General features: G+C 35.8%; 3 protein-coding genes and 1 non-coding gene across 4 annotated transcripts; 2 read left to right on the forward strand and 2 right to left on the reverse strand.

The window, feature by feature from the left end:
- The first annotated feature begins 20,587 nt into the window (after nucleotides 1-20,587).
- LOC127117185 (small nucleolar RNA R71) lies at nucleotides 20,588-20,694 on the forward strand. Its single transcript, XR_007801943.1, has one exon. It is a non-coding gene; the product is annotated as a small nucleolar RNA R71 (small nucleolar RNA).
- Nucleotides 20,695-32,496: 11,802 nt separating this feature from the next.
- Nucleotides 32,497-34,831, forward strand: LOC127076210 (glucan endo-1,3-beta-glucosidase 5). The gene is made up of 2 exons (XM_051017798.1): nucleotides 32,497-33,079; nucleotides 33,507-34,831. Exons 1-2 carry the CDS (start codon nucleotides 32,730-32,732, stop codon nucleotides 34,621-34,623), a joined length of 1,467 nt encoding a protein of 488 aa, XP_050873755.1. The 5' UTR covers nucleotides 32,497-32,729; the 3' UTR covers nucleotides 34,624-34,831.
- An 856-nt stretch (nucleotides 34,832-35,687) lies between these two features.
- Nucleotides 35,688-37,515, reverse strand: LOC127076220 (uncharacterized protein At4g26485). Its single transcript, XM_051017811.1, has 3 exons — nucleotides 37,071-37,515; nucleotides 36,791-36,989; nucleotides 35,688-36,193 (listed from the first exon to the last, which is right to left on the reverse strand). Exons 1-3 carry the CDS (start codon nucleotides 37,297-37,299, stop codon nucleotides 35,890-35,892), a joined length of 732 nt encoding a protein of 243 aa, XP_050873768.1. The 5' UTR covers nucleotides 37,300-37,515; the 3' UTR covers nucleotides 35,688-35,889.
- A 6,087-nt stretch (nucleotides 37,516-43,602) lies between these two features.
- On the reverse strand, nucleotides 43,603-47,348 carry LOC127076227 (DNA-directed RNA polymerases IV and V subunit 4). Its single transcript, XM_051017824.1, has 11 exons — nucleotides 47,225-47,348; nucleotides 46,955-47,016; nucleotides 46,402-46,473; nucleotides 46,217-46,261; nucleotides 45,955-46,050; nucleotides 45,244-45,355; nucleotides 45,049-45,126; nucleotides 44,855-44,888; nucleotides 44,713-44,781; nucleotides 43,985-44,089; nucleotides 43,603-43,894 (listed from the first exon to the last, which is right to left on the reverse strand). Exons 2-10 carry the CDS (start codon nucleotides 46,995-46,997, stop codon nucleotides 44,015-44,017), a joined length of 624 nt encoding a protein of 207 aa, XP_050873781.1. The 5' UTR covers nucleotides 46,998-47,016; nucleotides 47,225-47,348; the 3' UTR covers nucleotides 43,603-43,894; nucleotides 43,985-44,014.
- Nucleotides 47,349-72,089: the final 24,741 nt, after the last annotated feature.

Here is a 72,089-nt window from a genome sequence, read left to right on the forward strand (position 1 = left end):
AGACTTAAATCTGGTAGAAACTTGAAATAAATCTGTCTTGAAAGTAAAATGACGACAAGATTAACTTCTACTCTATGATGCTCCAAACCTGATTACAACAATGGTGCAATAATCCTCCGATGTGACGAATTATTATTTTAACGGTGTGATTCTATGGAATATGCTTCAACTAGACTTTAATGCCTACAACTAAAGACCTAAGTCCTATTTATAGTGTAATAATGCCTTGGAAGTTACATTACACTTTCAAAATTCGTGTGGAGAAAAAATCTCTAGTCATGGCCACTTCCTAGCAACCGCCCTTGACTAGGTGCGAAATAGGAAGATGACGCCCGCCATCTAGGCATGATGTACACCATGTGTACAAAGTGTGGAAGACGTGGTGTTGTGACTGTTGAAATATGGGTAAGATCGTACACATCATGGCTAGCCACATTGTTAACGCCATGTGGAACGCCATGTGTGTATTTTCCACTGAAAATCTCTGATTTTTGCTCTTTTCGCTTCCTTTTTCTGTGAAAGGCTATATTTAGGCAATGTACCTAAAAATAAGACAAAAGACAAGCGTAACGCAATAAAATAACAATAAAACTATAATAATCATGTGCAATCCGAGCCAAATACGCAGTGTGTTTCAGTGTTATCAAAATGCTCAGCAAAATGATTTTAGTGGGAAGAACAATATAACTAATGTGGTTAACATATTTTGGCCCAAAACAGCCTCAATGTCGGCCTACATAGGCCAAAATTTGTCTCTGCATGATTCGATTATGTATTACAGGTTGAATTACCAAGGGGTTAGAAGATTCTGAAGTTCACTAAGTTTTTCGGGGACACCAATGAGTCTACTATTGAACATGTTGCAAGGTATCAGTCGAAGGTAGGAGACATAGCCAATAACGAGTATTTGAAGATAAAATTCTTCCCAAATTCCTTGACTAAAAATTCTTTCACATGGTTTACTACCTTACCCCCATGGTCCATATGTAATTGGAGCCAATTGGAGAGAGTATTCTATGAACAATTTTCCATGGGCCAGTCCAATATTAGCCTAAAAGAGTTAGCTAGTGTGAGGTGAAAGTTGGTTGAGTCAATAGATGATTACCTCAACAGGTTTAGGATAATGAAGGAAAGGTGTTTTACTCAAATTCCTGAATATGAATTAGTCAAATTAGCTGCAGGGGGTCTGGACTATTCCATTAAGAAGAAGTTAAACACATAGTATTTAGGGGACATGGCACAACTAGCAGACAAAGTTCAACAAGTCGAACGCCTGAACGCTGAAAAGGCTAGGTCAAATAAATACCATAAAAAGGAAAAAGTATCCTACGTCTAAATAGACGAAATTGACCAAATACTCGATGTTGATTATGTCGAAGAGAGTGAGGTTAATCTGGTAGAATTAAAGCCAGGGCCACCTTACACCCATAAGTTGTTAAGACCTTCGAATGGGAAGTATCTCGTCGAACCTAGCAAAGATGAGAAATGTGTTACAAAGACATATACCTTTGATGTGACAAACTGTGATGAAAACTTAGACTTGATGGTTGTCGATTTCAGATCATAGTCCCAAAGGGGCTAAAAGTACCACCATTAGAGCAAAGAAAAAAAAAGGATTTTGCAAATTCCATAACTTCCTAGGTCATAAAACCTCACAATGTGTTCTTTTCAGGGATCAGATCCAGAATGATCTTAAGGAAGAACAATTGAAATTTGCTGATAAGCCAAATCCTAAGGAAAAAGGAAATTTAAACGCCAAGGTTGAAGAGACTCTCTATGTTGAGACTGTTGACGAAATGATGGTTGATATTATGGATAATAGCAACACAGAGGTGGCTGAAGTCAGTCTGCTCAAATACATAGAGCATGGGAAAATGGTGTATCCAAAAGTAGAGGAAGAGTTGATTGATTTCCTTCGTAGGTACAAGTTAAAGGATTCTGGAGTAATGATGTGCCCGCGTTGTAGTGTGGTCTTTGATAAGGAGGCTGCCAAAGATTTGGAGAACTGCAAGCCACGAAAGCCTAGAAGGGATGACAAGAAAGAAAACTTCATTTTCGACAAAAGAGGTATTCCCCATATAGAAACTCATGGTAGAACTAATGTACTATCTATAAACTTCTCAGTCAAAGAATGGGTTGGACCTATAGAGAAAACTGGTGTTGGTCAATGCAATTGGAAAATAATCGACATTGGTGTAAGATCTTCATACCATGATAATTATCAAACATCAAATAAGTATTTATATACCTCAAAGAACTACTTGGGAAAAAATCCAATGATCAGGAGTCAGTGGTGGAGGCACTAGAGAAAGAAAAAGGTTGTCTTTGAAGTAGAGAGTTTGAACAGAAATAACAATATCGAAGTTATGAAGCAAGGCCAGGCGAAGAAAAGGCTTGTCAAACAAAGATTGTTCCCCCTTGTCTCCCTTGGAAAAGTCAAAAGAAGGGAAATTTGTGCCAAACGAGGATGAAGATTTGGCAACTGGATGTTTCTATCCTAGTTCTGGAGAAGAGCTAGACATCATTTGTAACATGATATCAATATTTACAGTGGAATATTGTCAAGTCACTAAGGAGACCGAAGATGAAAGGAAGTTAGTCGAAGAATTGAAAAACCACAAACCCCTGTGCTTCTATGTCTTCAATAATGTCATCAGGCCTCTGGATTAAGACTCTCTGGTCCATTATCGAAGGAACGTATCTTACGTTATTGATCCGTTCCCAACCTAACAACATGTTATAATTTTCTTTGGTTGGGATAACCACAAATAATATTGGCAAATTTGTAGTTCCTACCATGACGTCCACCTGAATAATACCCAGGGCAGCGTGTGTCTTTCCTTCAATGCTCGAAAGAACAATGTTGTGAGGTTTGAGGTCGGTATCAAGTTTTCCAATCTTTCTCAATATTGAGGTGTCTTTCCTTAAATGTCGTTCCTCTGTCGATCAACACTTTGTTGATCCCCATATTTTCCACCTTTGCCCAAATGAACAAAGGCTTAAGATGTTGTTGAATCCCATAGTTAGGCCTTTTAAAGATGGCATTATCTTCACATATGGAGCCATTTTTCAACACATAGTAGCGCAAGTTTATATAGATGGCATAATCATCGAATCCTCGTCAGAAAACAGTTATTTAAACGACCTTCGACAATTCTTTGAAAGGATGAGGAAATATGAGTTAAAGCTGAATCCATTAAAGTGTGTCTTTGATGTCCATGTAGGTGACTTTCTAGGCTTCGTGATACACAAAAAAGGCATCAAAATAAACCAGAATAAGACAAAGGTGATATTCAATACAGAGTCTTCATCAAACAAGAAGCAACTTCAGTCCTTACTTGGAATAAATTTCTTCAGAAGGTTCATTTCGAACCTAAGTGGAAAGACAAAAGTGTTTTCACCTTTGTTACATTTGAAGAAAAAATAGAGTTTCAGATGTGAACCAAAACATCAAAAGGATTTTGATGAGATTAAGATGTACCTGTCGAAGTCTCCCATTTTACTACCTCCCATAAGAGATAAAGTCATGAAGTTATACATGACAATAGGCAATGTGTTAGCGTGAGAGGATAATAATGACGACGAAAGAGTCACTTATTACCTTAGTATGGTGTTAAATGACTCAAAAACTAGGTATAGCTCAGTAGAGAAATTGTGCTTCTATTTGTATTTCTCTTGTACAAATTTGATGTATTATATAAATCCTACATATGTGCTAGTTTATCTCACTTTATTATTATTAAACATATGTTGTCGAAGCCTGACTTACATAGTAGAATAGGAAAATGGGCTTTAGCTTTAACAGAGTAATCTTTAACACATGCGCATTTAAAGGCCATGAAATGGAAGATGTTGTTGATTTTATTGTATATCATGCAATAGTCGAAGCACCACAAAATTATGTGTAACTTAAGCCTTGAAGGTTATACTTTGACGGTTCCAGAAATAAACATGAGACTGGTCTTGGAATTCTAGTTATTTTCCCCAAAGAAATTCCAACAAAATTTAAATTTGAAATTCAAGGAAGTTGCTTAAACAATGAGGTTGAATATGAAGCTTTAACAAATGGCCTTAAGATCCTGTTAGACTTGGTGGAAAAAGCAGTCGAAATTAAAGGTGAATCAGAATTGGTTGCGAAACACTTAAATAAAGAATATAAGTGTATCAAAGAGAATTTATTTATGTACTTTGTCACAACCAACTCACTCTTAAAGAGATTTGATTCAATCGACATCAAACATGCGCCTTAACTAGAGAATCAAGAAGCTAATGACTTAGCTTAAATTGCTCCGGGATATAAAATATCCAAAAATAAATTAGAAGAATTGATCAAAGTCAAAAAAAAATGTTGACTTCACCCAGTTATCTCCCCATAGATTCGTCAAAGTTAAAACTGATGGCGATAGTAGAAGGGTCGGAAGACTTGCAAATTCCTAAATTTTTTGAAATTTTTGCCATTGACAATTTGTCGAGCAATGATTGGAACAGAACAATTTTAGAATTCTTGGAAAACCCAACAGGGACAATAGATCGAAAGATCAAATATAAGGTATTAAACTATGCTATTATTGGCAATGAGTTGTTTAAAAGGACTATAAAAAGAGTTCTTATGAAATGTCTTAGCGAAAGTGAAGCCTATTTGGCAATTTTTAATATCCATAATGGATCCTGTGACCCTCATCAAGTTGGTCATAAAATAAAGTGGCTTTTGTTTCGACATGGTGTATATTGGTCAACTATGTTGAAAGATTGTATATAATTTAGACAAGGGTGGCAAGAATTCCAAAAGCATGCAGGGATCCAACATGTCCTTGCTAGTGAGATACACTCAATTATTAAGACTTGGCCATTTAGAGGTTGGACATTATATTTAATTGGTGAAATTCGACCTACATCATCTAGTAGTCATAAGTACATTTTTAGTGGGCATCAATTATTTTACCAAATGGGTCGAAGTAGTGCCTTTGACGAATTTCAATCAGGATGTTGTAATCAATTTGATTCAAAGTCACATTATTTACAGGTTTGTAATTCTTGAGACCATAACCACAGACCAAGGTTCAATTTACACTAGTCGAAAGATGGTTGAGTTTGCTTAAGAATCATGAATCGAACTGCTAACTTCCACCCCCTATTACGTTCAAGTAAATGGTCAAGCAAAAACTGTTAATAAGATCATAATTGGCCTAATTAAGAAACATGTGGGTTAAAAGCCAAGAAATTGACACAAGACTCTGAACCAAGCACTTTGGGCTTGTCGAACATCTCGTAAGGAAGCAACTAACACTATGCCTTTTCGATTAACATTTGGCTATGATGCAGTCTTGCTTGTTGAGATACACTTGCAATCAATAAGGATTCAAAGTTAAGTTGAGATATCGTTCAATTATTATTGGAACACGGTGATGGATGATTTGGTCGACTTAGATGAAGAAAATTTAGCCACCCTAGACGTTCTTATAAGACAAAAGGAATGAATAGCTAAAGCCTACAACAAAAAGGTTAAGTCGTAGTCCTTTGTGGTTGCAGATTATGTTTGGAAAGTTATTCTGCCAATGGATCAAAACGATATAATCTTAGGAAAATTCTCACCAAACTAGGAAAGGCCATTTCGAATCATCCAGACATTTTCGAACAACACTTACGAAATTTAGGGGTTAGGCCCCACATAGTCTAATTATAAGGTAAATAGAAAATACTTGAAGAAGTACAAGCCTATGCTGCAAGAAGTTAAGATATCAGAGAAATGATAATATATGAGGATATAATGTTATAATGGTGTTCATTCAAAAATTCCAAAATGGAAGTCATTGATACAATCAATTGAAGTACATAGAGAACAAGAATTTTAAGATTTCAACTATTTTTTCATTTGTTTAAAACGTAATATTGAACGCCGAATCCTCCTATCATTTGTAACATCATCAATGTTTAGTTTTCACATTTCCACGGGAAATATTCGTGTGCTTGATTCCAACATTGGCTTCCTCAACTAATTTTTCTTTGATAGAGGCCAAGCCAAAAACATTAATCTCACCTTTCTCTTTCTTCGCCGCTTCAATCTTTAGTTGCATCCATATCATCTGCTGAGTCCAAGACAAAATGTCTGTCTCAAGAATTGTCAGCCTATCTGATCCGCTGTCGCACACGGGTAAAAAATGAGTAATAAAATATAGTAAACGAGAAGCGACACCTCGAGTATCGTATCACAAGGACTCTTGAATGTTATAACCAAACGAATGGAAAAAAGGGGTTTTAAAGGTTCAAAACTTAAATCGAAGATAATTAAAGGTAAAACCAAAATTGATAACTAAGCTAATCTATTGTATCGATTTCCGACTTATCATCGATTCTTATAATTTCAATTCCCTAGCGGATTCAATCCCATTCGATTACAATACCCACTGACAAGCGCAAATTGGTATTATATGATGTATGTTCCTAATTTCCGAATTAAGCAAACGGATTTAAGCAGACGCGACTTAAGCAAACGCGACTTAATCAAACACGATAACGAAAAAGCTACGCTAACGTGATTATAGTTAAGGATCATACAAACAATCAAATTTAATCAACTCTATCCTATAAGAAACAATCGAATTAAGCAAACGAAAGTAATCGAATTAAACAAATGAGTTTATAGGAAGAATTGAAAAGAAATTGGAATTAAATTGAAATTAATAAAAACCTCAAAGTGGAATTCGAATACAACAGATCAACTCTTTGGGAATTAGCTCTCCATGAAATCTTCTAAGCAATATTGTCTCATCAAAATTCAGAATTCCCATTACTATAGTAGTGAAAGACCTAATATAATAAAAGGCAAATTCGGGCCCTTATAGGATTCGGCCCGAAAATTACAAAAACTGACCCAAACTAACTATTTTAATTAAGTCTGGAACTTCAACGAATTATTTGACCCTTCTTAATTCTGAATCTGCTTTTGACTTCTTCATGAAAGTCGTAGCTCTTTATCTTAGCTTTCCAACGACTGGCAGCACTCCTCAATCCGATACTTCTAGCTCCAGTTATGAATTTATTCATGCAGACTGCTAATGATGAAAATAAACTGCGAAAAACAAATAAGTGTAAAAATAAGATAAATTATAAAAACACATTAAAAGGGAAAAATAACCAAACTAAAACATGAAAATGCATAACTATAAATATAAAAGAATATGCATCAAAATGCACTGATCACTATCTTTGTCGTTAACTTTTGTCTCCCACTCAACAATTCGACTTTGAGAATGAGAAACTAAATTCTGTTGTTGGAGCATAAGTTTAGTCCTTTGGTCAATGCGACTAATAATTTTCTGTTTAAGATTGACAACTTCAATAGTCTGTCCAAGGAAAGGCTCAAAATCCATGAGAAAATCGACAATGGAGTCAGGTGATTACGGTTTGTTCAATTTCAATAGCAAACCATGGATCTCAAAAGGGAAATATGTTTGTCTTTGATGGTCTAGATGAGGTCCATGTCGATAAGTTTTGACTTTAATTACTTGAATAATTCAGCAAAATCATCACCAGAAGTGTCTGAGCAAGTATCAGGCGAAGTAGGGGATTCCCACTAAAGGGGCAGACTAAATTTGGTGAAAATCACATCTTAGGTTTCATGCGATTTGAAATATATATGATGGGTAGTTGGTTGGATGGCTTTAAAATGACAATTGAACTCTTCTTTTATTGGGTCTTGTTAGGGCCAACAATGAACTGAACCAACTCGAAAATAGTTTGGAATCCAGTTCGATAATTAAATCGTTAAACTAGGTTAATGAACTAAATGAGTTGAATATGAACGAAAAACTAGGTTCGTTAACTAAATAAGATGAACTTGAACTATACATAGTTCAACTCGATAGGTTCACGAGTCAACTCGATTATATATGAAAAGAATTATATTGTCTTTAAGATTAGGTTTAAAGATTTACTCTAAATCTTAATCATATATTGTCCCTTCCGTAGTAGTTATGGCAGTAAAGCTGACAATTGCATTTAGAGTCACCATTATTGGAGGCATAATAGCATTTGCTAAAAATAACCTGTGTAATAAATGTTGCAAATGGTGGAATCATTATGTAATTGTAAGGTATCAATTTCTAGTAATTTTTGGTATACTATTTCATTAAATTTGTAAGATTCATAAATATTTAGATGAAGTTGTTTTTGAGACAAATTTAAACTCTAATTGAGTAGTTTTTTAATTAGACTTTCAAATGTATCTCTTGAAAGTTGTATAACTCTTGAATTAGTAAATTTTTGAGACAAATTTAAATTCCAATATGATAACTTTTATTTTATTTTTATATTTTTTAAAAAAAATATTAATTTAAAATATCAAATATATACAAAAAAAAGACTTAAAAAATTATTTTTAAGACCGTGAAGAAAGTGAGATGAACCTAACAAGTTGAACCAAATTGTTCGTGAATATATAACGAGTCAAGTCTGAGCTTAAAATAAATTCATGTCAAACTTGAACCAAGATTTGATTTGACCAATTCTTAACGAATCAAACTGAACTGAGACGAATTCGATTCGACTCAAATCATTTCCAACACTAAATCTTGCGAACGAAGTAGAAGAATAATAAATGATACTAGCATGTTAAATGATTCATAAACAAATACAAAAAAGTAATATAATATAATTAATGAATAAATATATAATAAACAAAGACTTAATTAGTGACGAAATCCTATAATTTAATTTTAAATTTTATTTTAATCTCTTATCTAATAAACGTTATATAATAATTTCTTAAAAAAATCGTTAGTTAAATTGGTCTTTTTCGTTAAATTTTGTGGAAAAAAAACATTAATTTCTATATATGTGACACGATAACAAGATAATTATTGAATATTTAGTCAACATATTTATTAAAAAACTAATATCCTGTTTAAACTTGAGAGATTTTATTTTAGGAGATTATAATCCCTAAAAAATTTTTTTTTTAAAAAATAATAATGTGTAAAAGAATATAATAATTCTTCTTCTTAAGTACATATCATTACAACTTCTACAAGAGCGACATAAGTACAAGAGTAGGACAAGGGATTCCGTAAAACCATCTGAAGAAGACATGAAATGCTGGCCACATAGGTAGTAACTTGAATGCCATAAAACCACTGCTCAAAGTAGATATTGTTGATCCATTCCCAACCTAACAACATGTTATAATTTGCTTTGGTTTGGATAACCACAAACAATGTTGGCAAAGTTGTAGTTCCTACCATGAGGTCCACCTGAATAATATCCATGGCAGCGTCTGTCTTTCCTTCAATGTTCGAAAGAACAATGTTGTGAGGTCTGAGGTCGGTATCAAGTTTTCCAATCTTTCTCAATATTGAGGTGTCTTTCCTTGAATGTCGTTCCTTTGTCGATCAACACTTTGTTGATCCCCATATTTTCCACCTTCGCCCAATGATCGTGACTTTATGAGTCGAATTTGGGATACAAACTGCAAGTGCACAGTTCTATCGCGTAGTTTTAAAAGATATCGATCCCACAGGGACTTATGAATCGATATACCGTTTTCTAAGGTTACTTCGTAAAGCTAAGGCGGATAATACTTCGATTGTTTGGGGGAAAAGTTAAAACTAAAATAAGATCTAAATTAAATATTAATCAAGCGGATATCGGTATGTAGTTCGTCGTAATTAGGGAATCAATTCTTCGTTGGTTTCTTGGTTTTAAAATAAGTCTCTTCGGTAGACACTATTGATTAAAAGCCTTTTCTCAAACTCTCGCTCTGTTGAATAGACCATGATTTTATATTAACGTAGCTGTCACTTATTAGTTAAGTCCAAAATCACTTTTTGAAAACAATAGAATCCGTAGAAACTCTTTTTAAGAAAATACTAATCGTTTAAACATCCTCGTCTCAAACTCTCGCTCTGTTGACTCAGATTATATAATTAAATTCAAATGCTTAACTCTCGTCCTCACATTCAACCTTTAAAAATACTTTTTGAAAAAGATTAGAATTTAATTAACTCTAAAAATTGCTTTCGCCCTGATCTAGAATTAATGTCCAATTTACACTGTCCAGTTAAAAACTCAAACTCTCGTTCTATTGATTTTAACTTCTTTATGTCTTTTACTTTCGTATAAAACCTTGTTATTAAACCTGCAAATTGAGACCGTAAAAAGAGTGATTTTATTTTTAAATGTAATTAAACCAACTTAGTTTTGATTCCTTCATTCCGCTTACTCTACATACCGATACCTAAATAAATTAGCCAGACATACTAAACAGATCTAAATAATCAGCATGCATAAATAATTCCATCTCAGGCAGATAACATAAATAAACAGTAAAATAAAGCATATATAAATTAAAGAACCTGACTAATTTATAGCAATCTTGAACACTCCACCACAGACCGGTTGGATTTGTTCTTGAATTCTTCAATCGGACAGGAAAATAAAAGTGAAGGAATAAAAATCTAGGGTCTAACGTAAGGTTAGATCTAGTAAAAGGTACACAATAGTTTCCGGTGTAGAAACTATTGTGCGAAAAATTAATTAAGTGCTGAAAGATTAACTGGAAAAGAAAGTAAAAATAAGAATTGCAATTAAATAAAGCAAAAACAGTAAAGGAAAAATAATGATATGCTCGCACGGCTGGAAGAAGAAAATTGAACTAAGTGGCTAAAACGGAGAAGAAGAGAGACTCATAGCGTTTGCCAAAAACTACTATTTATATTGGTCACTTGTTGTAACTGTTTCCAAAGGTCTTCCGCGTAAAGGGTCTTCACGTTGCAAATGGTCAAGCGTAACAATAGGCCTCAACGTCTTTGTTGCGCTTCTGAAGCCAAAAATATAGGAGAATGGTGTGACGTCCGTCACACCATGTGTTACGCTCGTAACACAAGTGGGCAAAGCGTGACGCTCGTCACAACCTGTGTGACGCTCGTCACAGGCGCAGCGCCTGAGCTTTTGGGCTGGGCTTTGGCTTTTGATATTTGCTTCTTTTCATTCCTTTTTGCACCTCCTTTTCTTCCTTGTTCACTTGTGCTTCAAATAAACTACCTGAGATAAATAGAAAGAAAATACCGAGTAATATCGAATAAAATGAAATAAATTGAAGTAAATAATAATATAATTTAATTAAATTAAGTCCTAGAATGTGATATTATTTCATGTTATCAAACTCCCCCATACTTAGATCTTTGTTTGTCCTCAAGCAAAATACAGTATAGAACTTGTTTTCAAAATTTTAGCCAAATGAAATTTCAAAACACACATCAATTCGTACTAGGTTGCAAGTAGATTTTGTTTAGAAGCAACTTGAGTTTAATCTTGACATCAACAACTACCGGTACAACCTCAGGTAACCTCACCTTATGCAAACCAGTTCGAGTCATGCTATTATAGCTATCCTAGTTCCTTTACTCTTATTTCACCCGTTTTCATTCTGGCGAAATCACATTAAGCCCTTTATCTTTTCGCGCACATAGTGGAGTGGTCGGTTAGTGATTCTGATCCCCTTTTTAGCTTGAAGCTCTGGTACATAAGTCGGATAACTTCGTTATTCTGTCCATTGCAAATTGCGGGGGATCGGACCGTAGTCCGCCCTACCAAGTTCAGTACCAGATACCTGCTGAACCAACTCATAATGGATCTTTCATATTATGTTTTTGCATGATCTGCAACCTTTAGATTAAACGATCTGGTAAGGATCACCTAACTTAGTTAGTACATTTCCTGCTATATATATATATATATATATATATATATATATATATATATATATATAATATATATATATATATATATATATATATATATTTTATTTTATTTTTATTTTGGGAATCATTCACTTATATTCATCGGCCCTCCACGTAGTTTGCTATTAAGATGGTGCTGACTTCTTGTATAAACTACTCGGGGTTACTATAAAACTAAAAGTTCAAGGACTTGTATAACAGTTGCCTTTCTGATCTAACATGTTGAGGTTTGTTTAGAGCGTTGTTATGGTAATAATTTTTGTCTTAATTTGTCTCAAGTTTGATAAAATAGGCAACCTTTATACTTATTGGGTGTGTTAAATTTTTGTTATGGCTCAAGAATTTTTTTGAGGGAATAGATAATAGAAATTTTCACACTAGGGACTTAACTTAAAATAAATCTATATTATAAATTTTTTTTTATATTTTTTTTTAAAAGGGAAATAACAATGAAAAGAAAGGTACATACTTGAAGAAGGGAGGATAGAAAGAACACGGTTTTCCCCCCCATACTTAAATGAAACATTGTCCCCAATGTTTCAAAGAAAAGAAACACAAAAAAGAAAAAGAAACTAGAGTCAATGCTGCCTTCCACCTCTGGTTCTTGGACCGGGTGATCGGTGACGTACTTCTAAGTCGTCAAACCTGCTGAGCAATTCAGTGAACCGCTAATCGGTTATGGCATTTCTCGCTTCCTGTTGTTGTTGCATCTGGCGCATCAGTTGCATCATTTCGAGATTCTGTGCTTGCATACCATTAATAGCATCCATGATGTCGTCGTTGGTTGTAGGCCTTCTTCGTCAACGACGTCGTGAGGATGGACCAGCTGCACTATCGGAAGGGTTGAGCGGGGCTGACTGTTGTGCAGGAACTTGATCACCTTGTTCATCTCTTCAAACTCGTCTGTAGACGGGTTTGCTTGTGCAGGCTCGATAGCTTCGGGAGCATTTAGATCATAGAGGTGGCGGTTGGGGTTTGTGACATCTGTTAGGGCAATGTTGGGTAGGACAACGCTTGGGACTTCCTGGTTGTTCACCATAAGGTAATATTTTCCGCCTACCCTGTTTTTAATTAGGCGGCTGGACCGACAATAGCTTATATCCATAGATAGGGGAGGTAAAGATTCTAGGTTTTGGAGTCGGTCCCCTAGGTTTAGGCCAAGTGCTATGGTGGTGATTAATCCACCAATTACAAAAGGTTGACGGCCTCTAGCACATAGGGTGCGGATGTGATGAAATAGGAAGGAGGCAGCGTTTACCTGGGTATCCCTTTGAAAGACGCAGTGGAGGAAGAATAATTCTTTGGCATTTACTTTGCTGTTGTTTGGTCTTCCAAAAACTGTGTTTTGTAGGATGCGGATAAAGTACCGGATGGTTGGGTTATGTATATGGGAGACAAGGAGCACATCCCAGTTGTTGGTATCTACATCGGATATTTTCCTGAAAAGGTCGAAGGTGTGTATGTGCCACTGGGAATTCGGAGGGATTCTCGGGTGGACTTGGTCTCCTATAGGGAATTGTAGCATGGTGCTCAATTGGTTTTGGGATAGGGAGTATTCGGTGTTGAACATACGGAAGGTTGCGGTACCGGTTAAGAACTCGTCTTCACCGGTGGGGGTGTTGTATGAATAAGAACTTAAAAATTCTAAGGTTAGGGATGGGTAGGTGGGTTGATTATGCGTGCAAAGGAAGGTTAAATCAGCAAGATGGAGCATCCATTCTATACCTTGAAGTAATCCTAATTCTTGTAAACAAGTTAGATCAGGATACCTGGTAGAGGTGACACCTCGTTGTTGGAAACGCTCGAACTGCTCCCTTTGATAATTATCATCTTCGGATCGAAAGATGATATTTCTGAAATTTGGATTTCCCGCCATACTGATGAATGAGTTGGAAGAAGTAATTAGGAAAGAAAAGAAATATATTGGATTGTATAGAATTGTTGTGATGTAGGAAGAAAGGTATGGTGGGTATTTATAGGAAAAAATTTGAAGTTGGAAAGGAAGTGGTTGAAAAGTAAATAAATGTGGGTTAATGTGAATAAATGGGGAAGGTAAAAAGGTGAAATGGTGTAACGGTCGTCTCTCCAACGGCTTGTAACGTTCACCTAGTCTGAGGGTGTTACGCTCGTGACAGGGGCGTTACGGGCGTCACAAGTACTTGGTGTGACGACCGTGATGGCGTGTGTGACGCTCGTCACACAGTCATCTTGGCACGGGTTACTGATTGCGTTCTTTATAATAATTATAGTAATTTATTTTTATTATTTTGTTTTGCTTCAGATTATTTTATTTGGCTATTTAAATTTCCCTTGCATGTTATTTTACTTTGCATAATAGTGCATAAATATATTTTTCTTTAATAAGTTATGTAGGCAGCAACAGTAGAGAGCATTATTGATAGATATTGCATAGTTCATAGTAAAATAAAATAAGTCAATAGCTTCATAAAATAATCATAATGTAACATTGGAGGACAAAAGCAAAAATGCAAAAGAAAACAAATACGAACATAATTTGAAACAACATAAGTGAAAAATCTAACTAAAACTAAATAACTAAGAAAAACAACTTCTATCCATCTGCATAATCTCTGGCCGGAGGAGCAAAGGAGTTAACACGATTTAGCAATTTGTGGAACTGATTTGTCATACTGCTCATGTATCCCAGAAATTCTTGTCCCATGTTAGCTAACTCTTCTCTGAGGGCGTCCTGTTCTGACATCAAAGCTTGAATGGTGGTGTTATAATCAGCTCCGGGCATATGATGTCTAGGACCGGGTATTTCCGATTCTTCGGTCGGAACAGGTTGAGGAGGAGGATCAATATCATAATAACCAGATGGTGTCTGAGGGTCAGATTCAGCATAAGGGATCTGGTCGTCACAAATCTCATAGTCCTGGATGGATTTAGTAGATCTAGCTGGAGAGGGTGTTGCGTTCAGATTGTAGAGCCAGTTATTGCGGTTATGAACACTAGTCCTAGGACTGGGCAAGGTGAATAGGCAAAGAACTTGGTTATTAATTATAAGCTCAAACTCGTCAGACCCTAGGTTTGCTATAAACATAGTGTTGAAGAGGAAGGGTATACTCATAACAATAATGCCACAAAAAGGGCTTAAGTCAAGCATAGGCTGACGTAATCCGATAGCATTACCAATCATGGTTATCAAACCGCCTATTCGAATTGGTGCTCGTTCGTCTTGGATAAGGTGGTCTAAATTTGCCAACATAAAAGTGGCACCGTTTACTGGACGGTTCTGGGAAGCACAAAATATGATGAAGAGTTCATCACGTGAAACTGTGGTACTGTTTGGCTTCTTCCCAAATAAGGTGTGGGTCAGGATCTTATGGAAATAGCGAAAGGTCGGGTTATGTATGTTTCCAGAGAGAAACTCATGTTCCTCGGGATCGTCATTTCCAGTCAAGCTTCCCCAAAAGTGTTCAAGTTCTCTATATTCAAAAAGTTCTTCTTGGCTCACTGTGAATGTGTCAAAGGAGGTAGGGAAACCTAAAAGGTTGGTGAAGTCTTGAATATTAAATTGATACTCCATGTTAAACATTCTGAACTGAATAAAACCTCTGCTTATTCCTTTTCCATGGCTAGGTAGATAGATCAGAGAGCTAAGGAATTCTAGTGTTAGTCTCCGGTAAGTGATGAAATGTCTACGGATAGGAGAGGTTTCCCACCCAATCTGACTCAACAAATACAGGACACTTTCTCTTAGTCCAAGGGCAGTCATTGCCCAGTCATCAGCATACAGGCTAGGTAGCATCTCTCTCGTGGCTAGTTCCTCAAATTTTTGTTTATGAGCTTTCCCTCTGAATTTGATACCCATACGATCAATTTGTCCCATCAGGTTAATGTTAGTTAGAGAAAAGAAAAACAATAGTTTTAGTCAGGGTTTGGCCAAATGCCGAAAGAAGAAGAAAAAAAAGTTTTTATTTTTTATTTTTTATAAATTAAAAATAAACTAAGAAAGAATACTAACTAAAATTTAAAAGAATAATTAAGGAAGAAATAAAAATATAAATATTGGTGGGTTGTCTCCCACTAAGCGCTTTGTTTAATGTCGCAAGCTCGACATAAAAACTATCAATTATAATCTATAAATTCTGGAGGCATTTCGTCTAAGTGCAAGACTTACGAATCTTCATTGTTTTCTGCATAGTGATAATGTTTTAGACGTTGCCCGTTTACGGTAAATGGTTCCATAGATTTGCCTTTAATTTCTACCGCTCCACTGGGAAAGACATTGGTGATATGAAAAGGACCTGACCATCTAGATCGTAGTTTTCCCGGGAATAACTTTAGCCTAGAGTTAAATAAAAGGACTGTATCGCCTTGTTTGAAGATTTTCCTTGTTATGCGCTTGTCATGCCATTGTTTTGTTCTTTCCTTGTAGATTCTGGCATTTTCGTAAGCGTCTCTTCTGAGTTCCTCTAATTCACTTATATCAAGGATTCTCTTTTCACCGGCGGCCTTATAGTTTAAATTTAGATTTTTAATAGCCCAATAGGCTTTATGTTCTAATTCTACCGGGAGGTGACAGGATTTTCCATAAATGAGCTTAAATGGAGTTGTCCCTATGGGAGTTTTGTAAGCAGTTCGGTAAGCCCATAAAGCTTCTGGTAATTTCAATGACCAGTCTTTCCTTGACGTGGCGACTGTTTTTTCTAGTATCTGTTTGATTTCTCTGTTAGACACTTCCACTTGCCCACTGGTTTGAGGGTGGTAAGGTGTCGCTACTCTATGTCTTACGCCATACTTAAATAGTAGTTTTTCGAGTACCTTGGATATGAAATGCGATCCACCATCACTGACTACTATTCTTGGGACACCAAACCTTGGAAATATTATATTCTTAAAGAGTTTGGTTACTACTCGTGTGTCGTTTGTTGGAGAGGCTATAGCTTCAATCCATTTCGATACGTAGTCAACTGCCACGAGTATGTATTTGTTACCGAAAGAGGATGGAAAAGGTCCCATGAAGTATATTCCCCACACGTCGAAAATCTCTACTTCCAAAACGCCCTTTTGTGGCATCTCGTCACGTCTAGATATGTTTCCTGTGCGTTGACATCTGTCACATTTCTTAATAGCTGCATGTACATCCTTCCATATATTTGGCCAATAAAAACCGGCTTGTAGGATTTTAGAGCAGGTCTTGGATGTACTTGCATGTCCACCATAAGGAGCGGAGTGACAGTGTTGGATTATATTTTCTACCTCTTCTTCAGGTATGCACCGACGGAAAATACCATCGGGGCCTCTTTTAAAAAGTAAGGGATCATCCCAGTAATAGTGTTTTATGTCATAAAAGAATCGTTTCTTCTGCTGGTAGGATAAAGTAGGTGGAACTATTTCGGCAGCTAAATAATTGACGAGATCAGCGTACCACGGTGTAACAGATATAGCTAAGGTGGTTTCTACCTGTTTATCATTGTTATTTTCTTCCAAAGTAGCTATAAGTTTATCGTACGAGAAATCATCATTAATTGATGTTTTTCCCGGTTCAAGGTTCTCAAGTCTAGAGAGGTGATCTGCTACTACGTTTTCAGTTCCTTTCTTGTCTTTGATTTCCAAATCAAACTCTTGTAGCAACAGGATCCACCTTAGGAGTCTAGGTTTAGCATCCTTTTTTGTTAAGAGGTATTTGATAGCAGCGTGGTCAGTGTAGATGATTATTTTGGCTCCGACCAAGTAAGAACGAAATTTATCTAGCGCAAACACTACTGCTAGAAGTTCTTTCTCGGTTGTGGCGTAATTCATTTGTGCTTCATCTAGAGTTCTACTTGCGTAATATATAACGTGAAGCTTTTTATCCTTTCGTTGTCCTAAAACAGCGCCTACAGCGTAATCACTGGCATCACACATTATTTCGAATGGTTCATTCCAATCTGGTGTTTACATTATAGGCGCGGAGATCAATGCTTGTTTAAGCGTTTGAAATGCTTCTAAACATCTATTGTCGAATATGAATTCAGCATCCTTCATCAATAGCCCGGTTAAAGGTTTAGTTATCTTAGAGAAGTCTTTAATGAATCATCGGTAAAAACTGGCATGTCCTAAGAAGCTTCGTACTTCTCTCACAGTTTTCGGGGGCTGAAGGTTTTCGATTACCTCTATTTTGGCTTTGTCTACTTCAATTCCTCTGTTCGAGATGATGTGTCCTAAAACAATTCCTTCTTGTACCATAAAGTGGCATTTTTCCCAATTAAGTACTAGGTTTACTTTTACACATCGCTCTAGAACTCTTTCTAGGTTTTCAAGGCATTCTTCAAAGCTTTGTCCGCATACGGAAAAGTCATCCATAAATACTTCCATGATGTTTTCGAGAAAATCGGCGAATATTGCCATCATGCATCTTTGGAAGGTTGCAGGAGCATTACACAAGCCAAACGGCATTCGTCTATAAGCGAAGGTACCAAAAGGACATGTGAATGTTGTCTTTTCTTGGTCATCAGGATGAATTGGTATTTGAAAGAAGCCTGAATAACCGTCTAGATAACAGAAATGAGAATGTTTTGCTAATCGTTCTAACATCTGGTCAATGAATGGTAAAGGGAAATGGTCTTTTCGGGTTGCTTTGTTTAGTTTCCTATAGTCAATGCACATTCTCCATCCCGATTCGATACGTTTGGTTATAGTTTCTCCTTTTTCATTTTCAATGACTGTTACACCTCCTTTCTTTGGTACTACGTGTACAGGACTAACCCATTTGCTATCAGATATAGGATATATGATACCTGCCTCTAATAACTTGGTTATTTCTTTCTTCACTACCTCACTCAGGATCGGGTTTAGTCTCCTCTGGTGTTCTCTAGAAGTTTTACAGTCTTCTTCTAGCATGATGCGGTGCATACAGATAGAAGGACTTATTCCTTTAAGATCGGTGATGTTGTATCCTAGTGCGGTTGGATATTTTCTTAAGATATGCAGGAGTTTTTCTGTTTCGAGTCTTCCTAGGTCTGCATTAACTATCACTGGTTGTTCAAGTTCTAAGTCTAGGAATTCATATCTCAGGTTTTTGGGAAGTGTTTTCAAGTCTAGGGTTGATTTCTTAAGGCATTGCGTAGGGTCCGGTGTTATTGCTAAACATTGGTTAAGTTTGTTTTCTACAATATAGTCAGATGATTTGTCTTTTTCTAACTCTGTTTCTTTTATGCATTCATCGATGATATCCATGAAGTAACATGAATCTTCTATTGCAGGTGCTTTCAAAAATTTGGAAAGAATGAACTCAATTTTCTCTTCTCCTACTTCGAAAGTGAGTCGTCCTCGTTTTACGTCTATGATTGCACCGGCAGTTGCTAAGAACGGTCTTCCCAGTATAATGGGTGTAACTTCATCTTCTCTAATGTCCATAATTATAAAATCGGTTGGAATGTAGAATTGACCTATGCGCACGGGAACGTTTTCAAGAATTCCTATAGGATATCTAACGGAACGATCTGCTAGTTGCACAGACATTTTAGTTGGTCTTAATTCTCCCATTTCAAGTCTCTTGCATATGGATAAAGGCATAACACTAATACCGGCTCCTAAATCGCATAAGGCTTTGTCAATGACAAATTTTCCTATGTGACAGGGTATAGAGAAACTACCTGGGTCTTTAAGTTTAGGAGGCATATTCTGGATTATAGCGCTACATTCAGCGGTGAGTGTAACGGTTTCGCTATCTTCAAGTTTCCTTTTATTAGAGAGAATTTCTTTCAAGAACTTAGCATATGAGGGCATCTGCGTAATAGCTTCTGTAAAAGGAATTGTGACGTTTAATTGTTTCAGTAGGTCAACAAATTTTTTAAATTGGCCATGCATCTTTGGTTTTAATAAGCCTTTGAGGGTAAGGGATAGGTGGTTTATAGGGTGGTGGAGGTACATAAGGTTCCTTCTTTTCTATGGTTTCCTTATTACTCTCTTCCTTTTTCTTAGGTTCGCATTCCTCCTCAGTTGACTTTTCAGAGTTTTGATTTTCTACCCTTGGATCAGACGGTCCTTCCACTTCCGTTCCACTTCTCAGTATAATTGCATGAGCGTGGCTTCTCGGGTTAGGTTGGGGTTGTCCAGGAAATGTACCAGTTGGGGTAGCAGTAGGTGCTTGTTGTTGAGCTACTTGTGATATTTGCGTTTCCAGCATTTTGTTATGGGTAGCCAGGGCATCTACTTTACTTGCTAGTTGTTTAATTTGTTCGCCAGTGTGTACATTCTGGTTTAAGAAATCTTTATTGGTTTGCTGTTGAGAAGCTATAAAGTTTTCCATCATGATTTCCAAGTTGGATTTCCTAGGGGTGTTATTGTTAGGTGTAGATGGGATCGACTTTTGATATCCCGGAGGTATAGCTGGGGCTTGATTTGGAGATTGTCCAGGTGCGTATAAAGTATTATTACTCTTATATGAAAAATTTGGATGATTCTTCCAATTTGAGTTATAGGTATGCGAGTAGGGGCTTCCTTGAGCATAGTTTACTTGCTCTGCTTGGATTCCTGTTAGGAGTTGACAATCTGCAGGAGTGTGACCTTGGATTCCACAGACTTCGCAATTCTGAGTTATGGCTACCACGGTGGCTGGAGGTGATACATTTAAACTTTCAATTTTCTGGACCAGAGCATCCACTTTTGCGTTAACATGATCAAGGTTACTTATCTCGTACATGCCAGTTTTCGTTTGAGGTTTTTCTACCACTGTTCGTTCGCTTCCCCACTGATAGTGGTTCTGGGCCATGCTTTCGATGAGTTGGTAAGCATCAGCATAAGGTTTGTTCATTAGTGCCCTACCTGCGGCGGCGTCTATTGTTAACCTCGTGTTGTACAGGAGACCATTATAGAAGGTATGAATTACTAACCAGTCCTCTAAACCATGGTGTGGACAAAGTCTCATCATGTCTTTGTATCTTTCCCATGCTTCGAAAAGAGACTCGTTATCTTTCTGTTTAAATCCATTTATCTGGGCTCTCAACATAGCTGTTTTGCTCGGCGGAAAATATCGGGCAAGAAAGACTTTCTTCAACTCGTTCCATGTGGTGACTGAGTTGGAAGGAAGAGATTGAAGCCATCTTCTAGCGCTATCTCTTAACGAGAAGGGAAAAAGACGAAGTCGAATTGCCTCTGAAGTGACACCATTAGCTTTAACAGTATCAGCGTATTGGACAAACATGGATAAATGAAGGTTTGGATCCTCGGTAGGATTTCCAGAGAATTGGTTCTGTTGCACTGCCTGCAACAGTGAAGGTTTAAGTTCGAAGTTGTTTGCTTCGATTGCGGGTGGAGCAATACTCGAATGTGGCTCATCTTACGATGGAGCGGCGTAATCTCGAAGAGCACGAGCTGGTTCTGCCATCTCGGGTATTGGCGAAGGAAGAAGATTTTTGAGATCAGGAAGTTCGACAGGAGGGAGATTGTTCGCAGCACGGTATTTCCGAATTTGTCGTAAGACTCGGAGATATAGCTCGATATCGTTGATTCGTAAGTAGAACGGCTCGCCTTGTGAGCGAGTATGTGGCATACAAATCAACGAAAGAAATAAAAATAAAAAGCCTTAGTCTCTACAGCGTAACAGAAGAGTTACGATATCGACTAAATAAAAGTCCCCGGCAACGGCGCCAAAAACTTGATCGCGACTTTATGAGTCGAATTTGGGGTACAAACTGCAAGTGCACAGTTCTATCGCGTAGTTTTAAAAGATATCGATCCCACATGGACTTATGAATCGATATACCGTTTTCTAAGGTTACTTCGTAAAGCTAAGGCGGATAATACTTCGATTGTTTGGGGGAAAAGTTAAAACTAAAATAAGATCTAAATTAAATATTAATCAAGCGGATATCGATATGTAGTTCGTCGTAATTAGGGAATCAATTCTTCGTTGGTTTCTTGGTTTTAAAATAAATCCCTTCGGTAGACACTATTGATTAAAAGCCTTTTCTCAAACTCTCGCTCTGTTGAATAGACCATGATTTTATATTAACGTAGCTGTCACTTATTAGTTAAGTTCAAAATCACTTTTTGAAAACAATAGAATCCGTAGAAACTCTTTTTAAGAAAATACTAATAGTTTAAACATCCTCGTCTCAAACTCTCGCTCTGTTGACTCAGATTATATAATTAAATTCAAATGCTTAACTCTCGTCCTCACATTCAACCTTTAAAAATACTTTTTGAAAAAGATTAGAATTTAATTAACTCTAAAAATTGCTTTCGCCCTGATCTAGAATTAATGTCCAATTTACACTGTCCAGTTAAAAACTCAAACTCTCGTTCTATTGATTTTAACTTCTTTATGTCTTTTACTTTCGTATAAAACCTTGTTATTAAACCTGCAAATTGAGACCGTAAAAAGAGTGATTTTATTTTTAAATGTAATTAAACCAACTTAGTTTTGATTCCTTCATTCCGCTTACTCTACATACCGATACCTAAATAAATTAGCCAGACATACTAAACAGATCTAAATAATCAGCATGCATAAATAATTCCATCTCAGGCAGATAACATAAATAAACAGTAAAATAAAGCATATATAAATTAAAGAACCTGAATAATTTATAGCAATCTTGAACACTCCACCACAGACCGGTTGGATTTGTTCTTGAATTCTTCAATCGGACAGGAAAATAAAAGTGAAGGAATAAAAATCTAGGGTCTAACGTAAGGTTAGATCTAGTAAAAGGTACACAATAGTTTCCGGTGTAGAAACTATTGTGCGAAAAATTAATTAAGTGCTGAAAGATTAACTGGAAAAGAAAGTAAAAATAAGAATTGCAATTAAATAAAGCAAAAACAGTAAAGGAAAAATAATGATATGCTCGCACGGCTGGAAGGAGAAAATTGAACTAAGTGGCTAAAACGGCGAAGAAGAGAGACTCGTAGCGTTTGCCAAAAACTACTATTTATATTGGTCACTTGTTGTAACTATTTCCAAAGGTCTTCCGCGTAAAGGGTCTTCACGTTGCAAATGGTCAAGCGTAACAATAGGCCTCAACGTCTTTGTTGCGCTTCTGAAGCCAAAAATATAGGAGAATGGTGTGACGTCCGTCACACCATGTGTTACGCTCGTAACACAAGTGGGCAAAGCGTGACGCTCGTCACAGCCTGTGTGACGCTCGTCACAGGCGTAGCGCCTGAGCTTTTGGGTTGGGCTTTGGCTTTTGATATTTGCTTCTTTTCATTCCTTTTTGCACCTCCTTTTCTTCCTTTTTCACTTGTGCTTCAAATAAACTACCTGAGATAAATAGAAAGAAAATACCGAGTAATATCGAATAAAATGAAATAAATTGAAGTAAATAATAATATAATTTAATTAAATTAAGTCCTAGAATGTGATATTATTTCATGTTATCACCCAAATGAACAGAGGCTTAAGATGTTGTTGAATCCCATAGTTAGGCCTTTCAAAGATGGCATTATCTTCACCTATGGAGCCATTTTTCATCACATAGTAGCGCAAGTTTATATAGATAGCATAATCATCGAATCCTCGTCAGAAAACAGTTATTTAAACGACCTTCGACAGTTCTTTGAAAGGATGAGAAAATATGAGTTAAAGCTGAATCCATTAAAGTGTGTATTTGGTGTCCATGTAGGTGACTTTCTAGGCTTTGTAATACACAAAAAAGGCATCAAAATAAACCAGAATAAGACAAAGGTGATATTCAATACAGAGTCTTCATCAAACAAGAAGCAACTTCAGTCCTTACTTGGAATAAATTTCTTCAGAAGGTTCATTTCGAACCTAAGTGGAAAGAAAGAAGTGTTTTCACCTTTGTTACATTTGAAGAAAAAATAGGGTTTCAGATGTGAACCAAAACATCAAAAGGATTTTGATGAGATCAAGATATACCCGTCGAAGTCTCCCATTTTACTACCTCCCATGAGAGATAAAGTCATGAAGTTGTACATGACAATAGGCAATGTGTTAGCGTAAGAGGATAATAATGACGACGAAAGAGTCACTTATTACCTTAGTATGGTGTTAAATGACTCAAAAACTAGGTATAGATCTGTAGAGAAATTGTGCTTTTATTTGTATTTCTCTTGTACAAATTTGATGTATTATATAAATCCTACAGATGTGCTAGTTTATCTCACTTTATTATTATTAAGCATATGTTGTCGAAGCCTGTCTTACATAGTAGAATAGGAAAATGGGCTTTAGCTTTAACATAGTAATCTTTAACACATGCGCATTTAAAGGACATGAAATGGCAGATGTTGTTGATTTTATTGTATATCATGCAATAGTCGAAGCACCACAAAATTATGTGTAACTTAAGCCTTGGAGGTTATACTTTGACGGTTCCAGACATAAACATGAGACTTGTCTTGGAATTCTAGTTGTTTTCCCCAAAGAAATTCCAACAAAATTTAAATTTGAAATTCAAGGAAGTTTCTCAAACAATGAGGTTGAATATGAAGCTTTAGCAAATTTCCTTAAGATCTTGTTAGACTTGGTGGCAAAAGCAGTCGAAATTAAAGGTGAATCAGAATTGGTTGCGAAACACTTAAATAAAGAATATAAGTGTATAAAAGAGAATTTGTTTATGTACTTTGTCACAACCAACTCACTCTTAAAGAGATTTGATTCAATCGACATCAAACATGCGCCTTAACTAGAGAATCAAGAAGCTAATGACTTAGCTTAAATTGCTTTGGGATATAAAATATCCAAAAATAAATTAGAAGAATTGATCAAAGTCAAAAACACGTTGACTTCACCCAGTTATCTCCCCATAGATTCGTCAAAGTTAAAACTGGTGGCGGTAGTAGAAGGGTCGGAAGACTTGCAAATTCCTAAAAAAATTGAAATTTTTGCCATTGACGATTTGTCGAGCAATGATTGGAACAGAACAATTTTAGAATTCTTGGAAAACTCAACAGGGATAATAGATCGAAAGATCGAATATAAGGTATTAAATTATGTTATTATTAGCAATGAGTTGTTTAAAAGGACTATAAAAAGAGTTCTTTTGAAATGTCTTAGCAAAAGTGAAGCCTATTTGGCAATTTTTAATATCCATAATGGATCCTGTGACCCCCATCAAGTTGGTCATAAAATAAAGTGGCTTTTGTTTCGACATGGTGTATATTGGCCAACTATGTTGAAATATTGTATATAATTTAGACAAGGGTGTCAAGAATGCCAAAAGCATGCAGGGATCCAACATGTCCTTGCTAGTGAGATACACTCAATTATTAAGACTTGGCCATTTAGAGGCTGGACATTATATTTAATTGGTGAAATTCGACCTACGTCATCTAAAAGTCATAAGTACATTTTTAATGGGCATCAATTATTTTACCAAATGGATCGAAGTAGTGCCTTTGAGGAATTTCAATCAGGATGTTGTAATCAATTTGATTCAAAGTCACATTATTTACAGGTTTGGAATTCTTGAGACCATAACTACAGACCAAGGTTCAATTTACACTAGTTGAAAGATGGTTGAGTTTGCTTAAGAATCATGAATCAAACTGCTAACTTCCACCCCCTATTACGTTCAAGCAAATGGTCAAGTAGAAATTGCTAATGAGATCATAATTGGCCTAATTACGAAATATGTGGGTTAAAAGCCAAGGAATTGACACAATACTCTGAACCCAGCACTTTGGGCTAACACTTTGCCTTTTCGATTAACATTTGGCTATGATGCAGTCTTGCCTGTTGAGATACACTTGCAATCAATAAGGATTCAAAGTTAAGTTGAGATATCGTTCAATTATTATTGGAACACGGTGATGGATGATTTGGTCGACTTAGATGAAGAAAATTTAGCTACCCTAGACGTTCTTATAAGACAAAAGGAATGAATAGCTAAAGCCTACAACAAAAAGGTTAAGTCGTAGTCCTTTGCGGTTGGAGATTATGTTTGGAAAGTTATTCTGCCAATGGATCAAAACGATATAATCTTAGGAAAATTGTCACCAAACTAGGAAAGGCCATTTCGAATCATCCAGACATTTTCAAACAACACTTACGAAATTCAGGGGTTAGGCCCCGATAGTCTAATTATAAGGTAAATAGAAAATATTTGAAGAAGTACAAGCCTATGCTGCAAGAAGTTAAGATATCAGAAAAATGATAATATATGAGGATATAATGTTATAATGGTGTTCATTCAAAAATGCCAAAATGGAAGTCATTGATACAATCAATTGAAGTACATAGAGAACAAGAACTTTAAGATTTCAACTATTTTTTCATTTGTTTAAAACGTAATATTGAACGTCGAATCCTCCTATCATTTGTAACATCACCAGTCTTTAGTTTGCACACTTCCACGGGAAATATTCGTGTGCTTGATTCCAACATTGGCCTCCTCAACTAATTTTTATTTGATAGAGGCCAAGCCAAAAACATTAATCTCAGCTTTCTCTTTCTTCGCCGCTTCAATCTTTAGTTGCATCCAGATCATCTGTTGAGTCCAAGACAAAATGTCTGTCTCAAGAGTTGTTAGCCTATCTTTGTCGTTAGCTTTTGCCTCTCACTCAGCAATTCGACTTTGAGAATGAGAAACTAAATTCTGTTGTTGGAGCATAAGTTTAGTCCTTTGGTCAATGCGACTAACAATTTTATGTTAAGATTGACAACTTCAATAGTCTGTCCAAGGAAAGGCTCAAAATCCATGAGAAAATCGACAATGGAGTCAGGTGATTATGGTTTGTTCAATTTCAATAGCAAACCATGGATCTCAAAAGGGAAATAGGTTTGTCTTTGATGGTCTGAATGAGGTCCATGTCGACAAGTTTTGACTTTAATTACTGGAATAATTCAGCAAAATCATCACCAGAAGTGTTTGAGCAAGTATCAGGCGAAGTAGGGGATTCCCACTAAAATGGCAGAGTAAATTTGGTGAAAATCATATCTTAGGTTTCATGCAATCTGAAATATATATGATGGGTAGTTGGTTGGATGGCCTCAAAAGGACAATCGAACTCTTCTTTTATTGGGTCTTGCTAGGGCCAGCAATGAACTGAACCAACTCGAAAATAGTTTGAAATCCAGTTCGATAATTAAATCGTTGAACTAGGTTAATGAACTAAATGAGTTGAATATGAACGAAAAACTAGGTTCGTTAACTAAATAAGCTGAACTTGACCTATAAATAGTTCAACTCGATAGGTTCACGAGTCAACTCGATTATATATGAAAAGAATTATATTGTCTTTAAGATTTGGATTAAAGATTTACTCTAAATCTTAATCCTATATTGTCCCTTCCGTACTAGTTATGGCAGTAAAGCTGGTAATTGCATTTAGAGTCATCATTATTGGAGGCATAATAGCATTTGCTAAAAAGAACCTGTGTAATAAATGTTGCAAATGGTGTAATCATTATGTAATTGAAATGTATTAATTTCTAGTAATTTTTGGTATACTATTTCATTAAATTTGTAAGATTCATAAATATTTAGATGAAGTTGTTTTTGAGACAAATTTAAACTCTAATTGAGTAGTTTTTTAATTAGACTTTCAAATGTATCTCTTGAAAGTTGTATAACTTTTGAATTAGTAAATTTTTGAGACAAATTTAAATTTCAATATGATAACTTTTATTTTATTTTAATATTTTTTTTAAAAAAATATTAATTTAAAATATCAAATATATAAAAAAAATAGACTTAAAAAATTATTTTTAAGTCCGTGAAGAAAGTGAGATGAACCTAACAAGTGGAAACAAATTGTTCGTGAATTTATAACGAGTCGAGTCTGAGCTTAAAAAAAAAGTCATGTCAAACTTGAACCAAGATTTGATCTGACCAATTCTTAACGAATCAAACTGAACTGAGACGAATTCGATTCAACTCGACTCATTTCCAACACTAAATCTTGCGAACGAAGTAGAAGAATAATAAATAATACTAACATGTTAAAATGATTCATAAACAAAAATAAAAAGTAAGAGTTTAATTGAAATACATCGACAGTGTAAAGAAGTTTGACTTTTATTTCAAAAATCTATAAAGTAATACAAACGGATGATGGTGATGAGTCGACGGTGTAAATTTTTTTATACTGACAGTGTATAGTAATTAATCTCAAAAAGTAATACAATTTGATTAATGAATAAATATATAATAAATCAAAGGTTTAATTAGTGACGAAATCCTATAATTTTATTTTAAATTTTATTTTAATCTCTTATAATAAATGTTATATAATAATTTTTTTAAAAATTTTCGTTAATTAAATTGGTCTTTTTCGTTAAACTTTATGAAAAAAAAAACATTAATTTTTTATATATGTGACATGATAACAAATACTATTGAATATTGAGTCTAACATATTTATTAAAAAACTAATATCCTGTACAGACAAGGGATTCTATAAAACCATATGAAGAAGACATGAAATGCTGGCCACCTAGGTAGAAACTTGAATGCCATAAAACCACTGCTCAAAGTAGATATTGATGTTTTTCTTTTCTACCTGTAGATCATATTTCGTAAAACATGATTTAAACAGTAATGCAAGCATAATCAAAGAAAATTACTCAGATGACATATCCTATTAATGAAATTGTTCTAACTTTTCAAATCCCATAGAAAAGTTGTAGATTTTCTTTTGGTATGAATTGGTAGAATAAAGGATTAAATTTCTATTTTACAAGTTTAAGAGACCGATTTGTCCAATCCTTGCAATTTCAAGGATCAAAATGCTAATTTACTCAATAAAAGTGACTAATAACATGTTCTTCAAAAGGAGTCAAGTATGTCTTACTGTCAAAAAATTTTACAAACATAAAGCAAGAAGAGGAGGTAAATGTACTATCCAATCAAAGCAAAACAGCTTGTTAATTTGGATAAACATCTTTATAAGCACTTACATAAAAAGTAATCTTGCAATAACTGTTAATATTGAAAAATTCTATATACATTGGAACGATTAGCTTATCATAATTGAAAAGCTTCCATAAACTAGAATTTAATCAAAATTTGACCTATGTTCTGTTCGGTATCACATTTACCGTGGAACCAAAATAAAAATCGATTTTAAATCACTTGTTAAGATCTAATTTATTTTTAATATACACCAAACATCTCAGAAATTCACGATTCCAATGTAAAAATACCATTGGTCAAAATATTTTGTTTATTCAACTTAATTGATGGTACATTATATGATACCACATTATATAATGGTAGAATAAAAGTAACGGTAGTTAAAGGTAAATTTCTTTAAAAGGTGGGAAATAAAAATAAAATTAATGTAAATTATATGTATTATTTATTACTTCCCACAAGCTAGACTATGGATGGAGAAAAATCCTAGCTTGCTAAGAAAGGAAGAAAAAGCAGGGGCTCGAAGAGGTTTTGTTAGGACATCGGCTAGCTGGGCAGATGATGGAATAGGAAAGAGTTTGATGATGTGGGCTTCTAACTTTTCGTGGATGAGATGGCAGTTGATTTCAATATACTTTGATCTTTTATGAAATGTTAGATTTGAGTGAGGCAAACAGCTGAGCGGTTGTCACAATAAATGGAAATGGGTTTGTTGAATTGAATGCCAAGGTCTTTGAAAAGATCATGCAACCATTAAATTTCACATGTGAGTGCAGCGAGAGCGCGATACTCGACTTCAGAATTGGATCTGGAAACTGGAGCTTGCGTTTTGGGTTTCCAAGATATGAGAGATTTGCCTAAAAATATAGCAAAGCCCGTAGTTAAACGTCTTGTGGTTGGACAAGTTGTCCAACCACTATCTGCAAAACCAGAAAACATAAAGTTAGAAGTTACAGGATAAAATAATCCTTGAGCAGGATTGTATTTTAAATATTGAAGAATGTGATTGGCAGCTTTAAAGTGATTATTGGTGGGGTTAGAAACAAATTGACTCAGTTGTTGAATGTCGAAGGAAATATCAGGACGTGTGGTTGTTAAATAAATTAGTTGCCATATTAGTCTCCATATTGAGTTGGGTTATGAAAGGTTTCAGAATCCTCAACATAAAGTTTGATGGAGAGATTGTATGGAGTATGCGAAGGTTTTGAAGCTAACATACATGTGTTGTTTAGTAGATCTAGACTGTAGTTGCGTTGATTTAGTAAAATACCTAATGAAGATCGAGCTACTTCAAGATCAAGAAAGTATCTTAATGGACCTAAGTCCTTGATCCGAAACTCGTTATTGAGAATCGCTTTTACATGTGTTATCTCATTAATGTTATCACCTGTTAAGACAATATCATCTACATATACAAGCAAGGTGGTTAAGCTAGAATTTTCATGTTTTATAAAAAGTGAATAATCAACATGAGAATGGTGATAACCTAAAGATATCAAAACATCAGATAATTTAGAATATCATTGTCTGTTGTCCTATTTGAGGCCATAAAGACTTTTGTTTATTTTGCAGACTTTGGTATTGGGAGTTGAATAAGGAAGTTTGTAATCTTTAGGAATGATCATGTAAACTTCCTCACTTATATCACCATGGAGAAAAGTATTATTGACATCTAGTTGTTTTAGATGCCAATTTTTAATAGAAGTTAAGGATATAAGTGTTCTTACAATGGTTAACTTAGCAACGAGGGAGAAAGTATCGAAGTAGTTGATGCATTCTTATTAGGTGTATCCCTTTGCAACGAGATGAGCTTTGTACTTATCAATACTACCATCGGTAAGATATTTGATACGGTAGACCCATTTACAACCAATAGGATTTTGTTTGGAGGAAGATCAACTATGGTCCAGGTTTTTGTAAGTTCAAGAGCTTGTAATTCTAATTGCATAGCTTACAATCAACAATCATGTTTGCAAGCTTCGTTGTAGGTAGTTGGTTCGATGTTGGAAGAAATTGTGAGGCAAACTTTTTTAAAGTTTGTGTTGCAATGGTTGTAGTTGAGAATGGAGGAAATAGGAAATTTGGTTGAGAGACGAGGGTGTTATCACTGTAGTTGAACTCGACAACATTGTTGACTAAATACTTGGAGCTTTTGTAGTGGTAACCATGTGGATAACCGTGCTTCATGAAACAGGTATCCACTGTGTGATTGTGACGACCACAATGAGTACATATGCGTTGGGACATATTTCTGTGAAGATGATCTGCCACAACCATGAGAAGAATCTCCCTCAGGAGCGTTAGTAGGGTAGAAATTCATTGCCATGGAAAAGATTTCCAACACGTGATTGCACTTGCTCCACACATATCAGATAGTCACAATCCGAATGTAAAAACACCATTGGTCAAAATATTTTGTTTATTCAACTTAATTGATGGTACATTATATGATATCACATTATATAGTGGTAGAATACAAGTAACGGTAGCTAAAGGAAATTCTCTAGATGGGTGGGAAATAAAAACAAAATTAATATAAATTACAAGTAGTATTTATTAAAACATGAAACAGAAATCATATGTTTTGTTTTATCCTGTTATAACCTAACTACCAAATGCTTTATTAAATTATCACCTTGCGACTTACAACGATACACACACGAGGCTTACCATGATAAAAGAGCTACCAAGCAAGTTTGTAATTCCTTAAAAGATGCTAAGAAATCATATGTTTTGACCTCAACCCCTTAAATCTTGATTTTTCTCGGTGGTTTTTATATATAGAGTGGTGATTTTTCAAATGGTGGTTCGTGTTGGTCTAGATCTAACCACAAAAGTGACAACCTTCTTTTTTTTATTTAAGACGACAATTCAATCGGTTCAAGCTAAATAATATAGAAGAAACACTAAGGAAGATAGATAAAAAAAGTTTATATTTTTAACAAGTTAGAGTTGAATATTCACACCTTTTAAAGATATCCTGATTTGGTGAAGTCTTCAAACGTGAAGAAGGTGAATAACACAAAATTTTTAGCTTCGATTGCACTTTCATTTCTTAAAAATCTAGGGTGTCTCTTTGTCAAACTTAATGAAAGTGAAAACAGAGTTACTGCTTATGTTTAGAATTGAAAATGAAAAATAATTGGGTATTGTTTGTTTTTAATTAATCTGCCCTTTTGTCATCCGCCATTTTTTAATTCTAAATTGATGTTTAATGAAAAACAATATTTCAACTCAATTAAATCAATTAAAATAAGGGTAATGCTAACTTGTGCCCCAAGGGCACATGTTAAGAAACCCACAAATAAAAAATTTGTTTTGGAAAAATAAATAAAATTATTAATAATAAGTTTCTAATAAATTCAATACACATTTTTCAAGAATTTGTTTCTATATTCATCTCTTAACTTGTGCCCTTGGGACACAAGTTAGCATTACCCTTAAAATAATTCCACCGGAGTGTCACGTCTATTCAAACTAACGATTTTATTATAAAAATTCAATAGAAAAGACTAATATGACTAACGAAATGTGATTTGAGGATTAAATAAGAGACGAAAGTAAAAGCTTACAATTAAGTTAGTGACCAAAAACTCTCCTTTTATTTTTCAACTCAATATATGAATATCACATTAAAAAAAAAGGGAGAGAAAATAATATATTTAATGATTAATAATAGAGCATGATTATGATTATTACTGATAATAAATCGAATCAACTCGAATACAATTTAAAACTCGATTCGACAACAAAATCATTGAATTAGGTTCATAAACTAAATGAACTAAATATAAACCCAAAAAAAAAAACTAAAATTTGAATTATATATAATACTATCCATTAGCTAACTGAATTAACTCAATTAATTTCCAACCCTAATCAAGATAAAACCAGAAGACAAATGACACAAGAATATTCAAATCCAACTAAAATATTGTATAAAATAAGTAACAATTTTTGAAAGACAATATCTGACGTCGATACCGACATACGCAAATAGAATGTTACATGGTAAATTCACATCCATCCCGCTTAATAATAAACCTTTGAGTATTTCACCATTTATCAAAACTCGTTGCACTCGATCACACACCCTTTTCTCTATATCTAAAGCTTCACCTTTACTCAATTCAATTCTCTTTCTCACACTGACATCACAACACTTTAACAACCACTCAAACATATCTCTAACTGTTCCAATATCACAACCATTTCCCCTATGTTAATGTTACAACCTAGATTCTGTGTTGTCTTTTCCCTCTTGTTTCTATGCTGGGTTTTGGTTCCTATGGCAGAATCAGCCATAGGTGTAAACTGGGGTACACTTTCTTCACACAGGTTGAAACCCTCTACAGTGGTTGATCTTTTGAGAGACAACAAGATCTCTAAAGTGAAGCTTTTTGAAGCTGATCCTGATGTGCTTAAAGCTCTCATGGGGAGTGGCATTCAGGTTATGGTTGGAATCCCTAATGAAATGTTGTCTCTTTTGGGTTCTTCTTCTGTAGCTGCTGATTTTTGGGTTCGTCAGAATGTTTCTGCTTATATCACTAAAGGGGGTGCAGATATCAGGTATTCTTAAAAATCTTATCTCAGATTTGGTTTTAAACTCATTAATTCATTGCTACAACTGGAATAACCATGATTTTTATAATGAAAAATAGGCTGATTTTAATTCATTATTGAAGTTATATTGATAGGTTGTTGTTGATCTTGTGGTTCTCAGTTGCAATTTTGAAATGATAATAGTTGTTAGTTACCAATGATTCAGATCAGAAAAAATGTGTGTCTGCATCAATGTAGGACACCAACACCGACATTTGTGATGATTACGTTCAATTTATTCATTTTTCAAATTATTATCGGTGCCGGTGTCGACGTATCAGTGTAGTGTTTGTATCCGTATCCATGTTTGTGTTGTGTCTTTGCTTCATAGATGATATATATACTTATGTTGACAATTTTCTATTGGCCTCTTACCTTTTACTTTGTAATACAGGTATGTTGCGGTAGGAAATGAACCCTTCCTTACGAGTTATAACGGTCAATTTGTGAACCTTGTCTTGCCTGCGGTAACGAATATACAACAGTCTTTAGTCAAAGCAAATCTTGCTGGTTATGTAAAGATAGTTGTCCCTTGCAATGCAGATGCGTACGAGTCCTCGGGAGGACTTCCTTCCCAAGGGGTGTTTCGTTCTGAACTGACTCAAATCATGACTCAACTGGTTCAGTTCCTTAACTCAAACGGTTCCCCTTTTGTTGTTAATATCTACCCGTTTCTTAGCCTTTACGATAATGGAGATTTCCCCCAAGATTATGCGTTCTTTCAGGGAACTAGTCATGCTGTAACAGATGGTTCGAATGTCTACACCAACGCGTTTGATGGAAACTACGACACTTTAGTTGCTGCCCTCGGTAAACTCGGATACAATCAGATGCCTATAATTATTGGTGAAATCGGTTGGCCTTCGGATGGAGCCGTTGGTGCAAATATCACTGCTGCTAGAGTTTTCAATCAAGGCCTTGTCTATCACATTGCAAGTAACAAAGGGACCCCCTTGAGGCCAAACACTCCTCCTATGGACGTTTATCTTTTCGAACTGCTTGACGAAGGAGCAAAAAGTACACTTCCAGGAAACTTTGAAAGACACTGGGGGATATTCTCGTTTGACGGGCAAGCTAAGTACTCATTAAACCTCGGACTTGGAAACAAGGAATTGAGAAATGCGAGAAATGTTGAGTATCTTCCATCTAGATGGTGTGTGGCGAAACCCTCGAGTGATCTGACGAACGTAGTAAACCATATGAAAATTGCTTGCAGTGTTGCAGATTGCACGACACTTAACTACGGAGGTTCGTGTAATGAAATTGGCGAGAAGGGTAATATATCATATGCTTTTAACAGTTACTATCAGCTTAGAATGCAAGATTCACAAAGCTGTGAGTTCGACGGGCTTGGTATGGTTACGTTCCTAGACCCTTCTATTGGTGATTGTCATTTTCTTGTCGGAGTTATAGATAAAGGCTTGAATTCATCTTCATCGCAAACAACCTATCAGTGGTGGGTTCTAGTATTATTTCTAAATTTACATTGGATTTTTTTGCTTTCAATGTGATTAAGATGTTTCATTAGCGGGTTTTTCATTGTCCCCTCTTATGAAACTGCCAGAACTAGAATAGCTGCTATACTATTTAAGCTTTTAGATTATTCAAAAGATTCATGGTTTGTAGCCCAGAATGTGTTCATTATTAAGTCATTGTATCATATTAGAGACGACCATATAAACACTATTGAACATATTTATTTCATGTTCGTTTTGGTGACATCTGTTAAATTAATCAAATGAATCGGGAAGATACAACGCAGATTGAACGTGCAGCAGCGACAACCTTAACAGAATAATGTTATATCAGTTAGTTTAAGATTAGTCAGTATTATAAATTGATGATGATAGCAATGAGTGCAAAAACATAATTTACCTTAAGGATAATAAACCAAGTTCTTCGAAGTTGGGGGGGTATAAGCACTTAAGATACAACGCAGATTGCAATATGATTTTAACAATTCTCTAGGTGATATCATACTAAAGCTGAAAAGAAATTCATTCTCAATTATTTCATTTGCTTTTCCTCCACTAAACTATGCTAAAACAACACCAAGACAAATTGTACCATAGCTAATAAACAGTAGTATAACTTTGTTGATTTGCAAAGTGAAATCTCCACTTTGGATAAGAATATCAACTCTTTCACACCGACATCAATATTCAAGATTTTTTTTTGTTGAACAATCATCATTTGAGATGAGTATGGTCATATGCAGAGTTTCAACTTTGGACTAGTTTGTCCCATTCAATCATTACTTTCAACTGGCATTATCATTCATTAGTTCCCACCCAAAACGAACTTAATATGTGAAATGAACGTATATTTATAAGTGAAGATTATCTTTACTTTACAAATTGATTATATAAGAATAAGTCGGATTAGATTTGTTGCCTAATAATAGTTCCATATTGGGGCAAAGATAAATCAGAATCAAATTTATGTTCAACTTAGAATCAAGTTTACCGAATTATTTCATTCATAATCAAATTTTGTCAGCATAGAAACACACATTTAACAAAGTTAAGAAAATTTTCAAAGTTAAATGGTCAGAATGAATATACATATTGTGAGATAGAGATAAATAGGGAATCATACATTGACTGTACTATCAGTCCAAAAGCTAACAATGACTGTATTTTTAGCTTGAAACTTGATAAACATAACCATATTCACAGACAGATACAAATTATCAATTTTAAGTTGACTTGATACTCACTCACACAGGCAAAATGATTTCTAGTTTTTGCTTTTCTATTCTGAAACACTTTTCTCTATTAGAAGTGTTCTGATTTTGTTGGGAATGTTTGGAGCTTGAACTTGTAAGTATTAGCCTCCCCAACTGGGAAAGATAAGTCTGATAACTTTCCATGAGCTCTCTTGTTGTCATAACCATGATAGTCATCTTTGAAAAATGGAACAGCTTGGTGCAACAACAGCCCTCTCTTTTCTGCTTTCCTTACAAGATCCCATTTGTTGTATGGATCACCTTCTTTGTGAGTTACATGTATCTCTCCTCCATCTTTCTTTAATAGTGCTTTTGCATTTGCCATAAATCCCTTCAACAACTTTTTGTTCAACCTGTTTGGTTCCCAAAACTTCAGATACATTAGTTATCATTCAAAACCTAAATTAAGATTTGAATAAACTTAAATTAGGGTTTTAACAAATGTCCAAGACCACAACCTAAACCACGATATCAGGTTTACCCTCTCACGCCCAAGACTAGGCATTTAGAAATTTGAAAATAAATAGTGAATGATCTAATAGCAGAAACCTGATAGCAGGTGACTCAACGGATATCTTAAACTTGTCTCTTGATATCATGTTAAGAATTGTGGTTTTGACCTAACTCATTCTTACAAAATCGACTTATAAGGTGATGATTGCTCTCACTTATAAGTACACCGTACATGTTAAAGTCATCTATTGTCTGATTTGAGACTCGTAACATCAGGGATCACAATGTTACCATGATAATGGTACACATCGTCAATTCTACCATATACCAGGCGTCCTAATGGATCTTAAACAGACTCTATTACCAACTTCAAATTTAGGTTAGAGATAACATGCTTATAAGTGAAAAATGTAGTGTATATATAAATTCACCCTATCTTATCCAATGTGAAAGAAAACAGAAAAAATAGAGAGAGAGAGAGAGAAAGGGAACATTACTGAATCTGGCAGTAGCTATTCTCAGGGTAAAGGAAGCCAACATGAGGGAAATTATAAACAATGCGATCAAACCTCTGAGTCTTGAGAAAGAAATGCTGACTCATAACCTTAACATCAACCTCATAAAGAACAATACAACCCCTTTCTTCAAGTTCCCTTGCATTACTAACTCCATTACTATACTTCTTTTCAATTTTCTCTGCCAAAACAAACAAAAAATCATTAAAATAAAATAAAAAAGGGTATGATGCAAAAGGTTCAAAGTTCTGATTTTTATTACCCTGAGAATCAAGGGAAGTTGCGACCAGGTTGTGTGCAGAACCAAAAGCTCTAGCTAAACAAAGAGAGAAAGAGAAATCACCCTCTCCAACAAAGAGTATTTTATGCTTTGATGAGTAGTGATTTTTCCATTTCTGTGCGTTTGATGATGGTTCTTGTTTTTCTTCCTCTGATTCTTGTTCATCATCAGTGTGAAGTTGATGATCAATTTGTTCTGGTATTTGACCCATTTGGATCAATAATCAATTTTTAACGACGATGGATTGGATACGTTAGTTTTTCAAAAGTAAATAACTTCCACTGCTACCGACGCTAATGACTAATCATCGCTGCTTTATAACACGAAACAAAGTTTGAAACTTTAGATACTGCCAGAAAAAAAGTTGGAAACTTTATTGTAGTGTCTCTCTATTTCTCTCTTTATAAATGGAATCTTAGAAACTTTTTCTGTGAAAATTATAAGTACCTTCTCTGTTTTTTCTTTCAATAATTCTATAACTTGACTTTACCGTTTCTTTTTTAAATAAATAAAAAATATATTTAAAATTCGCACCCTTTTATCTATCAATAAAATTGGTTTAACTAGACTTTCATTTATCTAATACAAGTGATAAATTAAATAGTCTTATTTTTATGGTATGAATGACTAATATTTTTTGAATTTTTCTTCACAATAATTTAGATATTTTAAACTTGGAGTTATACATAGCGTCTGCTTAGAGCATTGTGAAGGTTTATTATAAAACTTTTTACATTTGTTTATATATATATATATATATATATATATATATATATATATATATATATATATATATATATATATATATATATATATATATATATATATTTCAATGTCTCTATTTAGTTTAAAAATTTGATTAGGATATTCATGATTTTGTGAAACACATTTTCTCGTTTATATAACCATTAAGAAAAATAATTTTCACGTCCATTTAAAATAATTTGAAATCTTTGAAGCATGAATAAGCTACTAAAAGACATATAACCTTAAGGGGGGCAATCAGAACATAAATTTTCTTATAATTATATCCTTGAGTCACTAGCCGGGTCTTCTTCACATTTATCATTTTGTTTTTGTCTAGTTTATTTCTAAAAATCCACTTAGTGCCAATAATTTGATGATCTCGCGGAAGTGGGACAAGGTCCCACACATCATTTCTTTTAAATTGATTTAGCTCATCTTGTATGGTCATAAGTCAATGCTCATCAATTAAGACATCTTTTGCGTTTTTAGATTTAACTTGTGAAACGAATGCAAAGATAACATAAATTACTTATCTTAGAGTGTGTTGTCATGTCTTTGGTGATGTCTCCAATAATGTTATCGATTGGATGATTCTTGGAAGACCTCTAAGTCAAAGGAAAATCATTCATTTTAGTTGGACTCTCATCCTTTTCCTTTTCAGAATGTCATTTTTCTCCTCCTCATGTTTCACTGCTTCAGGTTGATCATTTCTCTTTTCGGTGTTTTTGAGTGTGTCTTTTGAAGATACATCTGCATCATGAAAATAAATATCTTTCCCGATATTTTTCGGATAAGATTCATAAAAAATAACATGCAATGACTCATAAACAGTAAGTAATCTTTTATCATACACTTTATAGGCTTTGCTTGGTTGAGAATATCCAAGAAATATACATTTGTCAGCTTTTGCATCAAACTTTCCAAGATTATCCTTACCATTATTTAAGACAAAACATTTACGTCCGAAGACATGAAGACATGATAAATGTGGCTTTCTACCTTTTAAAAGTTCATAAGGTGTTTTGTTCAAAATAGGATGAATAAGTATCCTATTTAAAACATAACACGCCGTACTAATAGCATCGGTCCAAAAATATTTTGGTAGACTACTCTCATTGATCATAGTTCTTGCCAACTCCTCTAAAATTCTATTTTTACGTTCGACAATACCATTTTGCTGGGGAGTTCTTGGAGCGGAAAAATTAAGTAAAATTTCATATTTATCACAATAATCCTCAAATAGGTGATTTTCAAATTCACCTCCATGATCGCTTTGAATAACAATTATGTTTGAACTTAGTTTATTTTGAGATAACTTTGTAAAAGATGTGAAAGCTGAAAAAGTATCATCTTTACTACGCAAAAAGATAGTCCAACAAAATCTTGAGTAATCGTCTACTATAACAAAACCATAATAATTACCACCTAAGCTTTTTGTCCTAGAAGGACCAAAAAAATCCATATAGAGAAGCTCAAGAGGTCTAGAAGTTGAAACAATATTTTTGGATTTAAAAAAGACCATTGTTTGTTTTTCCATTTAGCATACATCGCATATATGGTCTTTTGAAAATTTAATTTTTGATAGACTGATAACTAGATCCTTTGAAACCACTTTGTTTAGTAAATCAAAGTTAACATGTGCTAAGCGTTTATGCCATAACCAAGAGTCTTCCTTCACTCATGGTTACTAAACACTTAGTACTTGTTAATGATACATCATTCAAGTTAAGCATACGGATGTTGTTAACCCTCAAGTCCTTAAATGAATAATATTTCTTTTCATTATGTTCAAGTATGCAAAAACTACTTGTAAAAGTTATTTTATAGTCTTTGTCGCATAGTTGACTAATGCTAAGCAAATTATATTTAAGACCTTCAACAAGTATTATGTCAGAGATAGTAGTAGAAAAGGGATTACCTACACTACCTTTACCAAGTATTGTATCCTTATTGTTGTCTCTGTAGGTTACAAAATCCTTCTTCTTTGGCGTGAAGTCAATGAATAGGGAAATGTCACCTGTCATATGCCTTGACCATCCACTATCAAGAAACCACATTCTTTCCATGAAGCCAAGACATTCAACCTACAATATCAAACAAGAGTGATAGGTACCCAATTTTCATTGGATCTTTGAGAGTGGGTCGAAATATTGTTTGCATTTGGACAACCATTGAAATACACTTTTAGGAACCAAATATCTCATAAATTTGCATTTAATAATGATATGGTCTTTCTTACAACAATATTGACAAGTCAAGTGATGATGAGAGTGACTTTCGTTATTAGTTCCCTTACAACAAAATTGTACTTCTTGTACGACACATTTAAAGATCTTTTAAATTTTGTAAGATTAATAGTGAAGGTAACTTTTAGTTCTAAAGCCTTGTTCAATTTGGCTTTTAGAGTAATAACCTCTTTTTGTCAAATATGACAAGTTTCACAATCAAACCAATTGCGGAATCTCATGACTGCCAACTTTTCGCAGCAGTGCAGGAATGCCATTTCAATTGCCATAGTTCACACGTTGAATTGCATCTGGATGGCTAGAAATCATTCCAAATTCTAGGACTCCTGCATCTGTTGGCAATCTGTTGTTGCAAGAATTTTTTCTCAAAGTAGCATCTCGGGTAACCTGTCCACCAAGAAAGTCGGCTCATAAATTCATGACTTTGTCATTTTGAAGAATTTCATAGTTCATATCAAACCTCAAAATCCACGTATTGCAAGAAAGGTTTTATGACATCCTTCTAATAGGAAATGTATTAATTAGGTCAATATAGATGGTGCACCTAGAGACACTCCAAGTCACACTGCTTGTGGAGGTATTTTTCGTGATCATAAAGATCATCATTAGATAGTTTTTCTAGTTATCCTGGGTTGGAGAATGCTCTTTTTGCTGAGTTCATGGGGCTATTTTGGCTTTAGAGCATATGTCATAGAGCATCATTGAAATAGGCTTTGGCTTGAGTCGGATTTTATATTGGTGTTGTTTGTGTTCAATAAACCATTTGTTGTTTCTTGGAAGTTAAGAAATATATGGAACAATTGTAACCAGGCGATTCATTTTGATAAATTTTTGGCCAACTATATTATTATTATATTATTTATCTTTTACAACTACAATAATTATTTATTTGCTAACACAGCTATATCATTTTTATATTATTTTTTAGAATAAATATTAAATATTATATCATAAAAACACAAATTAATCCTCTAACGAAACTTGTAAAACAAATCAATTATCAAATTTAATATCACTTTCAACTTTTTTGTTCATGTGATTTTATCAAAAATATAAAAAGATCTTATAGTATTTAGAGGCGGATCAGATGTAGTAATAAAGTTTGTAACAAATAAACTATTATTAAGTGTGTACTGTTTACTAAAAATTACATATAACTATTACATTTTTTTAAAATGTTTTTTTAATGAGTAATTTATTTGAAATAAAAGAGTGTCTTAAAAAGAATTATTCACTTTAATTTTCAATGCATCTTTTTTAATTTTACTTTTTAATTAATATTCGTTCATCATTTTTAATATATGATAATTGTATTTTAGTAAAAATATTATTTTTTCTTATTATTTTTTTTAATTTATTTAAAATAATCAATCGGATCATTCATGGGAGACGAAGAGGGTAATGTTTTTGCAACTATCAATTAAATTTGCATGTTATAGTAGCAAAGAAAACGGGAAAATACAGTATAAGAATTTTTTTATCCAACATTAGATAATATATTCTGTTTTTTATTAGATGATATATTCCAAAACAAAAAGAAACATTAAAGAATATAGAACACTCATGCAAAAGCATAGGCACAAAGGTTGGTTTCACAATTCCTTTTTAACAAGACCCCGCATATTTATGCTCTTTTTACTTTATGATTATGCCTCCTTCACACGATATGGAAATTGCACATGGAAAAAAAATCCATTTTTTAAAGAGTAAATATTTGCATGCCTCGTTCACACACACGATATGAGAATCTCTTTTATAATTTTATAGATTAAATTAACTAATTCCTCATATTTTAAAAAAAAAATTCAAAATAGTTTACTTTTCAAATCATTTCAGTTTAAAAAAACGTTACGGCGTATGTGTCAGATCAATTGGCGCTTACCATTAATTTTAAAAAGGGGACGTCAATTAAATTGACTACAATACATAGTGTTGTCAATCCAATTGACATCCATGTATATAAAGTGAGAGGAAGCGCCATTGATCTGACGCCTTCGTGTATTGTGTACTTTTTTTTTGGTATAAATAGGTGTGTTGGATGATTATTTTTCCACATTTCTTTCCATTAAATTGCAAATATATTTCGTATTTGTCGCCGTTACAGAAAAGTGATTTATTCGAGAGACAAGTCTCCGATGGAGATGATATTTTGGAACATTTGTCGTTTCAAGCAACTAAAGAGGGAGTTGGTTCGTTGGTTAGATGGAAACATACCTGAAGGAAAAAAATTAGAAGTATTGAGAGACTCAGTTACTCACGACCCCCAACAATATTGTCAGATCGGTTACATGTCAAACATCCAACCATAATACTAAGAGCATACCCCATACCACCACCAACAAGTAAATCATCATCAAGACACCTAATATCGCTATACACCAAACACATCACCCTACCATAACCGCCTTAACCAAAATATTCAACGATCATTTAACACTAACCGTCTCTCCTTCTACTATAGCCAAGAAGCTCAAACATCACAAAACCAAAACATGCAACAACCATATGACTACCAAACACTACAACAATCATTTCAACATTTCCTTGACGCATCATTCACACCAATGTCGCCTTTCAATCGTCCTGATCGCCCTCCAATGACTCAAACACAACTCAACTACTCTGGCATGGATCACGAACTCAGCTATGGCAGTAACATATACACAAGACTACGTGGATTTGTCTGAATATCTTAGGCAATCTCCTACAGGTGGTGATTATGTTCTTGGGTCCTCAAATACTCAAACACCCAGGGTGAATCAACAACGTGGGTTAAGATCACACGTTTGGGTAACTAAGGGATGTGGGACTGGGGATCGGTTAGGTCATCCTGATTTGGTTAACGTATGTAAACGCATTACAACGTGGGTTAGGGTCACGTGTTTGGATAATTAGGGAATGTGAGACTAGGGGTCGATTAGGTCATCCTGATTTGGTTAACGTATGTAAACGCATATTAATATTAATATCAATTGGCCTAATTTTGACTTTTATCTAAAATGTACATCATTTTTCAAAAAAAATTACGAAACACACATAGGTGTCAGAACAATTGGGATCTCCTTTATAACCTAACACACAGACGTCAATTGGATTGACAGCACTATATACACAAGTCAATCCAATTGGCGCCACCTCTTTAACTTAGAGAGCAGACGTCAATTCATCTGACACCACCTCTTTAAAGTGCGGTAGTTTGGAAAATAGTCTGAAAAGTGGATTATTTTGAAAAAAAAATTGAAAAAGTGGATTATTTTGTTCAAAAATTCACGAAAAATACATTTAAAAACCAAAATTCGGAGAAAAAACATTTGTGAAAAAGGAAATGAATAACTAAAATGGCACGAGGTGACATTTTGTAATTTTAATACATTCAAGTACGGTAAACAGCATCTCACACATTAAAAAAAATGATTGTTGACTCTTTTTGAAAATGTGTAGAACACTGTTTTTAGCCTTGGTGTTCCTTTAACATGACCAGGTTACCTAAAAAAAACTCATGAGAACACCCATTCTCTTCATGCCATGACAATGGTCCTTTTCTGGTTTTATAAAAATTTGAAGTGATGAGACAATATTCTACAGCAAAATGGATTATACAACATTCCTTAAAGTCACCAAGTTTCGCCTTGTTGCCATGCATAAGATCCATTAAACCAATGTACATCCTAATAGCATGAGACTAAAAAGGCGAATATAATATTCAGACTAAAGTTCTGCATTATATATTGTCTCAATTAGTGAGTTCATCAAGCGTTTTGAATGTGCTACATTTGCCAGAGCAGTTACTTCTAGCTTTACTAGACAGTAAAACTGCAAACACGGACATGTAAAAGCCAATCAGTATTAAAGCGGATACACAGGGAAGGTGCTGAGTCACAGCATAAACAAAAGAAAACTCACCAGTGAACCTTTTCATTATGAGGTTTTAGTTTACATAGTCTGTTTAAGCTTAGCAAGCTCACTCAATGATTCTTCAATAGGTTGGCTGTTAATGCCCCTCTTACCCTGAAATAGATACATACTATGAGATTGTAACATTCTATTAGCATATTGTTTTCTTTTTTTTATTAGGATATCTTCTTGACAAGGGGATTCAAAAACCTCTGAAGATATCCAACCAAATAGAAAACTCAATAGGTCCTGTGATGACATTACAATGGACACCAATCCAACTAAAGGATATAATTTAAGTTTTTACATTGAATCTAACTCATTCTTACAAAACTGAACATCTAGGGTGTGATGAGAGTGGTCTGACAAATGGTGTGTGCCCCAACAGATATTAATAGACTTTGATAGCATTCTAAAATTTGGGTTAGACCTAATTCAACCTTACAAAACCGGCTTGTAAGGTGAGGAATGTCTCCCACTTATAAACACATTTTCATATCATATCAAGGTGAGGAATGTCTCCCACTTATAAACACGTTATCATATCATATCAAGGTGAGGAATGTCTCCCACTTATAAACACAGTTTCATATCATATCTCCTCTAATGTGAGTCTCTTAATAGATGTAATAGGCAACAAACTAGTTGGAGAAATTGTAAGGCCTTCTGTACCGAAAACCATGCACCTACCATTAAATGATTTGAATAAAAGTAACACAAAATGTCCCATGCCATACCTTTAGTGATGGGAGGAGAGCAAAAACTTCATCAGCAGTTTCGGGGTATGCATTAGCAATCACACATATCTGCAGGGGATAATGATATCAAGAAAGCAACATGATTTGGTAAAAACAATGGAAGTTAGAATAAGACTGATACCTCGCTCTCAGTGAGACCATGATTCATTAGAGGCCTAATATTCGAGTCAAGAGAAGAACTTTATGGGGATTTAGAGAGAAAGGAAATAAAAAACATAACAATATTGTAATTTATCCATGCAAACAAACTCACGCACCGACAACACACGGATGTATAAAGTATAAACATACAGCAAACAAAAAAATTAAGGATACTCAAGAGCGAGTCTAACAAACTCGGGATTTGAATGCTTGTTGCTGCTTTTGGCATAGTGCAGTCCCTTGTCAAATGATCTACAACAGAAAATAAAGAAGTTCAGATCAGTGAAATGGATCTTCTACGCTAATAACAAACCTTAAAAAAAAGCATGTACTCTTTTTGATAGGAAAGAACTTCAATGTCTCTCTTACGCAGGGATTTTGATAGCTGGATCTCTAGATAACGAAACCATACGATCTTGAATTCCTTGTAACAAAACTGCAGCCTCGCAGTCCATCAAGCATTTGAAATTGTCAGGAAGTTCTGCATATGTCACCCAGGGAGAATTAACGTTGTCGGTATCAATAAGAGAAAATTTCAGGTTTAATAAGAGATAAAATTTAGGTTTCATGCAGTGTTGTAGATGAGGGGAGGCAGAAGGCCAAAAATCCACCATATAAACATGCCATTGGTGCCTATAGTGCCGCCATGGCAGGCAGCATTCCTTCATAAATTTCCTATAAGGTTATGAAAAAATGCCATTTAAACACGCCATTGCGGCCTATAATGCCTCCACGGCACAGCCATTTAACAACATTGGTTTCATGTAATGCAAGCTAAATGACTAAATCACAACGTGAGCCGTTAACAAAAAGGTACAAATTAATAATATTTTCCCTCCATCCTATATTGTATGACTTTTGAGCCAAACAAATTTGTCCAAATTTGATTGTGGTTTTACATCTTCAATGAAGCATTAAATAATTTTGCTCAAATATACCCTTATCCTTATAATACTGCACTATTTTTTTCTTAAGGGATGGCACCACTACCTTAACATCATACGATACGGGACAGAGGGAGAACAGTTTACATAAATTCATAGCAAAAGAAAACAAGAGATAATGTATACAAGCACCAACTTTGATCAACTCTATGTTCAAATTGATGCGGGTCTTTTGTTGCAGAACTCTTCCCACCATTTGCAATCTTATCTCCTTTTCCTCTGCCAAAATCAGCTAGAAAATAGAAAAAAGAAAGAAGAAAAAATCAGGAAAAAAGTATCCTGACTCATAAAGCAAGGGAAAAAAAGATCAATCAATTGAAAGACCAACAAATATGTGCCACAGTGCGGAGTCACCAAAATAATTGAGATGACAATAACTTTGGGAACTACAATCATACCTTTTCCACCAGATTTTTGCCCGTTTAGTATGGATTCAAATGGAGCTATATACAACCAAACAATAATTTCAGAAAGGGATTGCACAACTAGTTGTAAACATGATCAGTAACTCAAATCATAATTTTAAGCAGCTTCTATACTCCATTTAGAAGAAGTACAAAGATAATAGAATAATAATGCTAACCTTCTTTGGCAAACTGAACCTTCCTTCCCTTTGCTGATTTTGTTGCACTGTCGTCTTTCCCCTTGAGGGATCCTACCAAGAAAGAAAAAAAAAATAAGTACTCAAATCAACAAATAGTTCAAAGGATTGGAATTTGGCACCCAGCATGTGCCACTGATTAATGAAGCAAGTTCAGCGCAGCCACCATATATGTTGGATATGACTTCTTTAACATGAACATCTTATTTTATAATGTAACGCGAGTAATAATAACAAGTTAACAACCATAGACAAATAAACCAAGGGCTAATATTACATATATACATCATACAAGCATAACTAATCACGGTTGCATCAAAATATCAACAATTGATTTTCTCTCTTTACTAGTTGTGTTTAACTTATTTTAATAACTTCTCCAAGATAGCTTATAGCTTATGAAAACAGCTGATAACTTATACAAAAACAATTTAACCCTAATAGAACAACCTAACAGAAAATTGAACCCTAACAAAAACAAATTAGAAAAATACCCAAAACTCAAAAAGTGAAATGAATGTCCAAAAATGAGTACCTTTGCTTAACAGGGAACCAGCCTTTCCTCCTTTGTCAGACATTGCGAAAGTTTGCTTAGGTCTGCAAAATTTCATACAGAGGACAATGCAGGTAAAAACAAACAAACACAAATGATCTAAATTAATTTCGAATTCAGATTATTTTTATTATGGAAGTGGAAATTGATTTCGAATTCAGATTATGATTATTATTTTCTCTTTTTGAAATTGAAAGAATTTTTCTTAGACATGCATGGATTTTAGGAAGAAATGGAAGATGAGTTACTCACCGAAGCGAAGCGAAGTGAAGTGAAGGTTGAGTTAGAGCAGAGGAAGTAAGAGAGAGCGTCGATTCGACAGAGATGAAATGGTTTGTTAAAACAAGGGAAATATTCTCCACTAACAGGGGTATTTTCGTCCTCCTCCCACCTTAGTTTTTTTTATATATTATTATTAAATTAAATTTTATTCGATAAAATTTTAAAAATATAATCTCATAATACTCATATAATCTCATAATACTCCTTCCCTACAATATTATAGGAAAAATCTAACTTTTTAATTAAAATTGAAATACACATCAATTATTCAACTAATTTAAAAAGTTAAAATTTATTTATAATATGGTACGGATTGAGTATTAATTAATAAAATTGATTGAAATATTAATTTTATTGACTATTCGTATAAGTTTATAATTTATTTTTATGAGAGAGAATTATTTAATGTTTTATATTAGACTGTTTAATGTATAATGCATTAAAATATTCATATTTTTTTATACAAAATTTGACTTTTTATATGTATTTATTTAAAACATATTTAAATTATGATAAATTATAAAAAGTAAAAAAATAATTTTAGTTAAAATAATAAAAATAAAATAAATAAATAAATAAATGACAAGATAAAAATTATAAGTTCCAAAGCTACTTCAAATAATATTTATAAAAAAAATTAATTAATTTTTTTTAAAAAATCACGTTGAAAAATACTTATCGAATATGATTTTTTAATTCACTACTACAAAAAATATATTTCACCACGATTCGAATAAAGATTTGACGTGATGGTCCGTGGTGGGGTGTACATGAGTCAGTTTTGGTTTAATGGGGTAAAAAAACAACCACATACAACATTATTGGGTTGAGTTGGGTAAAACCACAAATTTATGGATTGGATTGAATTGGATAATGAGTTATCCAATTTATTTTTTTCATTTTTTTCTTCCTAATATAACTATAGATGATTTGTCATATTTTTTCTTAATAAATAATTAAACATATTACCGCTATTTTTTAAAATATCAAATGTCTAAATGTACAATAAAATTCATCATAAATATATTTACAAAAAACAAAGTTATATTACAGTAATACCTAAAATTTATAAAATACTTACCACTTACAAGAATTAACATCAAAATAATCAAAGTGCAACATCCTAAATAAGTTAAAATCATTACTTATAAAATAAAAGATGTTCAAAAAGTTGTAATTGAAACAACCAAGATTAAAGACATCAAAGTCATCCTTCACCAAATTATAAAAAAACAACTAAAAATCAATAATCCATGGGTTTTGTGGGTTGGGTGTGGATTTACCCATAACCCAATTATTTTGAATGGTTTTTCATTTTTGAAAACCGTGTTCACCCAATAACATGATCCAACTCATTTTTTGGGTCGGTTTGGATGGGTTTATCCAATCCATGTACACCCCTAGTCTGTGGTAACGAATTGTGTGATAATAAGTGAGTTACTTTCCACCACGGGCTATGAGTCGTGATAATAAACTGGATAGCAGGCTTCTTTTTACCACGGTCAGGACTATCAACCATTGTGAAATGTTAATAGGTCATTGGTGATCAAATTAGCAAGTGTACTAATTATATCGAAGTAGTAAAAATATAAGATCGTCTTCACAAGGATTTCTTATTTTAACAAGGTTATTAGTGTGCTTTCAAAAATAAATATAATGGATTTTCAAAAAAAATTACAAAGGTAAATTGCGCAAATAAAATAGATAGAAGATACGAGATTTAAAAAAACGATAAGGTTTTATTTTGAGTCAACTGATTATCGTTGTTGGTAACTGCGTCTATTTTCTTGAAGTAATTTTCTAAAATTAGTATAAATTAACACGGGCGTTATACCCAATTCCTTGGTGTATAACTCAATCTTCTTAAGACAACTCCCTAATTTCTTAGGTGAATTCGAATTCGAAGTAAAAATAGGTAAGAGCGCTCATTAATGTCTTGATCATAAACTTATAACTATTTATTCCTAAATCAATTAGTAAGTTTGAACAATTATCCTATTTTTGGTTCACAACATTAGGGTCGTAATTGTTATGATCCTAAGTTCACTTCATATGCTTGTTGTAACACCCCGATAAAATATGATAATTATTTAAATTAAGTTAATAGTATATTTATTAATTTAATTAAATAATTGGAATATTATTTGGATTATTATTATTGGAATAATAAAGTTGGAATATATATAAGGTCCCATTTGGTAAAAAGGGTTTTTTACGTGAAAGCAGAGAACACGTAACATTGGGAGAAAAGAGAAGAAACTGAGAAAGGGAGAAGAAGAGGCTAGGGCTCAAGAGGAGAATTCACGAATTGTTGAAGGTCAAAGAATCAATTGCCGGATTAACTCAGGTAAGGGGGATTTATCGTCGTTTAATGGGTATTATGGGTTAACATGTAATGGGTAGTAATAAGCCATTGATTTGACCCTAATTTGGTTGATGAATGTTGCAAATTGTGATGACCAAATTACGTTAAAAACTGTGATTGAATCTATAATTGGATGAGTTGTGATTTTCTGGACGTGTAGCTTTTTACGGAATTGAAATCGGAGGTCCGGAAGTCCTCCGACGGCGGAAAATGCGGGTAATTCTGCATTCTGTTCGTGTTAGCGCAGGAACAGCTTTCTGTCTTGCGTTAACCGGTTAACCCAGGGTGTTAACTGGTTAACACTGTTATGAATTATGAGAAATTGTTGTCTGTCTTGCGTTAACCGGTTAACCCAGGGCGTTAACCGGTTAACACTGTTAAAATGTGCGAGGAAGCGTGTTCTGTGTTGCGTTAACCGGTTAACCCAGGGCGTTAACCGGTTAACACTGTTGGAAAAGTGAAAAATTGATATTTAAATATTGTGGACATATTTGATGATTGGCCTATATCGGTGGATGATAAAGTAGGGATCATTTCCCGTTGTTTTGAGCAGTATAGGTATTAGTAGAGTGTGCTAATACTGTGATTTATTATTTGGCATGATATGAATATGATTCTGTGATACATATGCTGATGATGTGTGATGGTATGCATAATGCTGTGAATATATCTGTTATGTATGCAATTGTGAATGGACTGTTTATGGCTTAGAGTGTGAGCATATGTCCATTGTGGATTGTTGTTGATGTTGCAAGCTAGGTGATTTAGCGTGCATAGTATGGCCTTTATGGTGGTAGCTAATTCCCATGGTGAGGAATTAGTGAGTGAGTTATTGTGGATTGTTGTTGATGTTTGCATGCTAGGTGATTTAGCGTGCATAGCATAGCCCTTGGGGTGGTAGCTAATTCCCATGGTGAGGAATTAGTGAGGGAGTCACTAGGTCTCAAATGAGTGGGACTAGTGAGCTTGGTAGCCGTATCTGGATTTGATCGGTGAGGTTGAACTATGTGTTCATGAATAGTCGGTACCGCATGCATAGAGTCTCATTGCATAATATATGTATGGCGTATAATATGAATGGATGTATTCCAATATTATACGTGTGTTTTGTGTTGGGTTGAGTATGATTATGATTTTGAGTTGATGTTGCCATTGCTGAATGTGTGATCTGATTTGGGTGATGAAATGTGTTAATTTACTTAGCATTACATGATATTTTATAATGCTTATTATATCGATTGAGGAACTCACCCTTACAACTATGTTTCAGGTAACGAGCAGTGATTGAGTAGAAGCTAGTGCTTGGAGTCTAGTGTAGTTCCTTAGTGGGTCATGCTCTGGTAGATGTAACATCGGGACAGGATGTTTACTTTGTTTTCAATTGTGGTTGTTGAACAGTTTTACATGTAACGTGATTACATGGTTTGCATGTTGTTAGATTTCTATCCGCTGCGGATTGTGCAATGCCTTGTTTTGATTAATAAATGAGCATGACCAGTTATTTTGATGAATGGTGTGAAGTGTCAAGTGTGACACCCTTAATTGCATATCTACTCTGATTTATATTTGGTTGTTTTAATTAATTATTGGGGTATTTTAGAAGGGTGTTACATTAGTGGTATCAGAGGATAGTCGGTCGAGTCGAGTCGTAATTATTTTGTTTCCCTGTATGTGATAGGTGTTGTGTAACCCTATCAGTACTTATTGTTTTAGCTTGTTGGGTTCTCAGAATAGAGATGGCTGGAAGAGGTAGAGACGATGTTGCGATTGCTGAGGCTCTGGGTATGCTAGCTGGAGTACTTGGAGGGAATCCGAATGTTGTGGGACTGGGAGCTGCTCGTCAACTGAGTGAGTTCCAGAAGAACAATCCTCCAATGTTCAAGGGAGCATACGATCCAGATGGTGCTCAGAAGTGGTTGAAGGAGATCGAGAGGATCTTCCGAGTGACTGAGTGTGCCGATAACCAGAAGGTCGGGTTCGGTACGCATATGCTATCAGAGGAAGCAGATGATTGGTGGGTTGCTACCCGCGCTGAGTTGGAAGCTGCTGGGGGTGCTGAGATCACTTGGGCGGTGTTCAGAGAGAGATTCCTGAGGAAGTACTTTCCAGAGGATGTCAGAGGAAAGAAAGGGATAGAGTTCTTAGAATTGAAGCAGGGCAACCGGTCTGTTACTGAGTATGCTGCTAAGTTCACAGAGCTGTCGAAGTATTACACTCCCTATGATGAGGCAGTAGCAGATGGGGCAGAGTTGTTTATGCTGTTAGCGACTTTGGAGGCTAAAGATAAACTGGTGATTTGCAATCTAGCTGTGGTGTGTGATTTTCCTGATGTGTTTCCTGAAGAAGTGAATGAATTACCGCCAGAGCGTGAAGTTGAGTTCTCGATTGATTTAGTACCTGGTACTAGGCCGATGTCGATGGCGCCGTACCGTATGTCTGCTGTTGAGTTAACTGAATTGAAAAGTCAGTTGGAAGATTTGTTGGATAAGAAATTTATTCGTCTGAGTGTGTCACCGTGGGGTGCACCAGTGTTATTGGTTAAGAAGAAAGAAGGTACTATGAGGTTGTGTGTGGACTACAGGCAACTGAATAAAGTGACGATCAAGAATCGGTATCCTTTGCCGAGGATTGATGATTTGATGGATCAGTTGGTTGGTGCGAGTGTGTTCAGCAAAATAGATTTGAGATCGGGGTATCATCAGATACGTGTGAAAATTGAGGATATTCAGAAGACTGCTTTCAGAACAAGGTATGGACATTATGAGTATTCTGTAATGCCTTTTGGTATGACTAATGCGCCTGGGGTATTTATGGAGTATATGAACAGGATTTTCCATCCGTACCTAGACAAGTTTGTTGTGGTGTTTATTGACGATATTTTGGTGTATTCGAAATCTGAAGAAGAGCATGCTGAACATTTGAGAGTGGTTTTAGGAGTTCTACGAGAAAAGAAGTTATTTGCGAAACTGTCCAAGTGTTTGTTTGGGACTCAAAATGTGAAGAAGGTTTCCAAGAGTTAAAGAGAAGGTTAACTACTGCTCCTATTCTGATATTACCAAGTCCATCGGAACCATTTGAGGTTTACTGTGATGCTTCATTGTTGGGTTTGGGTGGTGTTTTGATGCAGAATAAGTAGGTTGTAGCTTATGCTTCGAGACAACTGAAGGTTCATGAGAGGAACTATCCGACACACGATTTAGAGTTGGCAGCTGTGGTATTTGTTCTGAAGTTATGGAGGCATTACTTGTACGGGTCAAGGTTTGAGGTTTTCAGTGACCATAAAAGTTTAAAGTATTTGTTTGATCAGAAAGAGCTGAATATGAGACAGAGGAGATGGTTAGAGTTTCTGAAGGATTATGACTTTGGTTTGAATTACCATCCGGGTAAAGCAAACGTAGTGGATGATGCATTGAGTCGGAAATCATTGCATATGTCTATGTTAATGGTTAAGGAATTGGATTTAATTGAGCAGTTTAGAGACTTGAGTTTGGTGTGTGAGAGTACTCACAATAGTGTTAAATTGGGAATGTTAAAGTTAACGAGTGGTATTCTGGATGAGATTAGAGAGGGTCAGAAATCCGATGTGCTTTTGGTTGATAAGTTGACTCTAGTGAATCAAGATCAAGGTGGTGAATTCAGAGTTGATGAGAATGGTGTTTTGAAATTTGGTAATCGGGTGTGTATTCCGGATGTTACCGAACTTAAGAAGAGTATTCTTGAGGAAGGACATCGTAGTGGCCTGAGTATTCATCCTGGGGCTACGAAGATGTATCAGGATTTGAAAAAGTTATTTGGTGGCCGGGAATGAAAAGAGAAATTGCGAGTTTTGTTTATTCTTGTTTGACTTGTCAGAAGTCAAAGATTGAGCATCAGAAGCCGTCTGGGCTAATGCAACCGTTGGCTATTCCAGAGTGGAAGTGGGATAGTATCAGTATGGATTTTGTTTCTGGTTTACCGAGGACAATTAAGAATTTTGAAGCTATTTGGGTGATTATTGACAGATTGACAAAATCGGCTCATTTCATTCCGATTAGAATGGATTATCCGTTAGAGAGATTAGCTGAGTTGTATATTGAGAAAATTGTAAGTTTGCATGGTATTCCGTCGAGTATTGTTTCGGACAGAGATCCTAGATTTACATCAAAGTTCTGGGAAGGTTTGCAGAGGGCTTTGGGAACTAAGCTGAGATTGAGTTCTGCATATCATCCGCAGACTGATGGTCAGACTGAGAGGACGATTCAGTCACTGGAGGATCTTTTGAGGGCTTGTGTTTTGGAAAAAGGAGGTGCTTGGGATTGTTATTTACCTTTGATTGAGTTTACCTACAACAATAGTTTTCATTCGAGCATTGGTATGGCACCGTTTGAAGCTTTGTATGGTAGGAGATGTCGGACACCTTTATGTTGGTATGAGTCCGGTGAGAGTGTTGTGGTTGGACCGGAGATTGTTCAACAAACTACGGAAAGGATTAAGATGATTCAGGAGAAGATGAGGATTGCTCAGAGTCGTCAGAAGAGTTATCACGACAAGAGGAGGAAGTCACTTGAGTTTCAAGAGGGAGATCATGTGTTTCTTCGTGTTACTCCGATAACTGGGGTTGGTCGAGCTTTGAAGTCGAAGAAGTTGACACCTCGATTTATTGGTCCTTATCAGATTTTGGAGAGGATAGGGGAGGTAGCCTATCGTATCGCTTTACCGCCGTCACTTGCGAATTTGCATGAGGTTTTTCATGTGTCTCAGTTGAGGAGGTACATTCCTGATCCGTCGCATGTGGTCAAAGTAGATGATGTACAGGTGAGAGATAACCTGACTGTTGAAACATCACCTATGAGGATCGAGGATCGAGAGTTGAAGCAGTTGCGGGGTAAAGAGATTGCTTTGGTAAAGGTAGCTTGGGGAGGACCAGCAGGTGGCAATGTGACTTGGGAACTTGAGAGTCAGATGAAGGAGTCTTATCCAGAGTTATTCGTTTGAGGTATGTTTTCGAGGACGAAAACTCTTTTAGTGGGGGAGAGTTGTAACACCCCGATAAAATATGATAATTATTTAAATTAAGTTAATAGTATATTTATTAATTTAATTAAATAATTGGAATATTATTTGGATTATTATTATTGGAATAATAAAGTTGGAATATATATAAGGTCCCATTTGGTAAAAAGGGTTTTTTACGTGAAAGCAGAGAACACGTAACATTGGGAGAAAAGAGAAGAAACTGAGAAAGGGAGAAGAAGAGGCTAGGGCTCAAGAGGAGAATTCACGAATTGTTGAAGGTCAAAGAATCAATTGCCGGATTAACTCAGGTAAGGGGGGTTTATCGTCGTTTAATGGGTATTATGGGTTAACATGTAATGGGTAGTAATAAGCCATTGATTTGACCCTAATTTGGATGATGAATGTTGCAAATTGTGATGACCAAATTACGTTAAAAACTGTGATTGAATCTATAATTGGATGAGTTGTGATTTTCTGGACGTGTAGCTTTTTACGAAATTGAAATCGGAGGTCCGGAAGTCCTCCGACGGCGGAAAATGCGGGTAATTCTGCATTCTGTTCGTGTTAGCGCAGGAACAGCTTTCTGTCTTGCGTTAACCGGTTAACCCAGGGTGTTAACCGGTTAACACTGTTATGAATTATGAGAAATTGCTGTCTGTCTTGCGTTAACCGGTTAACCCAGGGCGTTAACCGGTTAACACTGTTAAAATGTGCCAGGAAGCGTGTTCTGTGTTGCGTTAACCGGTTAACCGGTTAACACTGTTGGAAAAGTGAAAAATTGATATTTAAATATTGTGGACATATTTGATGATTGGCCTATATCGGTGGATGATAAAGTAGGGATCATTTCCCGTTGTTTTGAGCAGTATAAGTATTAGTAGAGTGTGCTAATACTGTGATTTATTATTTGGCATGATATGAATATGATTCTGTGATACATATGCTGATGATGTGTGATGGTATGCATAATGCTGTGAATATATCTGTTATGTATGCAATTGTGAATGGACTGTTTATGGCTTAGAGTGTGAGCATATGTCCATTGTGGATTGTTGTTGATGTTGCAAGCTAGGTGATTTAGCGTGCATAGTATGGCCTTTATGGTGGTAGCTAATTCCCATGGTGAGGAATTAGTGAGTGAGTTATTGTGGATTGTTGTTGATGTTTGCATGCTAGGTGATTTAGCGTGCATAGCATAGCCCTTGGGGTGGTAGCTAATTCCCATGGTGAGGAATTAGTGAGGGAGTCACTAGGTCTCAAATGAGTGGGACTAGTGAGCTTGGTAGCCGTATCTGGATTTGATCGGTGAGGTTGAACTATGTGTTCACGAATAGTCGGTACCGCATGCATAGAGTCTCATTGCATAATATATGTATGGCGTATAATATGAATGGATGTATTCCAATATTATACGTGTGTTTTGTGTTGGGTTGAGTATGATTATGATTTTGAGTTGATGTTGCCGTTGCTGAATGTGTGATCTGATTTGGATGATGAAATGTGTTAATTTACTTAGCATTACATGATATTTTATAATGCTTATTATATCGATTGAGGAACTCACCCTTACAACTATGTTTCAGGTAACGAGCAGTGATTGAGTAGAAGCTAGTGCTTGGAGTCTAGTGTAGTTCCTTAGTGGGTCATGCTCTGGTAGATGTAACATCGGGACGGGATGTTTACTTTGTTTTCAATTGTGGTTGTTGAACAGTTTTACATGTAACGTGATTACATGGTTTGCATGTTGTTAGATTTCTATCCGCTGCGGATTGTGCAATGCCTTGTTTTGATTAATAAATGAGCATGACCAGTTATTTTGATGAATGGTGTGAAGTGTCAAGTGTGACACCCTTAATTGCATATCTACTCTGATTTATATTTGGTTGTTTTAATTAATTATTGGGGTATTTTAGAAGGGTGTTACACTTGTCAACACGTAAAAAGCATTACAATCAAGAATAATTGAATAAAAGCTATAATATCAAATCAATAAAATAGTACAAAGCCAACTACATAGTTTAACATATCAAATAAACTTCGTCTAACAAAACCTAATCAAGAGTAAATTAGCTACTCATAGTGATACAAGTAATTACCATGTGTTTAGATGAAAAATACATGAGAGTCAAGGAAGAATTAGGTCTTCAATGGATGAAAACTCCACTTTCTAAGCCCTACAACTGCCTTATTGTCAACTATTATCTCTAAAATTCGTAACCCTTGAAAAAATCTCCATTTTATGCCTTTTCAACTATTCAAAATGTGTCAGATTGCATCACCGTCGCGACCATGATGTATATCATTGCAACCACTATGGGTCTCATCGCAGGCACGATAGGTCTCATTGTGACCACGATGATTCCAAGAGCAAATGCATGTTTTCTTCCATTTTTTCTTCTAAGTCCAAACTTTCTTTTTTTTCTTTCTCTACTTTTATTCTTCTCATTTCTTCTTCACTTTAATTCATATTTTGCTCAAAAATAACTCGATTACAATGAAAATGCTCGTAAAAATTATGCAATAACAACGTGTCATCATAACCCCAAACTTGACGGGCTTGAGACTTCACACACAAGAGGGGATGAATTGTATGGTTTGGAAAAATGTGGTTTTGAAAAACTTTGGGAAATAAAATCAGAGTATAGAAACATTTTTGAAAACTTAGTAGTGGAAAAATAAAAAAGTGGAATTAAAAAAATTTAAGGGAAAAAGATGAACATCATGATATATAAAGGTTCTATTAAACAAGAAAATGACCTACTCATCTCCTTAAGAATTGATCTTGAGAGTAACCAATAAACGTTGAGAGCTTTTAGTAGGAAAGACTCACGAACCTCCTTATACAAAATAATGGTTGACCTCCAATAAAATATTATAAGACTTCAGAATATGGTACTTTGAGTCTTCTCTTCCAAACACTAAATCTAGGTGGTTAGTCATTTCTCCACAAACAAGAATCTTGTATCGGCTTGTCTTCAAGTTCCTTAAACCTTGCAAGCTTTTACACGAGTTGAGCTCATGAACCTTAAACCTTGGTTTTACATGGGATAACCAATAACCTGTGCGATTTTAATACTGGGTTGATCTGGAACCTATGAAGCTTTTAATACTAGGTTGAGCTTCAACCTATATGGGTTTTAATATTGGGTTGACCAAGAACCTAGAAAATTTTATCATGAGTTGTTCTCCAACCTAAATTAGGGTATGATCACACAATCCCCAAACCAAAGCTTTTAACGAGTTTAACTTCTTACTCAAACAAATCTCTAAATGGATAATATTCAACAAAGGTGTGTACAAAAGATTCCCTTGATGAATTTACAATTCTACCATTTCCATAATTATAATTATATCCCCACTAACAAAAGAATTTTTCTCACAAAAACTCTTAGGCTAAAGTATTAGTGAGAGAAAGTTAAATAAAAAATTTAGAGAGAAAGAGAGGTGTGTCAAAACACAGTTCTGGATGATATGAAATGAGAAAATGGACCTCTATTTATAGACAAAAAGCTGCTCAAAAAGGAATTTCCAACAAATGCATTTTATGACAATCTAATCCATTGGCACATATTCACAATTGATTAAAAGTTTGAAATATAATCGATTATAAGTTTTAAAAAGGAAGAAAAAGATATTTAGTCGTTGCACATTATTAAGGCGTTGTCTTAATCGCTTATGGCTCAATTTTAAACTAAGCTAATCGATTAGATAAATCTCATAATCGATTAGATAAGTCAAAATTATGCCTATAGCTATTTTGATAGTTTTTAATTCATCTGGTACAACTTCAAGATATTTTTTAAGGTATTTTCATTGATAAAAACATTTTGAAAAACATTTTAGTGTGTGTGTGTGTGTGTGCTTTAGCCGCGCGTTTCTATGATAAAGTCCTTATGTTTTACAATAGGTTTAGATAAAGTCCTCATGCTTTCTTTTTTGTGGACACTTTCTTAAGTAGCTTGAGATGAGACTTTAGATTCTATTTCATTTGATTTCCATCATCAGATAGTCAAGACTATCAAAATCTAATTATTAGGTTTGCATCTTTATCCGCTTAATATTTCATGTTTGACTTATCATAAGATATTAGTTGTCATCATCAAAAATTGATATCCTTATTAGAAGCATATCACATGCAAAACAAGGTTTTAGATTTTCCCCATTTTTTATGATGACAACACATCTCTCAGGGGATGTGGTCAAAGAAATAATACATATATATTTGGAGTGATTAAACTCTTCTTGAGTTAAATAGAGAGTATACCCTACTCTCCCTAAGAGTGTAGTTTTTCCCATTTGTCAAAATAAAAAATACGGGTAAAGATGCATTGCAAAAAATAAAAATGCAGACAAGGGCAATTTAGACATTTAAAGAAGAAAAACAAACACTCATATTTTTACTAAGCAATTCAAATTACAAAAAGAAATTTTGCGGAATTGAAAATACTATAAGAGAATATATTGAAATTAAACACTACTAAAAATTTCGCGTTTAGTGACCAAATTAGAGACTGAAAAAGCTTAAATATCGATCACTATAACATTTAACGACCAATAAAACGACTTCTATTTTTTGGTTGGTAAAATGCTAGTCGCTAATCTTTAGCGACATATTCGATGACCGGATTTTAGCAACCGAATTTGTGATTGTTTTTAGTTTTTTATAAAATGTAAAATAAAACAAAATCTGATGCAATGGAGGATCAAACTCAAATATGTTAATTTGCATTTCATCTCATGCACACATGTTACCGCGAGGACACATTAACATAGTTGATAAATGTATATGAACGTCCATATATATTTGATATTTCAAATATTATTATTAATAATTATTGTCATTTAAATAATATTTTTTAGTAAAAATAAAAAATTTATGCTATCATTTTTTTGATATAAATATACGTTTTATTTCTTTAAAATAATAAAATGTGAAATTTGAATAAAAAATAAAAGTTAGAAATGTAAAATATTTAAAAGAGAAAAATAGAAAATTTAAAGGATTAATTTAATAAATAAAAAAATATCAGTGACCGAAAATTCGGTCACTAAATTCTTTTAAAAGTTTATTTTATATATAAATATTTTTTTGAGACTGAATCTTTCGGTCACAAACTTTCAGACGCTAATTCGGTTGCTAATTTTATTTTGTGACCGATTGAGTGAGTTTTTAAAATTTTATTAATATGATGTAAAATTCGATGGCTAATTTGGTGGCTGGAGTGACCGAAAATTTTTCAGTCACTATAAGTGAATTTTCTAGTAGTGAAAGTTTGTGAGAAAAAAGAAACAAAAAATAATAAAAACACATAAGTGAGACTAATTTATACCATGAGTTTCGCTATTCCATGTCATACATTTTATGGCATTGTAGGTGATCTTATGGTTAGTCGAGTCTTCTATCTTGTCCATTGTATCAACATTAAAGGTGGCTAGAAGTTTTGTGATTATTGGTCCATAGGGTAGCCCTGCATATGGGTTTTCCTTGCATCAGATCATGTGGTTGAATATGCATTCTACCCAATTGATTGGGATTTCTTGGGTTAGGAGCCATAAGGATACCACATATTCCCTAAGTGCATACTCATGGTTTATGACTATCAGAAAGAGGATTCTATTGAGAAGGTAGTGAAGGATTTTAACCTTTGATTTTAGGTGAGTGGCTTAGAAAGAAACTTTCTTCTTTTCTCTGAGGTTGATTACCATGTGGTTGATGGTGGTGCAATGCTTAAAGTTCTTGAAGCCTATTGATCTATCAAGAGTGTATGTCTTCCATTCGGAGATAACTCAAAGGTTCTCCTAATGTGGTCCTTGTGAATAGCGATTTCAACTCTTCTTACTGATGTTTTTAAATGAGATCCTACAAGTCTTAGGTTTAAGTAGAATTCATTTACTAAGCTTGGAAAGATCATATCAAATATGTTTGTGAAGAGTTCTTTTAACTCCGAAATTGTAATACATCTGTGAAAAATCGATGGAACAAATAAATCGATTTTTTTATTTGATAATTAAAACAAATAAATAATTTAATCAATAAATAATAATAAAAATAAAAATAAATAAGAATAAGAATAATAATAAATAATAAATAATAATAATGATAATAGTAATACTAATTATCAATAATAATTAGTCAATAATAAATAAATAAAATTATAATGACAAGAAATAACATTTGTCAATCAATAAATAATAATAATAATAATAATAATAATATAGTAATAGTAATAATAATCAATAATAATAATATAAAAAAAAAACTCTAAAGAAAAGAAAGAAAGAAATATAAACAGAGAAGGACGGTTGAGTTGTAACAGGAAGAAATGAAGTTTTTTTTCAAAAATCCAATAGAAACTCTCCAACCCGAAGGAGACATGTGGTAGAGAAGAAGATTTTAAAAATAAAAAAGAAAACTCACTCTTCTTCTTTCAAGCACGACCAGAAGAAGAAAAGGAACAACAAAAATATCTTTATCTCTCTCTATCATGATCTTTTCTCAATCTCTCTCTTACTTTTTTTTCCGCCTGATCTCTCCCTCTGTCTTCTCTGCGGCAGTGATTGAGTGATCTGCTTCGTGAATGGGTGGCGGAAGTGAAGAGTATCGTGATCGATTTCGTTGTGATTCGAAGGTGGTTGCGGTTGGAGGAGTTTCACGGTGTGTGTTTGTGTGTTGTTGTGTGGAAGAAGTAGTGTGTTTGATGATGGTAGAGCAAGGCTTGGAAATGGTTGTTACATGGTTGGCGACGAAAGTGTTGGTGGTGTTTATGGGCGTGAACAATGGTTGTTTGTGGGAGGAGAAGGGCGACACGATTTGAAGCTAACAGGATGGTTAGTGGATTGAAGGTTGTATGGTTTGCATACGGTGTTATTGGCCGTGTTGGAATGGTTTTAGTGGCGAGAGTTATGTGGTGGTGGTGTTTGGATGCGCGGTTTAATGAAGGTAGAAGTGGAAGGAGTGAAGGTGGAAATGATGTTGTTTAAGATTGTGGATTTGTAGTTTTGGTGTGGTGTTGTGAGATGTTGATGACTGGCGTTGGTGATGTTTGTTGGGTGACGTTATTGTTGGAAATCCCCTAAAATCTATAGAGAATTTCAATAAATATTGATGAACAAGATTGTTATCACCCACACAATGACAATGAAAAAGAAAAGAACAACGCAGAAAGAAAGAAAGTAAAGAATGATGAAGAAGAAGAATTAAATTCTGCAGAGTTTCTCTCTGCCCATAAACTGTGGAAAACTTCTTATTCACTTTGCAACTGCAAAATACTGTGAATACAAATGTTATGAATACTCTATTCACTTCATTACAAAAAAATAAGGGTTAATCCCTCTATTTATAGATTTAGGTTAACTTGGACCTCAAGCCAAAGCCCAAAATAGCTAACACTACTAAAATAGGCCTAAGTTGAAATCCTGTGTGAAGCAACATGCTTCGATACTTCGACACACTAACATAACTTAACATACTATGAGGTTTGACACTTCCTTGTTCTGTCGAGAAACCTGTTTCGACACAAGGAATTACAATTCAACATACCACCTAATTCATTGTGTCTAAGCTATCTACATTCATCATAGCTCTTAGTCTTCTGAACACCTCGACCTGCACTCCCTTCATCATGATATTTGCAATCTGATTCTCAGTTCTGCAGTTTCCCACATTCATCTTCCCATATGCTACATGCTCTTGAAGATATTGGAACCTCATCTCGATGTGCTTGCTTCGGCCATGTGCTATCGAATTCTTCGTCAGATTGATAGCTGACATGCTGTCGATCTTTATGGTAATTACTCCATGACTCTTTGTTGTTATCTCTTCGACCATATTCACCATCCACGTGTTTACTGTGGAAATTGGTAAACAACCGTTGGTCCTCCCTAGGCCTTACAACTGAGGATTACTTGCAGGATCGACCAGTTGATCCTAAGACATGTGCTAGTGAGTGTGTGGCTTATTCAATTCGACAGATAATCAGCTTTGTGAGGAACGGCTCCTGACAAAGTATTGAACAAGCGCGGGTTTTTTCCACACAAAATGGTAATGATGTTATAGCCTATGGGTGACTCGTGACCGACAGCGCTACAACATTCAAAAGACGTACACAACGAACACGCTTTTGGTGAACTCTATTATCGTAATAGAATCAGTGTCAACAGCGTAGACGACAATGTAAAGTGATAACTCAAAAGTAAATGAAATTAAAATAAAATGTTCAACGGGAACAATTGAAAAGTAAGGAAGTTGCATTGAAATAAATGTGGTGATTCACGTACATAGCACTCTTAAAACTCTTGCTTCCTCGCGCTGGGAATGAGAAGTTTTTTACAAGTGATTTTAGTACAAGGTGAACACCCTGAGCCCCTCATGGGACATCCTATTTATACTAAACTAAAGAAACTGCCTACAGGCCAAAAACTTCTAAAAAATAGCAGGCGTCGTGCCACACGACCTACAAACTGCTCCATACATGTTCTATAAACTGCTCCATATTCTGGCGCTTATTCTCCTTGTAACCGCTAGTCACTTTAAATTTCAAACTTCTCCCGCCTAGGTATTTAGGTCGACCCTGTCTCCCATGTGCTTGACGCAACCAGAAATTCCTTAAGTCCTAGTCTTCATTTCAGTCGACAGAAAGAGTTTCAACCACACATGGTTCTTCTGTCGGTTTCATCTCCTGGTGACTTATGTTTTTCTCTCTTACTTATCTTAGGCATATCTTTCTTTCAAACCACCCCTTGGTGGGGTATAAACCTTACATTCATAAGGCACTTTCATTGATTACGCCTTTAACCTGCCTTATAGATTTCTTGTGGTAACACCATGTTGCTTGACATGCACAAAGAGAAGCAGCTGTGTATTTTGCCTCACATGACGATAATGCCACTAGTGGCTCTTTTCTCGAACTCCAAGCAACTGGTGCACCACCTAGCATAAACACATAGCCAGTTGTGGATTTTCGATCCTCAACATCACTACACCAACTTGAGTCGATGTATCCCACTAATTTGCATTCTTTTCCTTCATCCCCTGCAAGAAACAGAATGCCATAGTCGAGAGTACCTTTCAGATACCTTAATATCCTCTTCGTCGCTGCTAGATGTGATACCTTTGACTTCTGCATAAACCTACTTACCATACCTACACTGCATGCTAAGTCAGGCCTTGTATGACAAAGGTATCGAAGTGACCAAATAAGTCTTCTATATTGGGTTGGGTCGACATCATCTTCATCTAAATCTTTTGATAGTTGTAATTTGGGCTCAGCTGGAGTCGAAGTTGGGTTGCAATCTTGCATCTCAAATCTCTTGAGTATTTCGCCTGCATACCTTCTTTGATGCATCATCAAACCTCTATCATTCTTATAGAATTCGATTCCAAGGAAATATGAAATGTCACCCAGATCTGACATTTCAAATTCCTTGTTGAGATCACCTTTGAAGTCTTCGATCTCCTTCTTGCAGCTACCTGTTATCAACAGGTCATCGACATAAAGGCATAGTATAAGAAATTCACTCTTGCTTCTTCTTACATATACTCCATGTTTAGCTTTGCACTTTACAAACTCCTTCTCCCTTAGAAAGTTATTTATCTTCTTGTTCCAAGCTCTTGGAGCTTGTTTAAGTTCGTACAGGGCTTTATGCAGTATGTACACCTTTCTTTCTTCACCATGTTTCACACACACAACCGGTTGTGCAACATAAACTTATTCTTCTAAGGGGCCATTCAGAAATGCACATTTCACATCCATCTGACACATCTTCCAGTTGTTCATGTTTGCTAGACCAACAACCAACCTGATTGTTTTGATCCTAGCAAGAGGTACAAAAATTTCATCGAAGTCAATTCCTTCTTTCTAAAGAAACCCTTTCGCCACAAGTCTCGCCTTGTGTCGAGTCACTTCTCCTTTGGGATTCAACTTCATCTTGTATACCCACTTCATATCGATTGCCTTCTTGTCTTAGGGCAATTCGACAAGTGACCAAGTGTTGTTGACTTCGATTGGCTTCAGTTCTTTATCCATTTCTTTCATCCACTTTGAATATTTCAATGCCTCAACTGCATTGATAGGTTCAACATCTGCGTAGAAAGCATAATGTAACATCTCACCTTCTTCATCGACCACATCATCTGATGTAATCACACAGTCTTGCAAACTTTGCGGGCATGTGTCTTGTTCTTTGAGATCTGGTTGGGCCTGCTTCACCTCTGACTTCTTCCTGTCGAACTTCTCTTTCGACTTCACTAGCTGGTTCGTCACAAAAGATTCTTACTAAATCTTTCTTGACATTCTTAGTCCAATCCCACTCCTTAAGCTCATCTATGATCACGTCCCTGCTGATCACCACTTGCTTATTCACTGGGCCGAACAACTTGTATCCTCCAGTCGAATGATATCCTATCAAGATTGTCATACCCCAAAATTTGCCCGCTGACATTACAAGACCTTTTCAAGACCCTCCGACTTATTTTGCAAGGCATTGACATTAAAGGAATAGAAGCCCAGCTGACAACAGGCCCGATCCAAAGGTGGCCCAAAACAGCTTGCTCGCTAGGCGAGCAATTACTTCGCCTAGCGAACACTTCATTATGACACTCGCCCAGCGAAGCATCAGATCCAAAAAAAAAAAAAAAGCCCAGAATAGCTTGCTCGCTAGGCGAGCAATTCCTTCGCCTAGCGAAGCTTGCGAATATCAAAAGTTTTGGACCTCATTCTGAGCCCATTAGGTCACCACTACCACTATAAATACCAGCTCTTCAGCCACGAAAAGGGGGGAGACGGACACAGAAACGGAGAAGACCAAGACGGACAGAGAAGGACGGAAACCCTGGTGCAAAAACCCTGCTAACCTAAAGGCAGCTCATCCGCGCCGAAGCTACCGCCGCCCAACTCAATCCGGCCTCCAAACAATCAGTCCCTTTCAATATCGCAATTGCACACAGGTTTGCGTATCATCGCTGTTTTACGTTTCCAATTGATATTCTTTACATACATGATGCATTCCGATTAAAGTTTTGATGTGTAATTCGATTTCGTATGTGAATCTAAGTATGAACATCCTGTATAATTGTCTATGCTATGCCTGTGATCAAATGCCATAAGAGTGCAGGTTTTCGGAAGTCATGCTGCTGTCAAACTCCAAACCCGTGGCCGCTCGCTAGCACGTCGCTAAGCGAGCCTGCAGCGAGCATTCGCTGAGCCTTCGCTAGGCGAAGCAGAGGCGAACGGGACAGCGGCTGCTTTGTCTCTTTGCTGTTCTATCTTGTTTATTTAATTACGATTTTCGCGTCATTTGGCCTGAACTCATAACTGTTATGTTTATTTTATGGTGCAATTTCCAATTGTATTTTACCTCGATGCTCTAACCCGTGTGTTGAAGTGTGTAAAGGCTACATATTCTCGAAGAAACGGCTGGCCAGGTGTTCCACCTTATGTGTGGGATACCCTTATGGAAATTCATTCGGGATTACTCAATTAATTTTAATGTAGTACCTTTAATGTATTATTGTTGATGTATTGGTTTTAATACGAAGATTCATTCTAATCACCTAATTAACTTTAAAATATGGACTTTAAATAAAATCGGACATCTCTCTTTGTTCCCCCCCCCCGATTACGTAATACGGTCATGTCCCGCGAATATGGGGATACACTTAGCAAAGACCCTTCGGTTAAATCATCATAGTCCCGCGAATGTTGCCTTTGTCCCTCGATGACCCTTCGGTGTAGCCTACGGTTAAATGATGATAGTCCCTTCGAATGCTAAGGTATCCTCACAACTGTTGCCTTCAACGACTAGCCGATGACCCTACGATGACCCTTCTACATCCCAAGGATAAAACTACTTACTTCTCAATAGTAAGGATAGTTTTACCCTCATAAGGATAGGAAATGCCCGGAAAGACCTCGGACAGGTATAACCCTTAATTGCTCATTCATAACCTAAAAAATACTCTTCACACCTCACACATTACACAACATCCCCCTTTTTTAGAAAATCACCACTTAGCATACATCCGTACTAGGATCATCGCCGAGTTATATTTTTCTAACAACTTTCAAAAAAAACTAAACGAGATAACCACTTTGTATACATTCATTCAAGAATCATTACAAAGTTAAATTCTCTTTTTCCAAACACCTTCCATACTTTTCTCAAACACTTTTTTTTCAACCAAAGGAAACATAAATGATTGAGCAATTAAGAGCCCATGGATAACCATGGATACAAAGGGTGCTAACACCTTCCCTTTGTATAACGTACCTCCCGAACCTAAGAATTTAAATTAAGGTCTTTCCTGTTCTTTTCCACCTTTCCTTACGGGATAAAAGAAAAGTCGGTGGCGACTCTTGCTAACCGCGACATTGCGATTAAAAACACATTAAAGTCAGTTCACCGTATGACAGAACTGGCGACTCTGCTGGGGACGATACAAAGAGAGGTCCATCTTAAAAAAAAAATCATTCATGTTTTCGGATTGTTCCTTCTTTTAAGGGATTGTTTGAGTGAAAGATCCTACACCCGGATCTAGTGTACCTTAGGTAAGTAGCAATAGATCATCGCGACTATCCGGCGTATACTGGAATGGTTAAAATGATAGCTACGGTTAATGTGACACTTTGGATGTCCTGATGTTCCTCATGTTCACTTGAGGAAAAATTTGGCATTCGCGTGGTGTCATCAAAGCATTAACCAGACCTTTAGAACCCTAATTGACTCATCCTAGCCATTAGAAAGTAGTGAGATAACTGACTTCGGTTCCGACTGGGGTTGGTTGATACTCGATACTACACTCTTTGAGATTGGACTTTAGGGAAGCTTCGGTCAACCACTTGGCGTTGCACTGAAGTGGACCTAAAGAAAGGTCGATGATCTGAGATCCTTCTAGAACCCGGTTACTATTCTAGGACAGGTTGAACCAACCAAACTTCAGTGGGGAGGGTACTTACCTATAGAACTCATGCAAGCCTTAAAACCTAGGAATGATTGTTGTGTGACATGTTTGTGCTTACATAACATCATAACATCATGGCATTATACTAACCGTTTCAAGGACTTAGGGATTTAGCTTTGCTCTGTTGCACAGGTTATGGCTTCCAGGAAGACTATCCGGATTAATCTTGTAACAATCTCTCCTCAACTCAAGGATTTAGTGTCAGAACTTCCCGATCATGCTCAGTTCATCAAGAAACATGGTTCTCTCCTCAATTTGGTTACCACTGGTTTCAAAGAAGATATGATGAGAGTCCTATTCCAGTTCTTCGATCCTAAACATCACTGCTTCACTTTCCCAGACTATCAGTTGGTACCCACATTGGAAGAATTCTCCAAGCTGCTTGGGATACCTATCCTTGATCAAATACCTTTCAGTGGTCTGGAAAAGATTCCGAAGGCTGAAGAAGTTGCCGCAGCTTTACACATGACAAAGTCTGACATTGAAATTAATTGGGTAACAAGGAGTGGAATGAAAGGTTTACTTGCCAAATTTCTGATAAGTAAGGCCCGAGAATTCCTAAAAGTTATGAATGTCCATGCTTTTGAAGACGTTCTAGCATTGCTAATCTATGGTTTGGTGCTATTCCCTAATCCGGACCAATTCATAGACGTGAATGCTATTAAGATATTCCTCACTCATAACCCTGTGCCTACCTTGCTTGGAGATGTCTTGCATTCCCTTCACACTCGTACTATGAAGAGGCAAGGGACTCTCATGTGCTGCGTACCTTTGTTGTCTAGGTGGTTTATTTCGCACCTCCCTCAATCAGTCTTGAAGAATGGTCAAAATTTGAAATGGTCTCAAAGGATAATGGCCCTCTCCCATTCAGACATCCGCTGGTGTTCTAAACTCGAAGAAAATGTTATCATCATCGACCGTTGTGGAGAATTCCCTAATGTACCACTCATGGGGATTAGAGGAGGTATTACTTATAATCCTGCCTTAGCCCTACGTCAATTTGGGCATGCTCGAAGAGATGGTCCACATGAAATGATTATTCAAGGTATAGTGTTTGACTATGACAATGACTCTCAAGGTCTCCGCCAAAGGTTTGTACGAGCTTGGGGCATGGTGAAAAGAAGCACTTTAGGAAAGAAAAATTCTATCCCTATGGAGCCTTATCTCCGATGGGTACACGCCAGAGCTCGTGAACTTGTCATGCCATATCTTGCAGTCGGACCATTGATCGTTGAATCAGAGGTCGAAGGAGGTACTTCCCAGATCATTCCTTATCCAGATATGCCTACTGATGTTGAGGAATTGAAAAGATCCTGGACCCAGTTGAGAGAGGAGAGGGATACGTTCGAAACTCAGTTCAATGCAGAAAGGAAGAAAGTATTAGAGCTCACCAGTCAGCTTAATGAGGAACGAAGACTCAATGCATATCTTCGCCCAAAAAGAAGTCGCCCCTGGGAGACTTGAGCTTTCATTGTATTTTACTATTATTCCTTTTGTAATGAACATTGATCAAAAAAAGTAGCAATAAACATTTCTCTCTTGTTGGTGATTTACGCAAAGTTAAATTCCAAAAGTCCTTGAAAACATTTCATGCATTGCATCGCATAACATAACATTGCATAACAGGTATTCTAAAGGACCATATTCTCACGGTCTGCCCCTTACACAGAAAAATGGATCTCGAACAAACTGTCAAAGATCTCCAGACTCAGAATGCTCAATTCAAGGAGATGATGCTAAGCTTATCCAAGGGGCAGGAGGAACTGAAGGCTCTTTTGGTCGAGAAGAAGAAAGACAAGAAAGCTGTGAGTTTCATTAACCCGGGAAGAAGGCGTAAAGGACAGGCTACGGGAATCAAATTTGGAATCCCGAATGGTCCAGAAGAGGGGGCGGAGAATGACTCAGAGGAAGAGAATGCTGATTTCTCCAACCCTGAGGATGACGATGAGAACTATGAAAATGAACAGTACTCTCCAAGAGATGATAAGTACAAATTGCTGGAAGAACGCATGCTAGCCATGGAGGGTCAGAAGGCGCCTGGTCTGGATTTTGAAAGTTTGGGTCTGGTCTCCGATGTGACCATTCCTCGCAAATTCAAAATCCCCACTTTCACTAAGTACGATGGTGCATCCTGTCCTCAGATGCATTTAAGGGCTTATGTGAGAAAGATTCAGCCGCATACCACTGATAAGAAACTGTGGATCCATTTCTTCCAAGAAAGTCTGTCTGGCACTCAGTTGGAATGGTATTATCAGCTCGAGAGCTCTGACATCCGCACCTGGACTGATTTAGCAACAGCTTTCTATAAGCAGTACCAGTACAATTCTGAATTAGCGCCTACTCGGCTACAGTTGCAGAATATGACTATGGGATCTAAAGAAAGCTTCAAAGAGTATGCTCAGAAATGGAGAGATTTGGCTGGCAGAGTCAAACCCCCTATGACTGACAGAGAACTGGTGGACATGTTCATGGGCACACTGACCGGCCCATTCTACAGCCATCTATTGGGAAGTTCTTCATCAGGTTTCACTGAACTTATATTAACAGGTGAACGTGTTGAAAGCGGCATCCGAAGTGGAAAGATACAGGCGGCTACCTCTGCAAGCACCAAAAGGTCCCATCAGGGGAGGAACGAATCAAATGCTGTGTACGGTCAAAAGGGTCGTAACAAGAAAAACCGTGACCACGACATTGGAGCAGTTACGATTGCAGCACCACCAGCTCAAAACTTCCAGCACAGACAAGACAGACCAAGAAGGCAGTTTACCAAGCTCAATATGACTTTAGCACAAGCACTGCAAAGTATGCTAAAGGCAAACTTAATCACTCTCAGAGGTCCTCCTGCAAATGTCAACACTGCTTCGCCTCGTTATAATCCCAATGCCAGGTGTGCATATCACTCCGACAGCCCCGGGCATGATACAAACGATTGTTGGTTGTTGAAGAACAAAATTCAGGATATGATCGACGCCGGAGAAATTGAATTTGAGCCTCCGGAGACTCCTAATGTCATCAATGCACCTATGCCTAATCATGACAAGGCTGTTAATGCTCTCGATGACGATTCTCTCATCACTACTGTAGCGGACTTAACATCCCCTCTCCTAGCCATCAAGAAGAAGTTGTTGCAAGCTGGTTTATTTCCAGGTTGTGCTGAAAATTGCGATCTCTGTATATCCCGACCCAATGATTGCCTGAAGTGGAGAGGTGGTATTCAACGGCTGATGGACGATTATACCATTCTCTTCGAAAAGGTTCCTCGGGTGGAAGACCCTGTTGAAGAAGTATCTGTGATTGCAAGGTCCAAAGTTCCAGTGAAGATTACTGCTCCCAGAATACCCGTGAAGATTACTGCTGAGCACAAGGTAGCTCCCCGATCATTACTGCACCTGGCCCAGTACCATATTCCTCGAGCAAAGCCATTCCGTGGAATTATGGAGGTGATGTTTACATCCATGGTGTAAAGCAAGTTGGCAATTCTGCTAATCCTAATGATATTGTTGGGACTAGTAAAGTTACTCGAAGCGGAAGGATCTTCTCTCCAGAAATCTCACCTCCAGCCCCTGAAACTCGAGGAAAGGAACCAACAATCAACCCTTCTCAGTCAGAGACACCGGTCGAAGTTACTACTGAGGATGTGGCCAAACAAGAAATGGAAGAAGTGCTGAAAATCATCCGCAAGAGTGATTTTGATGTGGTAGAACAGTTGGGGCATACCCCTTCCAAAATCTCGATGTTATCCTTGTTGCTATCTTCTGAATCTCATGCCCATGCCTTGATAAAATTCTTGAAGACTGCCCATGTACCTCAGGAGACCTCCGTCGATCAGTTCGAAAACTATGTTGCTAATCTAACTGTCGACGGTGGCCTAGGTTTTTCCAATGCTGACCTGACACCAGCGGGAAAGAACCACAATAAAGCCCTGCATATCTCCATTGAGTGTAAAGGGATCACCCTGTCTCATGTGTTGATCGATAATGGCTCTTCTTTGAATGTGTTACCGAAAGCCGTGCTCGATAAACTTGACTGTAAAGGCATTGAATTGAAGCCTAGTGACATTGTGGTGCGTGCTTACGACGGTGCAAAGAGTGTTGTCCACGGTGAAGTTGTTCTCCCTATCAAGATAGGACCTCAAGTCTTCAACACTACCTTTCATGTAATGAACATTCGCCCCGCCTACTCCTGTTTGCTGGGACGCCCTTGGATTCATGGGGCAGGCGCTGTAGCTTCGTCTCTCCATCAAAAGCTGAAATATCCAATAGAAGGTAAGATTGTCACTGTGTGTGGGGAAGAGGAGTATATCATCAGTAGTGTGCATACCTTCAGATATGTTGAGATGGATGGTGAATTCTTCGAGACTCCGTCTCAATCATTTGAAGTGGTTCCTCCGCCCAGTCCTGTCCTTAAGTCAACTCCCTTTGTGCCCGAGGTTGTTCGAGCTCCTCCGGTCATGATCTCTCTGAAAGATGCTCAAGCTGTAGTTGAAAACGGTGGTTGTACTAGTTGGGGTCAACTGA

Source organism: Lathyrus oleraceus, chromosome 1 (genome assembly GCF_024323335.1).
Source record: "Lathyrus oleraceus cultivar Zhongwan6 chromosome 1, CAAS_Psat_ZW6_1.0, whole genome shotgun sequence".
NCBI lineage: Eukaryota > Viridiplantae > Streptophyta > Magnoliopsida > Fabales > Fabaceae > Lathyrus > Lathyrus oleraceus.

What these genes read in the sequence shown, in the direction of transcription:
- LOC127076210 (XM_051017798.1), top strand. Translation starts at nt 32,730, where the DNA reads ATGTTAATGTTACAACCTAGATTCTGTGTTGTCTTTTCCCTCTTGTTT. An exon ending in AAAGGGGGTGCAGATATCAG is followed by an intron (nt 33,080 to 33,506) that starts GTATTCTTAAAA and finishes TTTGTAATACAG; the next exon opens with GTATGTTGCGGTAGGAAATG.
- LOC127076220 (XM_051017811.1), bottom strand. Translation starts at nt 37,299, where the DNA reads ATGGGTCAAATACCAGAACAAATTGATCATCAACTTCACACTGATGAT. An exon ending in AACTTCCCTTGATTCTCAGG is followed by an intron (nt 36,990 to 37,070) that starts GTAATAAAAATC and finishes TTGTTTTGGCAG; the next exon opens with AGAAAATTGAAAAGAAGTAT. An exon ending in AATAGCTACTGCCAGATTCA is followed by an intron (nt 36,194 to 36,790) that starts GTAATGTTCCCT and finishes GGAACCAAACAG; the next exon opens with GTTGAACAAAAAGTTGTTGA.
- LOC127076227 (XM_051017824.1), bottom strand. Translation starts at nt 46,997, where the DNA reads ATGTCTGACAAAGGAGGAAAGGCTGGTTCCCTGTTAAGCAAAG. An exon ending in TGGTTCCCTGTTAAGCAAAG is followed by an intron (nt 46,474 to 46,954) that starts GTACTCATTTTT and finishes CTTTCTTGGTAG; the next exon opens with GATCCCTCAAGGGGAAAGAC. An exon ending in GCAAAAATCTGGTGGAAAAG is followed by an intron (nt 46,051 to 46,216) that starts GTATGATTGTAG and finishes TCTATTTTCTAG; the next exon opens with CTGATTTTGGCAGAGGAAAA.